Below are 72,089 nucleotides of genomic sequence, written 5' to 3'. Positions count from 1 at the left end.
CTTTCGATCCCATGTGTGATATCTTATTACTTATAACCTGCTATTTTGAAATTATATAATATACCAAAACATAACGTTGCCTTACACCAGTGGAAAAAAGGCATAATCTCCAGGCATAACTAAATTGGCACAACGTTTTCGACGGATTTCCTGATCAGAATTAAGTTTTGTTTTTGCAATCTTCTGGTTTTTTTTTCTCGTTTTTCACTTTGAAAATGATATTGCCTGTTTTCCTTTAACTTTCTGTTTAATAATTACCCACTTCGTATCTTCCCTATTTTTCACTACGGAAGATATTGAGATATAATGAAATTGTTTAAAAAATAAGATTTCAACTCTTTCAAGTAAAGCGGACTTTTTCACGATTGTGACTTTTCGTTCGCTATATGCCCCTTTGGTCATTCAGTTTTTAACGTTTCTTTCAGTGACAAATCCAGAACTTTTGATAAAATCGGAAGTGGGGGGGGGGGGGGGTGAGGGGGGGGCACTGACTCCTGGGTCCGCCTATGTCTATGTATTTCTACCACCCCTTCTCGTGTTGCAGGTAAATAGAGAACGCACGAAATTTATACCAGGACCTTCATATGAGACCTACCTAAGTTATCCATTCGATTGATGTTTTTTAGTTTTTAAATTTGCCATTTGATTAATTGCTTCTCGCTTTGAATGTTCCTTAGAGTTTATTTTGTTATTTACCTTTTACAAAACTGTAGTGTTCAACTTACACGCATAAAGTAACATGAAATGTGACAAAGAGATTCGCTCATAAGAAACAAATGCGGATTTGGATTGTAAAATTTTAATGATCAAAAGTATATGAAGGTTCTTACTGGTTGAACATATATTTATTGAATTAAAATAATTATAAAACTCTACTAAAAGTGTTCTTCATCAATTTAGTAAATGTCAGTAAGAATACAATTGATCACCTAAAAATAATTATCTGCCTGTCAGGAATCTTATTTAGCCCTGTATTTTTGTTTAATAGAAAGGAGACAAGAATTTGTTGTTCTTTTTAAAATTACATAGACTGTAGTTGTATATTTCAAATATCATTGATTTTCTTCTTGATTCTTATCATGTAAGCTCTTTTTTATTATTGAATTTGATTTAGAGACCAGGAGGATAACCACAAAAACAACTGCGTAAGGCCGAGTCTGAATATTCATTCCGAGTGTTGTATTTAAATGAGCCGCTTCATCAAGCTTCAATAAAATCAATCATTTTTGTTTCCTCGAAAATATTCAAACTTTTCGATTATGTGGTTTGACAACTTTAATGTAGAATTTAGTTTTAAAGAGCTAAAACTTGCTGTGTGAGTTTCCACAAGTGAAAAACATTAATACAAAAATATAAGCCCCATTTTTTGTGATACTTTGAAACATCTGACGGGGCACTGTTCTAATACATCCCGTCATTGTGTTATTGTGCTATTGTAAAAAATTGTATTCTTGTCTTTCATTTTTGGTAATATGCTTTGTCTGTATGCCTTTTTATGTTTCTTTGCCACATATTTGTTTGTTTTAATTGTGATTAAGATTTTAACACAACATAATGTTGACTGGTGAACCTATATTTTATGTTGGCATTTTTATGTATTATGTGTATTTGTTTTATTCACACATCGTTGTCAATATAATGAAATTAGATGCAACTGTAGGTTAAGCTAGCTATAAAAACAGATTTAATCCATCATTTTGTACATAGGAAAAAAAAACAAAAAACCTGTACCAAGTCAAGAATATGACAATTGTCATACATTCGTTTGATGTAGTTCAGCTTTTAATTATACATTTGGTTAGAGACTTTCTGTTTTGAATTGTCTTCGGGTTTCATATTTATTGTGATTTTACTTTTTACATCTCCTTCAACAGTTTTAACATTTTTTAATATCCGGAACTTTGAAATATGCTTATTCTGCGTTATAATCCCGTAATTAATTTCGATCAATCACAACAATAAAATAAAATACATACTTTATCGTTGCCAAATTTTCCGAAAAGAACACAATAAATAAAAAGGTATGATCGGTACCTTTAGGATTTAAACCCTGACAATAACAAGTATTATGATGGTAATACAAAAGGCGGTATAAGACAACAAAATATAAAAAAAAACCCATCGTAGAATTGAATTTGTTTATCAATTACTTCATCACTTTATATGTACACAAGTTTTCAGTTGTGTTTACAAAGACCATCGAATATCCCTATCAACGATAAAACATGCAGCAGAAGTATAAATGATACATTTAAATACTACCTCCCCCAAACGTATTTAGGTTGATAAGTTGTTGTATTGATTGATAACACCAACACAATACATGTTGTCCTATCAGGAGGCACTATAGTCAACCTTAATAAGATATTCTTTATGCGATCTATGGACCAGTAGAACACGCAAAATATCTTGTTATCCGGAACCTCGTAAATTGATAATTGTTTGGTACGCATTGACCCTCATCAAATCTCGTATATTTCTGTTTAGATTAACGATCTTATCATGAAAATAAATATTTATTTGAATTTATTCGTCGATATTTTATGGAATCAATGATCCACTCATTTTTAATTGACAATTCATTAAAATAAGGAAACAGAATTGATTGAATTTATTCATTATTTTCTAGTTATCAAAATTGAAGATCATGACATTTACATGAAAAGTATCAATCCTTTAAAATTATTTGGTTTATTATGTTTGTTTTAGCATGTTCGTCAGTGATGGGATCATAGCGAGCAAGCTATATATCTTCAGAATAAGATGGCAAAATATCTATAATAAAAATAAAAAAAATTAATATGCAAATAATTCCTAAAAATAAGCTGTGAATTATCAAATTCAATCGTTTAAACGTACCACAATTTTGTTTCAATGTGAAATTTCTTATCCATCATTTAAAGAGGCATTAGCTGCCAAATTAGTTACTAACGGCTTAAATAACTGTACAATATTCACTTATGAAAAAAAACAAAAAATATGAATTCGTTATTTGCTTTATACTCATACTATCAAAATTTTAAAGCACATAAGCAAAAATTAAAAGACAACAATAATATTGTGTATATCTTAGTTGAAATATTTGTTTATTAGTATAGAGATTAAGATTATTACACAATGTTGACTGTTTTACTCCTACACTATCATGTCTGTTCATTTTGTTGTATACATAATTAAGTTTTATACGATTGTCGTACAAGGGAGATGTTTAAGTTTTAAACCTGGTGCCTTTTTTTAGCTATTGTTCGTATGTTTCAATATGTTCTCCTATTTATTTGTATTGTAGTCCTGTAATGTTATATTGTCATTTTTATGTTATATTTAACATTTCCATTAAAGCAGGAGGTTTGGCATGTCACAAAAACCAGGTTCAACCCACAATTTTTTTTCTTTAAAAAATGTCCTGTACCAAGTCCGGAATAGGGCCATTGTTATATTATAGTTCGTTTCTGTGTGTTTTACATTTAAACGTTGAGTTCTGTTGTGTCATTTGTTTCCTCTCATATTTGAATTTGAATTCACATTACTACGTGTCACGGTACTTTTCTATCCCATATTCATGTATTTAGTTTTGATGTTATATTTGTTATTCTCATCGGATTTTGTCAAATGCTTAGTTCGTTTATGTGTGTGTTACATTTTAATGTTGTGTCGTTGTTCTCGTATTATATTTAATGCGTTTCCTTCAGTATAGTTTGTAACACGTATTTGATTTTTGTGTCGATTTATGAGTTTCGAACAGCGGTATACTACTGTTGCCTTTATTTAGATAGGTATGAAACCATGTTTAATCAACGTTTTCTACATAAGGAAATGCCTGTACTAAATCAAGAATACGACAGTTGGTATTTTTGTCATTTTACTTTTCGGATGTATATAGCATACAATGTAGAGAACAACTTAAATGATATCTATACTAGTATGTTAAAAGTCAATAGTGAAAAAAAACCCGAACTCCAAGGAAATTTGAAAACGAAAAGTCCTTAATCAAAATGCAAAATGAAAATTTCTAGCACATTAAACAACTGGAAAGGAGTAGGTCCAGTAAGAACCCTTTTTGGCCTCAAAATATAGCAGTTTTACAAAATTGATAAAATGTAAACTTTTAGGTATTTATTGAACAGTAGAGTGCTTCTGCTACATAAATATGGGCTATTTTTGACTATACAATGAACACATATCGCGTACTGGCACCTTCAAGTCATGCTAAATTACTGAATTCTTCAAAATTCTAGCATTTTAGTTAAATTTTAGACGGTTTTCGTGTAAAACGAAAGAGGCCATATTCGTGTTCATCCTTATTATTGAAATGGAAGTTGTATTTTATGATAATACATAACATATATTAAGGTTGAGGATGATCATGGATGCGGCCACTTTTTGACAAAAACCATTCGAAAAGTGACATTTTTCGGCATATTTGGTTGATTGTTCATATTTAAGCTTGAATCGGAACGTTTTTAATGACTAAATCAGTTCAAATCTTTCACATAAACTAATTGATTCAAATGAAATAGACACTTAAGGGTTTAAAAAGTAGTCAAAATCTTTTGTCAGATGAACCTGAAATTTGACGCCAAAATTGGTCCTAACCGGACCTACTCCTTTGTGAGTCTTTCTAAATATACACTTACATTTCAAAATACCCTTATTGTCAAACTGTTTTCTGAACATTGCTTTTGTAAAGTTTTATCAAAATAATACTTATAAAAACAAACCATGAAAAAAATATTCATATACATTCAGTGCAATGGTAGATTTAGATCAATAGATTTGAATTCGATTAATTCATTTAATGTATTATGTCAGTTTTGAAATTTTATTTTGTTTTACAATCACATATACTTGATAATATCTGTTAATGTATTTACACAATTGATATATTTGTATACAGGTTATTTATTTCTGGTTAGAGAAAGTGATTAAATATAAATAGGGAATTGTTATTTTTTTCTGTAATCAGAGTTACAGTGAACCCAGTGTAAATCAAACAAATGATCTGACAAAAGAAAAAAAAATAGAAGCCAATATAATAAAAACTATATACACTCTGGCAAAAGCACTATCACATACTAACAGTGATTTACAACAAAGGAAAGAAGACAGCATATACATAATATCTGAAGAAAAAACATTCATAATAACAACAAGATATAAATCATGTCGAACACATTAATATGCACAGGAATAGTTGTATGAGTAAATTTGCGCCAATGGTATTATAAAGCAAATGGTATATCTTAACCATTTACAATAAAGCAATGTAGACTACGAATGATTTCAGACTGAAACAAATCAGACATAATACTAGACAAAATATTAAAAATTTTATTTTGAAGACACCGACTTATGACTGTCTCACTGGTATCTTTAGTCACTTTTTTTTTATGTAAAATTCTGTTGATATGTTAATTCTTATTTTGGAACTTAGAGACCCTATCTTTCTGTGGCTAATTGTCGCATATAATCCCCCAAAAAAATAGAAATATGAGAGAATAATATAAAACATTTTTTTACAAGCTTATAAAAAGTAAAATCACAAAAATACTGAACTCAGAGGAAAATCAATTTGAAAAGTCCATAATCACATGGCAAATTCAAAAAACAAAACGCATCAAAAACGAATGGACAAGAACTGTCATATTCCTGACTTGGTACAGGCATTTTCAAATGTAGAAAATGGTGGATTAAACCTGGTTCTATAGCGCTAACCCTCTCACTTTAATAACAGTCTCATCAAATTCCGCTACATTTACATGATGCGTTAAATAAACAGTCACAATTAATAAAATAGTCAAAATATGGGTACATCAGTCATCATCGTATAACAATTTAACAGGACACAAAAACATCTACTATCTACGAACACATGTATTGATTTGAGTGTCTGACGTCAGAAAAATTATATACGTCACATAAATTTGTCGTTCAATGTGCATACAATAGTTATCAAAAGATCAGCTATTTCTATCATAAAAAGGTGAACAAAATGAATGAAAATTTGTATATTTGATTCTTAATCTATTCCTTTTTCTGAATTTAAATTTCATTTGACATTTATTGTTAAAAGTATGATATCTATAATACTAAAATTACGAGGTCCAATTTGTCAGCCGTCATCACGTAAAAACGACGAATCAAGGAATTCAACTTTATATATAACAAATATAGTACAAAGGTGTAGATTGAAAATTACACCACTCCAGGCCCTTTTGTTTTCCACGTAATCAAAATTGCCAATAATTAAGAAGTTACGGGTCGAGTCGGATACCGATTTCGATACCAATAGTATATTCACCTGTTACCGATTACCTTATCTGTACGTTCCGCATCTGACAGGCGCACCACCAAACGATGTATTCAGTATTAGTATGCTATATAGTATTACACGGGTCATAATCACAAGGTTGACACTACTTACCGGTCAAATTGTTACCTATTTTAGTATTTTGATCAGTTAGACTTTCTAAGATAACAATACGAATACTAAAAAATCTGGACTAAAAATAAGGCGTACAGGTACAGTTTTCAATTTGTTAACGGGCATGACGTAAAACAGCGAATCTAAGAATTCAACTTTATTTATAACTAATATAGGACAATGCTGTTGATTAAAAAATACTCCATTCCAGGACCTTTTGTTTTCCAAATAATTAATATTACCAATAATTGATAAGTTCCAGTTCGACGGGTTCAAACAGAAAGATTTGAAAGCAGAGAAAACTGTGTATCTTATAATCGGCATGACTTTATCAAATGCCGATACTATAGTTATATACTTTAATTTAAGTCACGGACCCGCGATATCACGGGTGTGTTCTAGTAAGTATAATATTAAAACGATATTATACATTAAGAACAGGTCTCACTTCACCTTCCCAAATCAACACCAAGTCAATATTTTGTTTGTCACTGCATACCTTTTGTCTGCAATGACGATAATTAGATTTGGGGAAGACACCTGTATATTCACAGGTCTTCAACATTTGAAAAATCTAATTCACAGCAACCTTATTAGTGCCAAACAATGGATTGGCTTGGTGTTTACATATCAATTGCAATGGGTATAGTGAAACCTGCATACAGTTTATAATATAATGTCCATGTAATTCTCAAAAAATAAGTAAGCTTGTTATTGTATATATATAGTGTTCATTGATGAAATTATTATCATTTTCTCTATTTTTGACTTTGTATACTCAATTATCGAATTGTCAGATAATAAAAAAGATTTTTTTTCATATTTCACTACATATCGTAAAATCTAAGGTACTTTATTCATATGATTTGCACCACGTTACTTTAGTCCTTTAGATTGAATAAATTCTCTTAGTTTTAGATTGACAATGTTAATAGTATTACATTTGCGATAATCCAGTCCTTTCCGTCATGGTTCAAAATATAAAGGGTCTTGGAAAACTTACTTTGGCGGATATTTTCAAAAATGTGGTGAAATTTTTAGGAAAAACGCTTAACGTTTTTAAAGAAATGAAAAGGGTAAAATCATCATGTTATAAAGAATTTGGCCGAAAACTCTACTAAGCAGGTTAGATTAAACTTGTTACAGCTGAAAATTAAACATACAAGGTGCTTTCTTATATGCAGACAAATCATAAACAACATCTTCTTGTATCTTTTTTTCTATTTTGCATCTTTTTTTTAACGAGTTTTCGTTTATTTTAATTAGAAATTGTAAAAGGACGAACGTTTTCAAAATAGACAATGTTCATTTGTACATGGACACAAGCTAAAAACATATACAATTAACAATAAAACCCAATGGCTGAGAGAACAATCGAAGGTCTTTCCACCAGTAAGGATCTATTTTGATATGAAATATTAAAATTTGGTTTTAAAAGTCAATTCCAAAGTTAAATGACAGATTATTGGACGCTGATTCCCAACATATATGGTTTCTATGCAAAAAGATATAAATAAGGGTACTATAGACAGTTCCGTATAAAAACTGGGAGTTATCCCCGTCTGAAAATAACCGGTTCGTCTAAACACCGATCAGGACCTCTTGAGTGCACTCAGGACATACAAAGTGCACTCAGGCTGGAGTATATACACTCAAATATGAGTCCACTCCTTGACGGGAAGATATATAGATAGATATCTATGTAAAGTCTACCCGTAAAGGATGGAAGGTTTTCAGTACTGGTGTAAAATTGCGCGTTTGAAATTCGCACAGGTAGACATAAAATAATTTTGTCGTTCAAAGTATGACGGCATACGTAAATGCAGAGTCACGTGGAGTAGATATAACAAAAAAAAGACTTAACAGTAAAATTAATAATAATAAATAAAATAATTGTGTGGTTCAAAGTATGATGGGATACATAAGTTCAGTTTCACGTCAAATGTATATCATAAAAAACAGACTTAACAGAAAAAGTATTATTATGGAATCATGTGAATAAAATAGTATTGTCATTCAAAATATGTCAAGATCCATAAGTAAAAGTAATATAATAAAGGAAATAATTTTGTTGTTCAAAGTATGATGTTTTACATAAGCACAGAATCACTTCAAATAAATATCTAAACAAACCTGACTTAACAGTAAAAGTAATTTTAATAAAGACAAATAAAAGAATACTATAACACGTTATTAAGATGATAACCAAAGTCATTACGCAAAATCTATACTTCAAGACCATCTTGTATTATTTGTGAAGTTGATACGGAAAATTTATCAACAAGTTCTTTTATCAAGATCATTGTCTTCCCTATCCCTATATGGTTTATTGAAAAAAAGATATACAAAATCAATAAAATTTGATATTCAGTAAACATTGATTATTGATTTCAGGTTTTTTTATGTTCAAATTAGGCCTTTTTTCCCCATATTCTTTGGATGGATTTTTTTTAATGTATTAAAAGTACACTTTATTCTTATTTCATGATAAACAAGAGAAAATTCTCATTCTAGCGATATCTAGTTTTATACGAATATCTTTATCACTCATTCCATCACAAAGGGTCACTTATGCATGGTCCCTCAAAATATGACGTCATAGAGAAAAAAACTGTTGATTGCACCCTAAGGGAGATAATTTTTTACTTCCGTTTTAAAAAATCACTTCCGGTATTGTTTGATAGTTTACTTGCCACTGATTCCCAAACTATATAGTTTTATATACTTTTACATTAAGTCGATACAAAAGTATCTACTTCCAGTTTACAAAAGGTCATTTCCAGTTGGCTTTTTCAGGATTAAATGACTTGCAACCTATTGCAAAAAGACCAATGGCTTTATTATGTATACATGTGAGGTAAACGCACAGTCAAAATCTAGAACGTTATATTTTCAAATGACTTAGAGCTGAAATTCAAGGTCATAAACCATGGACCTCAAATCAAAATACCCTAGGTCTAAATTAGATATAACAAATGAGTTACATCACCATTGGTGTAACTCTAAATATAATAGGGGAGAAAACTCCCATTAAATGTCTACGTACAATTTCAACTAAAATTTTAAAAGTGTTACGGCTTGTCGCAACTAACAATTCTGTAAACATATTTTGTCAATATTTAATACGATTTCTGAACATAAGTGATGACAAGCCAAATTCTAAATTTTAAACATGACCTTAACCTCGTTTTCATTATTTTGGACTAAATATCTCAAATTAAATTACCCTATGCCTCTATCACTTATGGTTTTCCAGTAACAAATACATCTCACTTATATCAAATACAAAAAGAGCAATAACTCTCATATGGAATCTTTATACGGCTTCAGTTAAAATTAAACAAAAGATCCTGAGGATATAACGAGCAAATTGAAAAAAATAAATTTGTCAATTTCTTAAACGGTTGCGAAGTTATAGAAATAACAAGAAAAACAGTGTTCGGGTAGATAACTCTTACATAGAAAAGAATTCGGTTACGCAAAAGTAGATTCTTAAGTGTACAAACTCTACGATATCATATTCCAAATATCTAAGCGAGATCTTGCGAAACTTCAATACAGCGAAAGGAGAAAAAATTAGGCGGAAGAAAAAAATTAATCTGAACCAAAAGGTCTTTCCACGGAAAAGTGGAAAAACATAAATACAGTATATGCGGCAAATTGTTGATTCAAAATAGAAATTGGCATGTTGGCATGTATTATTAAGGGGCATGTATAATGTGAGAGCGAAGCACGAATTCTCATATGGAATTTACTGACCCCATATATATCGTATTTGGTCACTAGCACACTATGTAACGAATTCATCTTACCGACTATCTTAACGTGTGAAATTTAGACCTATCAACATGAGCAAGTCCTCAATACTGTTAGTATTAAGAGGCTACTTCCATTGATCCTACAAAAACAGATACCAACAATAACAACTTGTGAGGGTTAAATGTGTTATATGAATTTATTTCAATCTTAATCATCAATTTCTTCGTCTGTTGAAACCTTTACGATTTTTTTCTCAGTACCGTTTTGTTTTTATATAGGGACAAAACAACACTACTAACCATGTATGAAATAAGCCCCGCTTCCCTACTACCTTATATGGAATATAAAGGAACGTAACTCCACTACTATCCGTGTATGAGATAAGCCCCGCCTCCCTACTAACCTAATATCAAATATGTACGGTCTCCACGAGGGCGCTTTTAACCAATCACATTCCTAGAAATGTATAGGAGGTAAGATAAGAATTGTTGTTAATTTGAAAAGGAAAAATTACTGCATGTATTTGGAAAATATTATCATATCATTGAAAGTTTGACATGGGATAGACTAGAAAAAATAGATGATCTCGATTGTCTATATTCATTTATATTGATATTGCCGAAAACAACCCATTAAAATGTGACATTAAGATTATGGTGCAACTAGTGGTACAAAATCTACTTCAACCTGGATCTGAATATCGGAGATCACCATCGGTGGGGCTCGCGCTGAATAGTTTTTAGTGTTTTATTTAGTGTCTTTTGTAGTGTTTTGTTTTTGCAATGGTTTTGTTCGTCTGTCTTCGCCGTATTAGTTTTATTCTCCCTTTGCTATGTTTCGCCTCTTTTTTTCTAGTTTTCTGAGCAGTGTTGTGAATACTTCTGTTTAGTCTTTTTTGTTTTTTGTCAACATATTGTCAGTTTCTCTATTATAAGTTTAAATTGTCCCTTTTATCTTCAACTTCTCTCTTGAGCTTTTCTTGACAATTGTCAGCTTATAATTGGAGTTCGTGTTGATAAGTTATTAGTGTTTGCTTGTATATTTGACAAAGAACTGGTATTATATTTATATGTATTTTAGATTAGTATAACCTTTATATATGAATAATAAGACTCGACAGATATTCTTTCTCCAGACAGCGAAACACCGACGCACAAAACTTATCGACTTAAGGTCAAACGCAAGATTAAAAACCTATCGAGCAAATTTATTTCATCTTGAATGCGAAATACCACTGATAGTCAATGGTAATACCACTTAGAGTCAAAGGTAATACCACTTAGAGTCAAAGGTAAAGTGTGTTTTGTGAATCTAATGTTGAGTTTCACGACAGAACAACGCATTCGAATCATGTTGATTTCATTTGTTGATATTGATGTTATAGTAAAAAACTATTTTGCAATTTAAAGATTTAGTGTTCCTTATTTAATCATTAGACTATTCCTGTTAGTTGATTGTTTATCTATGTTTTATTTTTAATTGTTTGCATGTATACATCTTAAATCTATATCTTAACATAATTATTAAGGTATCATGTTTTTGAAATCATTTGAATGTTATAAGAATTTTGCTGCACTCCAATACTTCAAGATTATGGGGAAAACTCTTTACATTTAAATGGAAATAGTGCGAGACTCCAATACTTGAAGATAATGGGGAAATCATTACATTTAAATGGACATGGTCTTTATCTTTACCTTAAATCGTGGTCGTATAATGTTCGCTACAAACATTTATTTAAATGATGAGTTAAAAATCACAATATCGGACAAAGTCAATATTTTACAATAACTGTATACAAAATCCTTAACGAAGAAATTATTTGTGTCCAATATCAGTTTAAAGTATATCCCTCAATAAGGTACTTCCGTGATGATAATAAAAATACGGGACACATTCTTAGAAAAGGATCTTACAATATAATTACGTCGTTTCATTGAACATGACATCGCATTGATTTACAGTTTAAATACTAATATTGTTTCATGAATATATCCTTTTTTCTAAATCATGTATAATTTGAACAATAAAGCAAGTTAGCATAGAAGATGCTTCCACGACGCGTCAATTACAATATTTGTCACCAACGAAGGTGTTGAATATAAAACAAATATTGATGACAACGTTAGTAGTCTCAGAGTCAACACATAGAATAGGCTTTTAATTGGAGAATGGCTTTTTATATGTGGGAGTCCGTTCTGTGCTTATAATTCTCATATAAGTAAATAGTTATGGAATTGGTGAACGTGTAAGAGAGTTTGGAATGCGTCTGTTTCATCTTGTATTTGTGGCTTATTCTGTGACTATATTGACGAAAGATATTTATGCTCGTAAAGGCAAAGCATGTAAAAATGGAAACAAACGAACTTTATCATGGCGATTAAAACTTTTAAGAAAAGTTTCAAAGCAATTGAACCCAAGAATAAAACTTTTAAGTTTAAAAGGCAGAATTAATAGTGACTTGGAAAAAGACAAAGCACATGGATGGATAAAAGAATCAGAAAGTAAACAACGACACGTCCCTAGAATTGGTAAAGTTTATTTATTTACAAATCTTTATTTCAATTTGACCTTTATAAGTACAGCTGGATTAATTTATCGCTTTGTGTTGCTATCGAATCATTTTAGCAAGATCTCCAAAATGATAATTTAAAATAATTTGATAATTATGGCTTTTAAATAATATAATTTGGGAGAAATAATTTCGATTCGATCAAAATTCTTCTATTTAGGGATAGTCAAATCATTAAATGTGTTATAGTGCTTTATATAGAAAACCTTTGCAGGAACTGTAATACTAATGTCGACATAAATATGTTGACCTTAATAAATGATATTGCTTTGGGTGTCATGTTCTTTGTTTCTTAGAAGTAAAGCAATAAATATATATGACTTAAAATTGAGACTTGAAATATAAAATTAAAATTAAATAGAATTAATATTCCAATAGCTAAAACGGTCTGAATCTTAAACACATCGCAATCAAAATGTTGCATTTTGAACCAACTTTGATTTGTAGGTTTTTACGATACCCCGTCACACTACTACTTTGAAAAGTTACCAATTATTCACCTATCATACAATAGTGACATTATTGAAATGTTTATAACACTGTTTAGAAATCTGAACTGATATTCAAATGTTTATAATAGTGTTGAGGAATCTCAACTGTCATTCAAACCTTTAAACTATGATTGTAGAGCTATCTGATTGTGTTATATGATATATGTGTTCAACAATCAGATATGGCAGCAATATAGAAGATAAATACATTGATAAAATTGAATAGCAGTGTGACATTTAAATGTTAAATGCTGTCATGTGTTATCGAATTCCTAAATTCTAGTCAGTAGAAAGAGAAAAAAACTTACCACAAATCATACAAATTAATATTTAATAAGGTGTATTGTAATTTGAATTCTCATATGCGAGGAATTGTAATGAATAGCAATACTTTTTTGGTAAATTTGATGTAATAAAAGATAAAGTAACAGAGAAAATTGATTGACTAGCTTTATTCATATATCATGTCCTCTTGTTAATTGTTAGGGTGTAGACAACTTTTACCATTTTCTATTATGTTTTAAAGTCAATCTTTGTGTGTGAGAGAGAGAGAGAGAGAGAGAGAGAGAGAGAGAGCAGATTATTTTTTCACATCCATTATTTTGTCAATGAATACAAAATATGTGGGCTGACTGATTAAATGGTCAAGTTATACATCATAAATCACGATTAATAATTCAGATTTCAGATGAAAAGGTGAACTATGCAATTCAGTACACAATTGTTTGATCAAACTTAATAATTAAAAATGAGTATGTACATTATAACTATTGAAATTACCTTAACATGAAAAAAGTGCTTTAGGTAGTATCTGACTGATCTAATGGTTAGTTTATTTATAAATCACCATTCAATAAATCAGACGAAACCTTGCCTAAATAATTTAACAAACTATTGTTTTATCATCTGTGCTAGCTGGAATAGTTATTGGAATTTCAAGCTACTGGAAATAAACTTATTCTTATCCCAGTATAAAAGGACTATAACAAAAATGAAATAAGAAATAGTTCAATTCGCTGCGTGTTCAGCATGAACGAGTTAAGAGATGAAGTTTTAAAAGACAGAACTTGATTGACTTCGATATTTCCAACGACAATTTGTCAGATACCTTAAAAAAAAAATCTTACACTTGCCACAATTAACGTTAAATTTCAAAAGCCGTCTGGCTTGATTTTAATCCCGACAAAAAATTGGTATGTATGCATGTATGTATGAGCCAAATTATATTGCACCATACATATAAGATATAAAGACAAAATGCAATATGGAGTAAAATAAAGTTAGTATATATAAAGCAGCCTTTGACGTCATCATTTTTTTTCAATGGATTTTACCGAAGTCTATCAAGTGCTAGGAAAGCACATTGGTATGTTGTGAAATGTCATGATTTCAATGAATATATAACATAGAAAATCTTCTCAGCCTTGATTTTTATAGAATTGTCTCTTGCGATTATCAATACTCATTTCAGACTAAATGGTGTAAACACGATAAACATTGCACCAAATAAGCCAGATTAAATAAAAATCAGTGTTTATATTAATATACTAACTTATTCTTCTTCCATACTAAATTTTGTCTTCATCTTATATTTATATTGTTAGATATTTTTGTTCATACATACATACATTTGATCTTTTACGGGATTAAAGTCAAGCCAGACAGCTTTTGTAATTTAACGTTAACTAAACGATTTACAGTAAAAAATATCTTAAAGTTGGTATGCTACCTGTTATCGATGTATTGGAAAAAATGAAATTTATTTCTAATTTTTAAATGTCGATTTGGGTTTCTTTTGTATAGACAATATTTATTATAGCTATTATTTATACAAACATTGGGGTCCTTTATAGCTTGTTGTTCGGTGTGAGGCAAGACTCCGTGTTGAAGGCTGTATATTGACCTATAATGGTTTACTTTTATAAATTGTTATTGGGATGGAGAGTTGTCTCATTGACAATCATACCACATCTTCCTTTATCTATTGATATATATATATATATTTTAATAGTTTGCACAATGGAAATTTTTTAAACTGTCATAAAATTACAAGAATTATACTTATACAGATGACCTCTCCATATTGGAATGATAATATGCTAGACATTGTCATTGTGCCAAAACCATAAAATCAACCCGAGCTCACCTGTCAAATGTAAAAACAATTTAGCAGGTATCAATAGGAACAAACATTGTTGAAAAAAAATGACATACTCAAAGCACAAATTTTTTTCAAAAGGGCAGTGTTATGATGTCCTTTTCTAAGATATTTGTTTTTTGTAGATACGCTTTTAATTTTAAACTGACTTTAAATGGTTTATGAGACTTTTAGGCGCTGAAAAAATCAATAAGATACCAAGTGAGTAACATAATAATCAGATGACAGGCACCACGTGGTCAATATCAAAAGAGACAAAATAGACTCCCCATAAAGCTTAAGATTGACCTACATGACCCACCCAACCAATTACAACCAAGAGGGATTAAAAATCTAACTGATGGTCACATGTCTCAAGTTAGGGCAAATATGTCATCTTCAAATCAAGGAACCTTTGTAAGATTGGTTTAATTTCGTTTGCCTAACGTCCAGTTGAAAACATTTAAAACAGGGTGAGAATACATTAACAATTAACTTTAAAGAAAGGTTCTTTATAGTTATCAAAAGTACCAGGATTATAACGTGGAGTTAGCCATGATGAAGGTAGACACATTAGAACCGACACTATAAAGACAGAGTTTGTGTTAACTGTTTCTTAATTTGGAAACTAAATCATATCTGCTATACGCGCAACCTTTATTTATTATTTTCATCTTGACTTTTTACTCAAATTTAAGGACTACTCTTTCTTGCAAACTCAAACAAAAGTTTTCTTCCTTTCAATACTCAGTTTCTGTGACTATTTGGTTTTGTTGTGCCTCATTATTATATAAAAGAGAAGACTCTCTCAGTTGACCAACGTTTGTTTGGTCCTGTTGTTGTTTAAGACAATGCAAGTAGAAATACACATATGTTCTAAACATATTATAAGAGCAGTTTATAAAACTAAAACACATACTAAAAACAAATTAAAGAAGGTAGGACAATATCCACGAAACACAGATATCTGCGTCAAAGTCGATATAAGACTTTCTTAAAAAGTTGAGGATGCATTGAAATTTATATTTTGTTTTATAAACAGAATTCTTCGAATTAAAAAAAACAACTTTCAAATTGAATGGATTATAGTACAAAAATCTATAATCACGCAACACTCAAATTGTATGCGTGTTAACATTCTTTTAAAGTAACGTCGTATGTAGAAGTAATAGACATTCCGGAAAGGAAGTTGTACTACTTAGTCCGTTAGTGATATAACTTTATGACAAATCTTTATAAACTGTATAGTTTTGAATGTCAGAGATAAAACATGTCTGGTTCATGACCATAAAATCATTTATAGAGACCCATATTTGTAAAATGTATTTCTGTTCATTTTCTCAAACAAAGATATTAATCTATAAATGAATAATAAGCGCTAATGTTAAGTCCTATAGAATTTCTTTATGACACGTGTTTGCTTTTTAAATTAAAAATCATGTTGTTGACGATCTTAATATTGCTTGCATATTTTTGCCATTTGAGTAACATATAATTGTAAGACAATAATAATAGATCGTTTATACATATTACGTGCTTTGTATTAGGTTGCTGAGTTCGTGTGAAGGATAAAGTCGTGTTTAATTAGGAATTGATAAACTAATATTAATATATTTATTAAAAAAAGGACATTGGTATATTTTCATTACGTACGATGTCCTATAGATGTTTTCAATTTGCGTGTGTAAAAAACTCCTTAAAATTCTATTGTTGAATCAATCAGACAAAATTGGGTAAGAGGCCAACAATATCCTTTTTATCAAATGAAGCGTGCAAAATACTCGACATTTGTACTAGTGAAACTTTTGTTTTTCATAACTTTGTTTTTACTTTAATACTCATGATTTATGAAAGTATCATAATACAAAAAAGAAGATGTGGTATTATTGCCAATGAGACAACTATCCACAAAAGACCAAAATGACACAAATATTAACAACTATAGGTAACCGTACGGCCTTCAACAATGAGCAAAGCCAATACCGCATAGTCAGCTATAAAAGGCATCGATAAGACAATGGTAAACAATTCAAACGAGAAAACGAACGGCCTTATTTATTTAAAAAAAATGAACGAAAACAAATATGTAACACATAAACAAACGACAACCACTAAAATACAAGCTCCTGACTTGGGACAGGCACATACAAAAATAATGTGGCGGGGTTAAACATGTTAGCGGGATCCCAACCCTCCCCTAACCTAGGACAGTGGTATAACAGTACAACATAAGAACGAACTATAAAAATCAGTTGAAAAAGGCTTAACTCATCAGATATACAAAACATAAAGGTGGACGTGGCCGGGTACTTATACATCCCGACACAAAAAGACACAATGAACAGATCTGAGAGTACTCGCAGTTATCTGACAGCTAGTTCAAAGACACTAACAACTAATAAAAACAAGTTGCTTTCTTTAAAAAAAGAAAAGCAATACATGAACCTAAGACTGCTGACTGCCGGGTCATCAAAAGATTGTTGCTGAATTTGTGTTTGCGTTTGAATTGAAATAATTGACTGTGAATATAAGAAGCCAGTTGAAAGTATATATTTACAGCTTCTATTTGAATAGTTATTTTAAAGCTCGACTATTTCATTTATTACTTGGGAATGTACATAATTTTTCCGATGATAACCCTTTGGCAAATCATAATTACTACTAACCGGATGACTTACGCAAATTGCACAAACCTACTCAGTTTGCTTTGTACATTTGTAATGTGGAATTCTGGATGCATTTATTTTATCTATCATATCTTTATATTTTGTTTCCTACATGAATGCCTTTATATTCTCAACTCGTATTTGAAGCTGTCTTTACTCATGGAAGATGCTGTATGCGATGAAACCTGTGGCATGCAATTGATTGGGACCTCTTATGAAAGACTTATTTTGGTCTCATAAAAAATCTCAAATTTTAAGGATTTCCTGATTTTACTTAAATCAATTTAAACATTCTACTGGGAAACTTAGTTTTGCCTTCTTAATTCAGAAGTTTATGAATACCTGTACACACTTTCAAAATAAGTTTTAACCAAATTATATAAAAAAGTATGTATATATAAAAAGATACCAGAATTAAAATGATGTACGCCAGACACGAGTTCAGTAGATACAAAAAAAGCATAGTGACGCTCGAATGAAAAAAGTTAAAAGGCTAAATACATTACAAAGTTAAGGAATCTATTCATTGGGTAGACAATCCTTTAAATTAGCTTTTCGAAAAGGTCAAAGTTAATAATAGGACAGTGACTCAAAAAAGAAACAATAGAGAAACAACTCGAGGTCAGAATACTGTTAGAAATGATGACCGTTTTGAAAGTCACATATGAAGCTCTTTCTGCCGTGTCCTGAATTTAGATAACAAAAACGAAAATAAGCTATCACGAGTGAATTTAATACTATTTTATACTAAAACGGTAAAAAATAATCAACATTATGGTTGTAATTAAATTTTGTTGTGATTGTTGTAAAGTTGTGAGTTGCAAGGATTTAAAACTATGCTTTATGAATTGAAAACACACAAGTATTTTTATTCACGACTGTTTAAAATTTAAATATTTACTTTTATCTTATTTTCCGTTTTATAGATATATTATAATACAAAAAAATAAATAATAATTACTCATAAAACCTAAATACTAAAATGGTATGAAATAATTAACGTCGAAATATAATGATTAATTGTTTATAAACATTTTTTTGTAGGTTGCAGAATTTATATAGATTTAATTTTTATGTGTCCTTTACAAATGAATACTTAAAAATACCAAAGCAGAGTATCTTGTAATATAAAATACTTATTTCTTAATTGCAACTCTGAAAATATTCTGATTTTAATCATGATTGTTAGTTTCTTCAGAAACATAAATACAGTATATATTTTGCATATATTTCTTTGATTCCGATTGAATTGAATACTTTTGATTAGAAGATCATCTTTCTGTTTTTCAATCAAATATCAATATGTTAACCAGATTCTTTTCTCCCGTAAGTCTATGATGAAATACACACTCAGTATCCCGTGGTTAAATCTTCAAACATAATTAATGCACATGTTATCGAGACAACATACAGTACCACGTTATAATTGACCAAGATACAAACAGTGTACAATGGTCGTTTTAAAACAAATATAATTGCGTCGTCATGGGTCATCAAGGGACCATATCAAAGACGTAGATAACAACCTGTTAAGACCTGTATAAATGACCGAAAACTTTCGAGACGTTCCGAGAATTTTATTCTGACTTCCGGCCGAGAGATATCGAGTGGCCCATAGACACTTCCAAAACTCACCAATATATAAGCATGAACCCCTCAGGGGGTTCATGCAAAAAATCATGCATCTAAGACTAAAACCTTTTACAATAAATTTATTCAAAGGAGCGACAAGTTTACATGGATCATTTCTAAATTTCCGGGCACGGTTAACAACATTTCCGTAAAAATGAGGATGTGCTATCCCGTTTGAAATATGTTTTCTACAGCTACAACCAAATTTTAAATCAAAATCTTTATATCTATGGAAAAATTTAGTAAAGGTTTTAAGTAATTTATGGTAACGATATCCCTGGTTTAATAATTTACCAGTAATAGATATGTTGCGTTCGTTAAAATAAAAAACGTCACAACAGACACGGGCGTAACGAACTAGTTGTGAAATATAAACACCGTAAGATGGGACCAAAGGAACATCACCATCTAAAAATGGAAAATAAACAATAGGGAACGAAAAATAGTATCTTTTGTCGTAAATTTTAGTGTGTAGTTTCCCGTTTAAAACCGAAATATCTAAAATCCAGGAAAGGAAGTTATTACGGAATAAATTTGATTTTGAAGTTCCTTGGGGTGAATTTCAGCAGTATATTGAGAAAATTCTTAATTATTTAACGAAAAAATATCATCAAGATAACGGTAAGTGTTGTTGAATTCATCAATTAAATGCAATTTCGACGGGTCTTTACTGAGTTTAGTCATAAACTGTGACTCGTAACAGTACAAAAACAAGTCTGCTTTTAAAGGGCCACAATTAGTGCCCATGGGGATACCTACAACCTGTCGATAAACTTTGTTGCCGAAACATACGTAAATATTATCAAGGAGAAAATCAACAGCTTCAATCATCTTATCACACCTCCAGTAAGTATATTTAGCATATTTATCTTTCTCATTAGAGAAAAAATGCTTTAAATGAGTTGCAGCAAATATATTCAGCTTTACCAAACGACAATTAAATTAAATAGGAAAACTTTTGTTTAATGAGATAGTGTGGAAGTGAAGTGTAAAGAGTAGAAAAATCTAAACTATTAACAGAATCAAAAGGACCATCAAAAGCCCGTAATTTATCTAAAACATCCAAAAAAAAATTTACACTCAAAAAATGGTTTATACCACTATGTTCATATATTTTATTACAATACTTTATGATATGCTCTTTAATAGTAGTTAATGAACTAGTTAAGAGCACTGACAGATTAGTTCTACACTTACTAGAGGCCGACATGAAACGATATTTAAATGTTTTTTGGTGTAGCTTAGGTAGCCAATACATAGTAGGGACCTTCAAATGTTCAGAAGAAGCCTTAAGCTTAGTTGAAATAATTGTTCGAAGATTGTATGTCAAGTAACTACTTTTTTGGTATAATACTGAGATGTATTGTTTACTAAATGCAATGTTTATAATTAAACTTGCTGAAGATATATAATATAACCATACAATTGCGAGGTTTAGTTTACCTACCATTTTCTTGCTTGTGCTAAGTAAGGAATATGACAGTTGTTTTTCACTAGTTCATTTGGTTATTGTTAATGATTGATTTCGTCAGAAGTTGCAGACTTCTCTTTCTGAATTGACCTTACAGCTCGATATTTTTATTCTATATTTTTATTACATTGAATGGATAAGTCAGTAGTCGTTTTGATTATTGATAATCTACTGTATAAGATGAACACCCAGATAACATTGAATCTAATTTGATTTCCTTATTTTATTAGGGTTTTCTCAAAAATAAGGTAAAAATACTAAAAGACCTATAAAGGCAACTGGAGTATACCGATGTTCAAAACTCATAAATCGATAGAAAAAAACAAATCCAGGTCACAAACCAACACCGAGGGAAACGCAATAAATATAAGAGGAGAATGACGACACAACAGTAATATGAACTAAGCAGAACATAGTATCTTGTTGTAAACAGGATGAACACAATCGCCTTAGCGACATTAACTTACTTCACCTGCTTTGTCTGTATGCCTTTTTGTATTTCTCTGACACATATGACGTGACTCTGTACTTTTACATCCCGTCATTGGGTGATTGAGCTATTGTAAATATTTGTATTCTTAACTTTCATTTTTACTAATATGCTTTGTCTATATACTTTTTGAGTTTCTTTGTTACACATTTGTTTGATTTATAGGGATTAATATTTAAACAAAAAGGTGACTTCTGTATTTCTACTTTTGAAATTTTTACCTATTTTTGTTTTATTTCGTTCGCACATAGTTGTCAATATAATGAAATTCGATGCGAATCCCATACAAGTGAGAGGGTTAGCTAGATATAAAACCAGGTTTAATCCACCATTTTCAACATTAAAAAATGTCTGTACCAAGTAAGGAATATGAAAGTTGTTATCCATTCCGTTGATGTGTTTGATCTGAGCTTTTTATTTTGCCATTGGATTAGGGACTTTTTGTTTTCAATTTTCCTTGGAATTTAGTATTTTTGTGATTTAATTTTTAACAATGTCAACTGAAAAGGTTTGAACGACATTATCCCACCTAGCAAGAAAAGTACAAGTGACATTTAAAGGGATAATGTAATGAAATGATTCACTAAAATGAATGATAATAATAAAAAATGTATACAAAAAAATGATAAAAATCTGATTATTGCAATTTGTAAGGACATGGCACCAGGTCGTTAATTTTCATAAATACATATTTTAGATACAATCATGTCATGAATTTATTCTCTGCAAACAATAGGATATCAAACTGCAACGAATTGTAAATAATAGAGACATTTCTGTCACAAATGATGACACTTATGTAAACTAAGTTTTTAAATCAAACACATTTGTTAATGCAAATCTTGATTATAAAAACAAGAATTTGTTTGCATACAAAATGTTCATTTATTCAGATTATTTCATCATAGGTCAAACGTTTAGAATATCGTGAATTCCACAAATATTCTTAACGGGATTGAAATAAAACTGTCCTAGAAAATCTAAGAATGTCACGCGTTTTGGTGATTACAATGAACTTTTGCAGTTAATAACCATTTACAGAGCATGTAGGTGACCCGTTGAAAAGCATACTGCCCCATTCCAGCGTAACCAGCTCCTCATCTCCATCACTCCGATTTGCAAATCCAAAATTATTCTAAACTGAATTGACAAAACTGTCCTAGATGGCGCACTAAGAGTGTCACTCACTCAGGACTTAAAATGAACTTTTGCAATGACCACCTTTGACTATAAAGCAGCCTGTACACAATCAGTCGAACAACAGTGATGTCGACCTAGTCGTACGCGTGTGATTCCAGTGTTTGTGTTTATGTTAAAGTTAAATATTGCTTCCTAACTTTAAATGTTCATTATCAATAATTGAAGAGTTTTTGTTTTATCTAGAACAAAAAGTAAATACGTTTTCAAGTATTCTAAACTAATAATTATTGTATCAAGTTAGGAATATGCCAGTTGTTTCATTCGTTTCACTCGTTTCTTTTTTCGATTAAGTTGAAATATTCTTATGGACTTTTTTTTTAATTCACCTGGAGTTTTTATTTTCGTTAAACGATTTTACCCTATTTATCATTATAAACCTACTTTTTTTGTCTTGGAAGTTCACAGTTATATTACATTAATATGGCAACATAAAGACTCAGCCAGTTAAGCAGTAACTGTATACGTTTTCGAGCACACAATAAATTCAATTTATACCGCTCTTTATTAATTTATGTAGCTGTGCGGGTTGCATGAATATCAAACCCCCGTCTGCCGAAAATGAGGACGTTGAATAAAATACTGCGCGAAGGGTTGTGTTACGCTCTAGGGAAGCTAGAGAGTACCCTTTCGAGAACTCTTCGATATATCAGTAGTGATCTGATGCAAAACAAAAATATATATGGCCTTATCAAACACACTGTTTCATCTTGATAGACGTTTAAATTCAACCCGGTCGAGAATCACTCAGAATTATCTACAATGTGTATATGATAATCGATGAAAAATTAATGCAAAACATAATTAAAGTATATAGAATAGGAAGCAGGTGTTTGAAAAACCCAATTATTGTCGACAGGTAACAAGTCATCAAGCTTCAGTACATCCAGGTGTGAAGTCATTCAGTTAATTCAACATATTGAAAGATTCAGTTAATTCAACATATTGAAAGATTCAGTTAAGTCAACATATTGAAAGATTCAGTTAATTCAACATATTGAAAGATTCAGTTAATTCAACATATTGAAAGATTCAAAGTATCGGTTAACACAAACTCTTACAAAGCAATCATATCTGAAACCATTCTGATTATAATTAGTCGGAAAAAAATGTGACGGAATTTTTTATTAGACATACAGACTGACAAGTTAACTGCAAAATAAGTCCCTATTTCTAGATTGAGTGTACAATTTGTTATTGTCCTTGAATTATTCGCCACTGTAAACATATCAAATACCAAAAATCTACCTTAATCTGCCAAGGTGGAGAGGAGGTAAGTTGATCGTAAACATGGGCTAGCGAAGATATCAAGACACATGGACAACCATGATAATTTTAAAAGGCAGAACATTAGTAAAACGGATGAAATTATTCTTTTTCATGATGAAATCAAACAAAATTGTAAGATGGACAGAAAATATAGCTAACCTCCCTACAACACCATACAGCATAAAAAAGTGAATACATCTTAAAATATTTCTTTCTTTGACATACATCATGAAAGTTCATTCTAGAAAAATGAATACAAAGTCCTATATTATATCAAAAACATTTTTGTGAATCGATACAGTTTAGAAATATTCACTGTACATTCAATTTGAATTTTAGCTGGATTTTATATGTCATCAGAAACTTTCTCTGGTTGTCACACATTACCCTCCATAACCCATAAGATTATTCTACCATATCATTTGTATAAATAATTGACATATTTTATTTTCTTGTACCAATTGGTGGGGTTCGTGTGGCTCAGTCTTTAGTTTTCTATATTGTGCTTTGTGTACTATTGTTCTTCTGTTGGTGTTTTTCGTTTTAGCCATTTCGTTGTCAGTTTATTTTCTACTTATACGTCGAATGTTCCTCTTGTATCTTGTGTCTCTATAGTTTCCGTAGCCAATGTGTCCTGGCGCGGCGTTTTTTTAACCACAACAAACTACTCAATCACATCTATCGTATGGCACATTCAAATTTCAAAGTATATTAAACAACCTTTCATTAAAAGTAAGTCGAGTACATACCTTCTTGCCATCACGATTCTCAAATAATAATTATGTGAAGATATCTTAAAAATCAGTCAAGTAAACTTCCACAATTAATATGAATGAGCGATAATAATTATTAACGAATTTTATGATGGCTCTTACTGGTACATGTTACAGTTTGACCTATTCAACTTAACAACAGTAGTATCTATTAACGTTAAATGTTTACTATACATAGTCTTATAATAATATCAGGACGTTTAAATCAAGCGCATTGTCTTAAAATGACCTTTTTAAACGGTTATTGTTATGATCAAGTATAAAAATAAAACACTTGATACAAAAAAAAACAACGTTACAGAAGATTTATTACCCATGCCGGACTTGGTATTTAGAATTTATTGTATAACTTAATGCTATTTCAATGTAGGGAAAAAAAAATTCTATTTATAACTACAGACATATCTTTTGAAGGAAAAGTACAATGCGATTCTAATATTAGATTCAAAATATCTTTTCCATGTATCAAAGGGATAATTTCTTTTGTGATTATGTTAAAGGAACAATTTTCTGATGTGGCATCTCTGAGAATTCCTGACCGAGTCCTATTAACGTACAGTATATTAAAGTATGAAAGGCTGAATGTGTCTTAATATACAGTTCCTACCTGATTCGGATGTTAGGAAAGGTGCTGTGGACGTTAAATGCTCTGATTCGGATGTTAGGAAAGGTGCTTTAGACGTGAAATACTCCGATTTGAGGTGCAGTTGTTCTTTTGGTAATTTTACTTTTTTTCTATTTGGTATTGAGTCTCTTCTCTGTGAAACTGCCAATCAACGCGTTTTTGCGTCCATAAAATTTTTGAGCAGAGGGTTGATTTCAACTTCAGCACTTCGAACTCTAATTCATTGATAGCAGCAATCATCTACCAAGGAAATCATGATAGGAAATATAAGCTCTTGAATTTTGTATCAACTGGGAGATGTCTACACCATATGTAAGGGCTGCAGGAATATGGGTACATAGAAATTGATAGTTCATAATAGAATACATAAACTCATATTTGTTGTCGTGAAGTTTTGTTCTCAAACGACCCTCATTGTTTTTTAGATGCAAGTCCAGATATGTGTCAGTGTTATATGTGTAAGTTGTATCCTTTTTTCAAGTTCGATAGGATAGATGCATGTAGTCACAAAACTTTGAATTATTTTGTGGGAGGACATCATCTATATATAACGAAATATGAAGTTAAATTTTATGACAGCGTCTTTTCATTCTTCCTTAAAAGCTCCTGTTTGAAGTCATTTTTATATGAATAAAACTATAGGGGAGCACAGTTGGACCCCATAGGAATTACAAATATTGTTAAAAAACCGCGCACTCCAAACGGTACAAATATATTAACAATCAATACATCAAACTTCTTGATAATTTCAGCTTCAAAGATTGTTTTGTTTGAATCATAGATTTTTTTTTTCAAAGTACGATTTATCATTTCTTAAGACAAGTTACTTGTATCATGGAAGTGTTATACAATATTTCAATGCTTGCATCTACCTTGGCCATTCTTTTTTATCAAACAAAAAAGGAATATTTTTATCATAAAAGTTTTTTTAGTTCGATTAGCGAATATTTGAGTAAAGGGTAAAACAATATTTTTTGTACTATTGCACGAGGAAGGAGACTTAGATTGTATATGTACTCTACCAGATTTTAACTGTTGATTTACAGCTGATTTGTACCTTAACAAACTAGTCAAATCAATACATCATACACAAATTTATATACTGCTTGATGTTTAATATGATTAGATTTGTCACTTCGTTTTCCTGTATAAACGTCTAATTAGCAATCCCTTAGCGTTTTTTGTAGTCTAGCTGTGTACAATGGAATACAATACCCACTATGTACGGGTATACAGGGATAATCATTGATTATAAATGAATAGGAATAATATTATTGCGACTGTGCATTACAAGTCAAATCATCTATACATAGGGTGTGTTTGGATATACGCCTGAGGCTTCCTATGGTTACCCATAGGTACCTATGGTTTGATATTTTATACACAACACACCCTATTAAACGAGAAGACCTCATTTTTGGTGTCGCTTCTCTTCCTTCCACAATAAATCAATCATCATGCCTCTGTGTCCTATAGGTAACATACACAGTCGCATTTGTCATCCATTCTTATGATTATTCAGATTGAGTTATTTTGGGAGAAAAACGACAAAAAAGGAGGCCGGAAATGATTCCGTCATCAGACTGACTTTTAGTCATAGATAAGACTTCCTGTTTGAATCATGCACAAGTACAACCAATCGTATGATAGATAACAAAAAAGAAAAATAGATAAGCCAATCAGAACGTTCTCCATATCATGGTGTTTAGATCGCAAGAACCACAACTAGCCGGTTTTATACCTCCTTAGAGGGGACAGTGATTTTTCGCGTTTATCTACATGTAAACTACGATTATACTTCTTTAATAGATAGAGAATCTCTGTTTTCTGTCTACTGTTTTTTTTTGTAAATGTTTACTATTCAAGGGGTCATACCAGTTGCATTTATATCAAAATAAGTAAAACATGTGACACAAGTACAACCAATCGTAGAGCGTTCTCTATATCATGGTGTTTAGATCGCAAAAATCACAACTATTATATCCCTTAGAGAGGACAAATATTTTTCGTGTTTATCTACAGTCATGTCAACTACGATTATACTACTTTAATATATAGAGACTCTCTGTATTCTGTCAGGAAATTTCTATATATAATTTATTGTTAAAAGGGAAAAAAGTGATTTGGCAAAAATTGAAAGTAAGGTAAAGATTACAGGGAGAGAGGACCTTTTTTCGGGGTTCGGGATCGGGTGTTTTTAAGCTCGGGATTTGGGGATTGATCCTTACGGGATCCGGGAATATAATTTTCGATTTCGGGATATGAATTTCTTTAAATCCTGCACCTCGGGATTTCATGGTTTTAAGCCCGGGATTTCGGGATTACGACCCCTCCGATCGACAACCCCTCAAATAAGCCCTAGCCGGTATAAGTCATTTATACATGATTCAAATCCTACCATTGGCATGTTAATATGCTCTAAAAAAGCACTGATGGATTGTCATAGAAGCATATTGTTTAGACTAATAATGGTCTATAATATATAAGCATTTACATTTATTTCGTTTTTAAAACGGTGCAAATTTTTAATTTGATTTAACTTTTACCAAAAGAAGCATTGTAGCAAAGGAGAAGAATAATTGTGGTCGTAGGCCAACGAATATAACTGAATTTAACAGAAAGGAAACAAATATCGGACTTTGGAAAAAGGGAGATACCTTTTATGTTATTCTCAATACATAATATCTTTCACAAAAAATCGTCCTACAACAGTTTACAAGCTGTATATGCCCGCGATTTCGCGGGTGTGTTCTAGTATAGTGGAATATACGAGGGTCTGGATGTGTACTGTTTAATTATAAAAAAGATGATCTCCTTTTTTTAATCTTTTTTTGCCCCATTTTTCTCTTTTCTATATGTTTTACTATTATTCTTCACATTTTTTTGCCATTTGTTCTACACCCTTTTCACCTATTTCTCTAGTCTGTACATCTCACCCAAATTATATCACATTCTAAATGTATAATTACCGTTTATGCAGATATTACTTTAGATGATTTGGTTATGTTATGAAATTATTGCCAAGATTCGATTAGAATACACTGTATATGCAGTCTCGGATAAGAAAATGTGTAATCTCATTCTCGAAACAAAAACAAACTGAAGATGATGAACATGATCCTACATTTTCTAGAGGTAAAGGGGGATGGTTGAGATCTCACAAAAATGTTTAACCCCACCGCATTTTTGCGCCTGTCCAAAGTTAGGAGCCTCTGGCCTCTGTCTTATATAGTTATTTGAAAATCTGAGTTCATGTTTCACTGAACTGGTACATATTGTGTTAGGGTCAGCTGAAGCCCGACTCCGGTTCAGGATTTTTTCGCTGTGTTGAAGACCCATAATTTAATGGCCTTCTGTTGTTTTATGCCCGTTGATCGGGTTGTTATATATTTGACACAATCCCCGTTTCCATTCTCAATTTTATTCTGTTCTATAACTTCTAATTAATCAATAGTATTTTCATTTAAGTAGACATTATCTGCCTTCATAAATAAATTTAGGGAACAGATTAATGATTAACACAAATCTAGTACCCTTCAGTAAATTCCCGGAGTAAATAAAGAGAATATAGATATATTAGTCGTCGTAGGAACATTTTATGTACACCAACCGTCCAGAAAAAAATGCCAATTTGAACACGAACACAGTGTTGTAAAAGTACTATGCTCGCTGGATTCTTGCTTCCTACAACATATGTTGGGATGTCTCCCGGCAATGAACTTTACAAACACATTTCCATAGTTTTTTAAATGTTATAATTGGTTTGTATTACATAATTCAAATAGCAATGTAATTGAGCAATCCGTTCTAGCTATTATTCACAATTAATCGGGAATTTTATTTCGAATGATCACCCTACATTGTAAAAGTCAATACTACATTTCCTTTTAAAAATCATTAGTTACTTTGTTTTCATAAAGAATAATATTATACAGACGTTACGCGCGATGTTCGTACCTCATTGGAAAATCGGTGTAGTTGACATAATGCAAGTCCAAAATATTTTATTTTGTGATATCATATTCATTGCTATTGTACGCATTTTGAACAAAAATGTTTTTTTTTTAAATAAAAAAGAAAAATATTTGTTGAAACTATGTTTTATGCTGCATGCGACAAGCTTCAGTTTCTAAAAACGGCTATTTTTAGGCTGTCCCGCGTTACATATTTCATTTATTGTAACCACTAAACTGATTTTCTTCTAAACTATTTAATATTTTGAAAAACGTTTTTTTCCATTATTTAACAGAGGTTCCTTCATTTGTTATGCATTTTTTATGACGTTTTGATGACGTCATAGAAAAAATAAAGTGTTCCATACTACAAGGGTAAATCTGTCCCACGGGAGAAAAAAAATTGGTATTCCAGATTTGAGAATCAAAAACATTTATCTAAAAGGGAAAAGGTTAGTATATGTATTTACTACATCAATGTTATTTTGCTTAATTTTATGAATTTAAAAACAAATATCCTGAAAAATGATATATGGTAATTTATGAGCGATTTTTCAAAGGCTTACAAGGTTGTCGCACCGACATTTTTTGACGTAAAAACGAACTCAACTCAAATTTACGTCAATTGTTTGCTTATCAGAGCTCTTATAATGGTAGAATTTTATTATTTTTCAAAATGTTGTTTTTCTTAATTTTTCAAAAATCTAAAGTACATCAATTTTCGATAAGTAGTTAAAACGCGTCGTCGATTTTGCGGAGTCTTATACTGAGAATGTCGCACATGCTTAAAACCAACCCTTCAGTCGAAGATTTGGTTTGAACGTTACAAAATATTCGCGACGTTATGTTACGCTTACATGTACGAACATCGCGCGTAACTTCACAAGTTTTTCCATCCGGAAATGCATCTTTTATTAGACAATCCCCTGTTTAGAAAGCTGCGTTTAGAAATGGACGCCATTTCAAATTTCCTTTAAAATCAGAACGAGGCATTGAAGCAATATCTTCGTGTCGATTTCTTATGGTTACTGCTGACTTTACCGTTCTAGACGGTACGCACAGTATTGGTGAACCCTACTAGTTCTGCGTTTTTTCTTCCTAATTTGAGCATGTCTTTTAAAATAAATGAAAACTGGTATGATATGTTATGTCTAAAAGACTATAGTTTTATAGCAATATCTTTAAAATACTAAAATTATAACATAAAATTAAATCAAATAACACTCAAGGGAAAAAAAACGTCAAAAAATATGAGCGTAACTTGTAACATGGAAATCGAGTTTTTTTTAGTAATTTGAATCAGAAAATCTTATTTTTGCACGCAAATTAGCAAGAAATGCTATGCGAAATTTTAGCACAATTCGCTACGACGTCGCATCCGACGTTTTGGACATTTTTTCAAATATTCGAGTTAGAAGATGCATTGAAATGTTCAAAAGATGATGTAACAAGTCATATGAAATAGGGGAAAAAATTACAATGGATTCTACGGTAAGAAATTTTATGGAATGCAATAATATGTAAACGAAAAAAAACCATATATTCTCAATGTGCTTTTAATACCGTTTACAAATAGTACTAAAATATGGTTTGGAAGTGGAATTTTCTAATCGAATTTTAACTTTATGCTTGTCTAGTCCATTTTGTTACCGTGTGCTAAATGCACAAATTATGTACGTTTTTGTAAAGATGTTGTACATTCGAACGTAAATATAAATCAATTGTGTATCTTATTCTTGAGTTTATGTATTGTTTTTGTAATGTGTTTTTAAAAGTCTTTCTCATATAAAAGGAATTTTGAATAAATAATGAAAGACAAAGAAATAATAATAAAATCGAAATGTCTAGTCTGATTTGTTACCGTGCAATCTTGTAACGTTTTTCCGTGATTTTCAACGTAACGTTTATTTTACGGTGTTTATTTTGTCATTTTAATTTTTTATGCATAAACTACGTTCTTGTAGGCCAAAACAAATTTAACCACCACTGAAAGAATAAGATTAAATAAAGAAAGAAAGGAAAAAAGAAGAAGAGAACAAAAAGCGGGATGCTAAGATTTAGATGCAAACGTTAACACAGGCTTCAATAACGTTTTCTCAACGTTCCGTCGATGAACGTTTTCTGACGTTACAAACGTATCACCAATACTGTGCGTAACGTCTCTTGTCTTCAAATTTATCAAAAAGCCGAATTATGCGTTCAATCATTCGAAATCAAAAATTTCAAAGTTTCTCGACTTAATATAAAATTTATTTTATGCGAAGTGTTTATGTTTCAGGAGACCTTGTTTTTACTATCGCATGTATTATAAGTTATAGTATGAATATTATTTTCAATTTAGAAACTTTTTTAAGCAAAGTATGCCAATGCCTATATTTTATAGACCTTTTTCATATTAACAACATTTGACTTCTGAATATATAATTGTTCGGCAACCTTGGGTGGTGGTATTAACACTGTGAAATTTAGGTTGTCCTCTTCGTTAATGTATCAGAACACTGTGATTGAACAAGTAATACAGTATCTACTGAACCACCAAATTGATCGATGAATCCGGTGATAAAAAATGTTAAATAATTTAACACACGCTCGGGTGAAAATGAATTTTTGAAATTTAAAATATATTTTTTTTTATCCTTTTTGTATTCACTACATGATGAAAAACCTTAAAGCAACATTGTGGCCTTAGGTAAAGATTACAGTAGAAGTAAACTTTCATCATACATATTCAATTTTATTTCTGAATATCATTATGAGAGTACTTCAGTAAGGCAGCAACCATTTAACTTTCTGGGGGGGGGGGGGGGGGGGGGCTATGGATTTTTTTGGAAAAAAAAGTTTGTTTCCAGTTTTTGGAGAAAAAAATAATTTGTTGTTTCACCCTCAGTTGCCACTATATGTAATGCAAAAATTGAAATAAAAAATTGTCGCCAAAAAGATAGATTGTCATTCGCCGAACGCGAAAAAAAAGTTTATCCTGAAAAAAAATAATTCCAAAGCCCCCCCCCAGAAAATGTAGGTTCTTGTGCAGTGTATAATAGAAAGTGATGAAAATGGCTAAAAACTTAAAGACAATCATTATCTCAATGGCCCAGGAAATACGACCGTGCCACCAGATAACCTAGCTACCAGATGTGACAGGACTCGATAAAGTAAGAGAAACTAAAAGAAATAAAAGCCTAAAATCGGGGCAATTTGGGAAAACCTTTTGTTTAATGTATTTTACACATGAACAAATCATCGGAAAACGAAAAACTGTATGTAACTGTCAAAAAGTCATAAACTCAGTAGTCAAAAGTCAAAAACTCAGAAGTCAAAAGTCATAAACTCAGAAGTGAAAAGTCATAAACTCAGTGATCAAAAGTCATAAACTCAGTAGTCAAAAGTCGGTAATAAGAAGAAAGGATATTTCGTTAAGTGGTCAGAACTACAAAGGAAACACACCACGAACATTGTAATTGCTTGTAATAAAATGATGACGAGATTCTCAATGTATAGTTAATTATACAAAATATCCATGTTATGAAACAATTTTTATACTATTTCATACTCAATTAGATCGCAGGAATTTTAGTAATTGCTAAGAACTATTTTGAGGAGTAGCTGACGAAACTCATTGAAAATGTTCAAAGTGGCTATAAAAAGGAAACACAAAAGGACGATAAAAACCCTCTCTGTGTGTCATCTGGTTACACATATAGGCATAACATGTCATCAAAATATTTTTATGCACGACGGAATGGCGATTGTAATTTCCATTGATGCAAAATATAGATTTTAACAGGATTAAATGATTATTCAATTTGTTCCAATATATATGTTTTATTCACATTACTATAAGCTTGTCAAACGTATCATAACTTAATCATTGACACCCTGGAATATTCAATATCAGATACATAGACCAAAGTCTGGTATATTTCAAATATCGCAGGAAAATTGTATACATTTATACACTTAAGAACGTGCGATATCATATTTACAACATCACCAAAGGAACTTTTAAAATATACTCAGTTAGTCAGCAGTGTTTTACTGTTTGTGTTTTATAATTCACCCACAAAAATACTGTAAGTTTTTCATTGCATAAAACCAATAAAAAGTTAAACATTGTATCGTTGGAAGGAAAATAAGTGAATCACATTGACATTGATACACATAATGATGATGGTATCAATGTTCCCAGCCTTCTAGAATTCGAACAATTTATAATACCAGAATATAACACTTATCATATAGATCCATATAAGCCATCTAACGTTCTTACACCTGTGTGGTGCCCATATTGAACACGTGCTTCAGCAAACACATAGTATTAAACAGGTGTTTAACAGTAAGAAAGTCCATACAATTAACTAATCAATGGGAGCATGTTTACAAAACACACAAGACAGTTGGTACCATTTGAAGGCCCCGTTTGGTTGAACAGTTCCCATAGCAATCACATTTTTCGTGAGGAAATAACGATTCTAAATTCTCCAGAATTTCGCTTCGATAATAAAACAAACAGAACCTTGTACTTTTACATTTTATTTCACTAGTTAGTAGATATAGCACTAAACACGATATTATTTTTGTTGTATCTTATTATAGTTACATTCGATGTATGTTTCATTATCATACTTAATTCTGATTGGCTAACTGCACATCACACTATATTCCATAAGCAATTGCATTACTCAATAAAACTTTTCATTCAGGATAACACGTGGTTCCATAATATTTTTTAGTGCACAGGTGAATTAAATAAAAAACTTGTAAAAATTCGTGTTTTCATGACCATAGCTAAAAAATGTAATAAAAGTATTGAATGCTTCTTTTTGTAACTTCATAGGGTTGTAAAAGAGTTGAGCGTGCACACATTTTTAAAATGAAGCGCTTAGGCGCTTCAAACAATATGTACTTCGGTCAACGCTTTTACACCCCAATGAAGTTACAAAAAGAAGAATTCAATTCTTAAATAAAAATAACCCGTTTAATCATCTATCTAACAGTACATGTATTTAATGAATGGTACAATACTCATAGACGCATTTAGATGTTGTAATATGCTATGCTGCAAGAACACGTACTCTCTTCTCTTTATTCTTATTTCAAAAAGTATTTCCTCATGTCACTTAATTGTAATTCCCCCCTGTATAATCCTAACACAATACAGCCGGTAGCACTGAAAATGACATTTCATTAAATGCATATGCAACTATTAAATCAATTTCAGGATAAATGCATTACAATTAAATTTGTTCATCTCTTTAATAAATCGGGTTTTTGTTGTATGTTAAATTTGAATATTATTCCTGGCATTTGTAGTGCTCTTTTCAAAACTGAACCGTATCATGAAATTACAAAGTTTTAAAATATTGAGTCAATTTCTTCGAAATAAAGAATAAAGGACTTTTCAAGTATGAGGATAAACATGAGAGATTCTTTTATCTCATTGTTTTTCTGTATTTTTTGCAAAAAAGAAATACCGCTTAACATCCGTACTCATAAAAACAATACTTTCATTGTCATTTTATTGTCTACTTATGGAGTTAAAGACATTCAACAAACAGCTGTGTATAACTGTTTCCCACTTGTAATGCAATATTATACATAAATACAAGAAGATGTGGTATGAGTGGCAATACGACAACTCTCCATGCAAGTCATAATTTGTAAAAGTAAACCATGATAGGTCAAAGTACGGTCTTCAACACGGAGCCTTGGCTAACAGCCGAAATATGATTCTACGTGTACCAATACAGATACAGACAGAAAGCCGAGGAGCGCATTCGTACTTGCGAACGTAACGTTGCTGATGTGTATTATGAATCTTTACATCGGTACTGTAAGTTAACATGAGGGATCTGATGTAGTGATCGACTTCCAAAAGATCACGTGACAGTCTTTTCACGCAGCAGTGTAGGAGTAAGTTAAGCTGTAAGTGCAGACAATTTTATTACATGTTATTAGATATCCTGAAGTATATGCAAAATTGGCAATACAATGTCCAAAGACAGATTATGTTAATGACTATTTACACATGAAACACAATATTTCTTTTGATAAGAGATTATTTAATCTTATGAATAAATAAAGAACTTATTACTTTGCTTCGGGGGCGGATAATGATTTTTTTGGGGTATATTGGAATAATCAGGAAGTAAGAATTCAGAATCAAAAAGCAGAAATATTATATGGTACCGCCGATTCACAATATTAATTAATTTAGGAATTGGCTATGAATAAATCAAGGTTATTGCATGATTTGTCTTTTTTTCTTGTGTAAATGAATAATAAAAAGGGTTGTTTAGTCACTGATTTAATGCTCTGGTATTGGGAACGAATCCACGAAATAATTACTCTTTGAAAAAAAAAAATTCCTGTGAAATATCAAACTGATTCAGAAGTGACAAAAGCTAATGTATCAACAACACTAATACCACTACTCTTGATAATAATGATAATATAGAAAAAAATATAATGATAAATAAAATGATAACAATCTTGGAACAACAAACGTTTTTTTTTGTAATAGTCAAGGTATTAAAAAGTTTTTTTTCGCCAATACAAATTCGGAATCATGGTAAAGATAAGAGCGTCAACACTATCATAAACACCACCCAAACAACAGACCACCTAGCACGGAAACTAAAGAAACAATGGGTTGTTATAAGCTCTCACTTCAGAAAAAAACAACAAACAAACAATAACTATTCCGAATCATTGGACCGGTCTTTCTGCATTTAGGAATAGTCAATTGACATACTTACTACTCCGAAACACTGCGCACCATTATCGGAATTTCTAAATAATACAGATTAAGTATACATGCAAACACTAATCATTGAGAAACATTTAGTTTAAACATATTTATTTATAGTGGATTGGGAAACAAGTTTTGCAACTTATATTAATCCCTTTCCACTTTGCGGGTGCGAGTGCTGCCTTGTAGCGGCATTAGCCTACTCTTTTTCGAAATCTACAAGGGTGTCTTTAACGTGCAAGAGATATGGCTCTCTCTTAACACGGGTCAGCCATTTATCGTCCCCGTCCGACGGACTATCATCGTTTCCTCAAGACCATACTCGCAAATGGTGTCAAGGCAGAGCCGAAAATTGAGTTCCTGAAATTTTCATCCCAAACGGGAATCGAACCACGGACCTTTGTGTTAGTAGTCCGATGCACTAACCACTACACCACGGAGAAACATTTGGGTATATTTGACTTTCAAGTTTTTAATTTAAGGGAGCTATCATTTGATTTTTATGGGCTAGGATAAAATTTGAGACACTTTGCAAATAAAAAAAAGTCATGATAAACTAATAAAATGGTAGGACCGAATAGAGTGAAAATAAAAAGCAAGGACAGCAATTACTAAAAAAAGAAAAAAGACAAAATATACAGAACAAAATTTTCCTCCTATGGAAATCAAATGGTATCTCCCTAACTCGTCTTCGGTACTTTTTTGCTATGATAATGAGTGGTGGAATTGTAATTCTCCTTCCTTTTTATCTATATTCCAAAGCCTTATGAACAATACTTTTATAATGAAATCTCCAAACGACATCAATATCTCACTTGATGATATTGGGTTTAAAATTTCATTGCGATTTGCATATAAGAACGCTGTCAACTATGGTCCCGATATAATCACGTTACGTCACGTCACTTAACATGCAATATTTGAAGAATGCAATATTAAACGATAACGTTTCAATTATAAGATAAGCAGACGACACCCCCGCACGTGACATTCGGTAAGGAAAATTAAACGCTTTAAATCATGATATTTTATTTTCATATTGATTAATTTATTTGATATATAACATTACTATCTATAATCAGACGTTCTTCAGAGGAATATATATTTATATATATAATTGATTAAAAAATTAAATGGATAAATCGAAATTACTTTTGCAAGCCAAAGTTTACTTTTGTCTGAAATAATAAGATTAAAAGAGGACAACATCGACAAATTTGAATAATTCCAATTATACAAAAGAATTGTTAACAAGCCGCCTACAATATTGGTTTGAAATTAATTTAAAATGCAAATTTGCTTATGATAACATCTGTTTAAGCGCTCTCTTTTTTTTTAACCTTAAAAACTTGTAAGATGTAATTTTGACACTAATTCATGTGAGAAAAATGACCATGAGATTATAAATCTTTTTATTAACATATACCAACATAACAACTTATAACAACTTATTAGGTCTTATAAGTTATTTTGCTCCAGTTAAGTTGGGGGAGAAAAAAACATTTTTTTTGCGAGCCCTCAAAACTGCCAATAGAACTATAAACTCCCAAAAGAAAACTTCCACAATCAAAATAGAATAGAAGATGTGGTATGATTGCTAATAAAACAACTCTCCACCAAACACCCGACATAGAAGTTAACAACTATAAGTCACTATACGGTCTTCAATAATAAGCAAAAAAATTAATACACATACCGCATAGTAAGCTATAAAAAAAGGTATTACTCTTTTACCTAAATTTATAAAAATTACAAGTTTTGAACACTTTATGGTACCTGATAGATACACAACTAACTTTTACAAAATATTAGATTTATAACTACGAGGGACGACCAACATTCGATAGACTACGCCAATTTACTTATCTATAGAGCTTGATTTATGGCACAGACAGCCCTACTATGCCACCACCAACCTATTTATTATCATTATTGTGCTAGATTGCCTTCTTAACTACGTAACAGAACTCCTTCTATTTTATTCGTCATAATTAAACACATTGTGTCCATGTTGCTTTATGGGAAACTGCTTGAAAACTGGAAAATGCATTTATCATGGTCGAACATTTTTGGTTTTATTATTTCTTGTTCTCTCTATAAATTTCCGGTGTAGACTGCAGATGAGCTATTTTAGTATAGTTAAAAATAATTATACTGCACTCGTTTTATTTGAGCAGTCAAAATGCGTTGACCGTATATTTTTATGTCATATACAGTCACTGACATGATATCACTTTTCCATGAATATTTAAATAGAAATTTCCGAAATTATAATTAACTATTCATTCGATCTATTCAACCTGTTCTTGTTTTCAATGTATACAACGACTCAAACTTATTTTTTTGCAATTTTGTTAAAAAAACAGATTTCACTTGTTTTAATATGTTTGGTCTGCAAACTATAAATCATTATGTATTGTTGATATTTAAGTTCATTCTCAAACAAATTCGTTCACCATCGATTGCGAATTTCAACAAGTTATGTACATTTCATCGTGTTGTATATTTCTCGGCCTGCATGATATGAGGTCTTTTTATAAAAGTTTTTTTTAGATTGCAGTATAAAACAATAATAGTGCATTGATTAGACATATCAACAATATAAGGATTCGGCCCGAAACGGGGAAATAGCTCGGCAGAGCCTCGCATTTCCCCGTTTCTAAGCTTTACCCTTATATTATTGATATGTCAAATCAATGCACTATTATTGTCTATCTATCCAATGAATACGTATTTTGTCCATTTCTTTAAAGTTTTTTGGAACTCGGAAATTTGCAGTTTTATGGCAATAATGTATTAGTGTGTTACTTTCTTTTAACTGCATCGATATGCACCAAAAGACCAAAGAATATTAGATAAATTAGTCGCTATATATATGGAAGTTTGTAACGACATTGACTGGCCATACAGCCCTGCATATTCAGTGATTTTAGTCGCTTGCCAATTTTCGGTACTAAATAAATCTCTATTTAAGTCGCTGGACAAGACAGATATTTATATAGTACCGAAGATTGGCAAGTATAAAATCGCATCAAATTCCTGTGTAACATTGTTCCTGGTATTAACTATCGACCTTACTCTATATATGTCTCTAGGACAAGATAAACATGTCAAACCGTGAAATTTAAAGTGCATGATAATATTGATACAATTAATTCCACGATTAATCGATTTCATGGAAATAAATTAGACCTGCTAGATGACTAACGTTAAAATAAATCCAATCAACTGTTTTAAGTTTCAAACCAGTCCAATTTGAAAGAATATGAAGTTAGTTTTAGTAGGTGTGTTGAAAAGGGTCGCTTCTTCAACTTCCGGTATATTATCGTCGCCATAGCTAATGATGTTGCAATTATCATTTCATGTTTCCATTGAGTTATTGTAGTTTTTGTTGGAACAAAGCAAGTTTGTAACATTGTGAAGAGACCATTATGAAGAAAAGGTCATTTAAAATACAATTATCTTTTCATGTGTGATGCATGACTGAGCACACACTGATGTTACAGGAAGATAATGATGGCGCATTACTTTACCATTCATCACAGTTCACTGAACATTCGATTGATTGTTACAAAATGCAATATTAATAGGAATATATAGATTGTGGTAATTTTAGGTAACACTTGATTTTATGTCGACAAAATAAAACAAGCTACAATGTAAGCCATAAAAGATCAGTTAGAAGACATTGAGTTATTTGTAAATATAAGTGTCAAATCGTTGAAAATTTATATCCTTAGCAGCTATTCTATTATTTTTGGGTTTCGTTTGTTTTATTTTCTAGTTTATGACCTAAAGTGTGACCATATAGGATATAAATTAGACACTTTCTTTCGAACAAACAAACAACTAAAGACGTGTCTAAATTAGTGTCAAAAATTCTACTCTGAGAATCGGTCTAGTATAATTCAGGCAGACCGCCATTATTTAGCCAAAAATATGGGTATGCAACGTTTAAACCAAAATGTTACCATCAACCAAAAAACAGCATCTTTCATGAACAGTTTGAGATTGAACGATAACCAACATTTTGTGCAACAGTACTTTCTTAAGTGCTATGTATCTTTATATACAACAATGATGTGGATTGATTTCCAATGAGGTAACTATATACTACAGACTCAAGAAAACTAGAGCGCAAATACTGAAATATCTAGTCTGTTTTACTTATGATAGTTTATTTGTTGAACGTCTGTAATATTAGAGGTTTTACTAGAAGTGTCAAATACGCGTAAGGTTGTCAATGGTTCATAAAAAGAGGTCATGGTCAGATGAAACATGTCATACAGATCTCTACAAACATCCCGTACACCAAATATAGGTGTACCGATCCTTACAGTACCTTAGAAACTGACAAATGTAAAAGTTATGTTTGACCAATTAATTCGGAACTTTAAGTAGATGAACCCTGCTCAACAGCCAGACATAGAAACTTACAAAACCTTTGAATAGACTTATTAAGAAGGGATATAATTACGATACTGTTGTCAAGTCATCAAAGATTGCATATTTTGGCGTTAATATTGAGTCACTGATAAGGTCTTTGCGTCGGAACTAAACACATTTATTCTAAAAACAGTTGTTGGTATGACACGGGTTATGTTCTTCTCATATATGTTATGATGGTATGATACTAAACCCCTAACGGGAAGGATTGTGCCTGATGTTCATAGGAAGAAATCATAATCTTTCAGTCAGTTTAATTGAAGTCTGGAGCTGGCATGTCAGTTAACTGCTAGTAGTCTGTTGTTATTTATGTATTATTGTCATTTTGTTTATTTTCTTTGGTTACATCTTCTGACATCAGACTCAGACTTCTCTTGAACTGAATTTTAATGTGCGTATTGTTATGCGTTTACTTTTCTACATTGGTTAGAGGTATAGGGGGAGGGTTGAGATCTCACAAACATGTTTAACCCCGCCGCTTTTTTGCGCCTGTCCCAAGTCAGGAGCCTCTGGTCTTTGTTAGTCTTGTATTATTTTAATTTTAGTTTCTTGTGTACAATTTGGAAATTAGTATGGCGTTCATTATCACTGAACTAGTATATATTTGTTTAGGGGCCAGCTGAAGGACGCCTCCGGGTGCATGCGGGAATTTCTCGCTACATTGAAGACCTGTTGGTGACCTTTTGCTGTTTTTTTTTATTTGGTCGGGTTGTTGTCTCTTTGACACATTCCCCATTTCCATTCTCAATTTTAATTTTATAGACATCTTACTATCATTCAATATATCAAATACAATTGACGTCTTATATGAAACATGCAGACAGACATGTTAACCCTACACCAAATACCGATGCGCTATAGCATACATGTATATAAACGAAAGGCCAAACAACATAAAACGAACATTGCCAAAAAATACATGATAATGAGGTCAATGTTATTTGAAACCTTGCAGAAGTAGAAAATATACACCTTACAATCATAACAACAAACAGTTATCATATAGCTTAAAGAATCCGCGATACGGACTTAACCACAGAACTAAACCTTCATCCATGAAATATTGATTATCATATAATTGAAGAATAATTTGAACGTCTTCGTAGCATCAGATCTTTCACGAACCTTTTAACGATACTTAAAATAATTTTTGTTTAAATATTTTCCTTTTTACAAAGTTTCAGTTTATGTTTGTAATCGAGCGTTTTGTTTCTGTAAGCTTCCCACTATTCCAATTTACCTTTCAATATTTGTCAATTCTTTACTTTTATAGAGGTGGGGCTGAAATTAGACTTATTTTTAACATAATGTGGATTCATTATTATTCGTTGGATATTAATGTTTGTAGGTTTTGTGGGTATAAGTCAACCACGAATTCAAATGTTCAACAAATCATAAATTTTTCACAGGTTTTGTATGCAGAGATTATTAAAACCACAAATTCTTTTCTTTTATAGAGGTGTGACTGAATACAAACTTTTTTACATGTATAACTTATTTTGAAATGAATTTTGATTTCCACCATTTTATTTCAGAATGTAACAAGTATGAAGGTTCAGAAGATTTAATTGCATGCCCAACACCAGATGCCTATCAAAAATTTTATTGCATAGAAGACCGCCATCTCTGTGATCAACAACTAAATTGCCCCAATGGGGAAGATGAAAATTTAATTGGCTGTATGTTTTTTAAATGGGTATGTACCTGTATATAAGTGGTCACTTTCTCTTCGATTGCTGTGTAAAGGCAAATGTTGAATTTCAACATAAAAAAACTAACTTTTTTACCATGGAAAATCCCTAATTGAACAAGAATTTCACTACAAATATTGCATTTTCCTCATTTTTGTTTTTAGTTTAACAAATTTAACGGTTCAAGATATTCAACCGACATAGCCAAAATAGATCAATCTAGTCTTGAAAATACACAAACACTTATTCCGAATGATGAATTTACCTGAATTCCACTAGTGGTATGACAGGAAGGACTACCGCAAAACACAATATTCAGCAATACAAAGAAATAATTATACAAATGATTAGAAATATCTGTGAAACTACAAAAATCAAGTGTTAGCTCATTAAAAAGGCATCTTGAACATTTGTGCGGATGAAACATGATTATTTTAAAAGGTATCCAGAACTTTCATCCCTTTTTTCAACTTATCCAATAAATAGAATGCAGTTATCGAAGTACGAAGAGAACTGTGACTTAGGCAATAGGACTTATTTGTGTGAATGTTTTTTTAAGACCATCATTAGTTTTTTACTTATAAGCCGGATCTTAGCTTTCCGAGTAAAGCAGTATCCAGAATTTTTATGAATATTTCCTGATCTTTTAAGTAACACTGATAATCTTCCTTCAACTTGGCTGAAAAGATAAAAAAAGTATTGACGAAACTGATTTTTACAAAGTTAACACATTTCAATTAAAAAGAGTAACCTCCTTTAACTAGATCTTTTTATCACATCCTTGATAAAAAGAGTAACACCCCTGTGTAAAGATATAATTAGCACATGACAGATAACATGCGTAACCACCTATTAAATAGGTCTACAACTCACTGATAAAATGAGTAACAGCCCTTTGTCTAAGTCTTACCCCTTATGTGCATAAGACCGAACTTAACTGTTTCAATACATAAAAAAAATGTTTTTTTGCATTGTCATTGAAATAATAGTTGTAAAGAGATTTACGTAGATGAACGTATCAGTTATTCATTTATGTTGAATTGTATTTGTTAATTTTGTAGGCAAATTCGTTCTTTAGGAAGATAGAAGAAGCTTTAATAAATAAAGATAGAAGATTGTGACAGCGATAATGTGCTACAGACTTGATTACACAATATGTATGAACATATTTTTTTTTATGGCAGACGAAAATTGTATGATCTGATTTCAGAAACTTTTGAATGAATTATATGAATTTTTTGGTGCGATTAATTGAAATTGAAAAAATAACAAAATTAGTCGATAGATAAAAAAGATATATGGTTTTAACAAAGATGGATAAATGGAAGCATTACCATATATATTAATTATTCCGGACACTTGTATGTCTGTTAAATTTATCCTGATGTTTCAAATATTGTTTTGCTTGTTTTAGTATTAAGAAATATATCTTAATCGAAAACGATAACTATTTTTCTGTGACTACAAGGACACAATTGATCGAAATAAGTATTGAATAACTGTACATTTTTTGGTCGAGAGAACGAAATGACGAGTACCTATTTTTTGTTTTGTACTTTTTTGAAAGTTTTTCCTCTTATTACCAAACAACAAATTATTATTTCGCCCCTCTTTTCACATATCGTTAGTTATGATGCTTATAAACAACTTTGGATAAAGAGCTATTTAAATAATTTCCAAAAAGGTCGCCAAATCAAAATGGTCACTGATATTCAATAGGCTACGCCCTATTTATTAATCTCTTATCGTAAACGCACCAAACTTTGCACAGTTCTAGTTATGACGCGTAATGACAGTTTTGGTAATGAGCCATATAAAAATCCATAATGGCCACCAAATTAAAAATGGCCAACAGTCAAGAGATAAAGTTCTTTATATATTGGTGTATTTTATCGGTTAATATAAACAGATTGAAACCCCGAACAGTGTAATTTATGACGCTAACAAACATTTTAGGATACGGAGCAATCTAAAAAAGTTAACCAACAGCCGACATATTCAAAATGACCGCCAATAGTCCAGAGGTTAAATCATATTTATTGGTATAATTGATCTTTTTATAGTAACAGCCTCACACTATGTAATGTATTTCGGTTGTTTCCTGTAATTAGTTAAAACTTCAGTTTATCATGTTTATCTTTTGTATAGTCATTTTATAAAATGTACTATTTGCTAAAGTATAAATTATTCCAAATAATAGGGATGTTCTGGTACCTTAAAGAAAACTCTGGCCGTTTTTGGCACAACTTTTTTGAACTTTTGGTCCTCGATGCTGTTCAACTTTGTACTTGTTTCGGCTTTCAAACTTTTGTATCTGGGCGTCACCAGAAAGTCTTGTATGGACAAAATGCACTTCTGGCGTATTAAAATTTTAAACTTGTTGCCTTTTGTTAGCTATTATTCGTGTGTTTCTGTGTCAATTGTGTTCTCCTATTTATTTATATCGTAGTCCTGTATTGTTGTGTTGTCATTTTGTTGATGTTATATTTCGCATAGCCATAAAAGATGGAAGTTTGGCATGCCATAAAAACAGGTTCAATCCCCCATCTTTTCCTTTAAAAATATCCTGTACCAAGTCAGGAATATGGCCATTGTTATGTTATAGTTCGTTTCTGTTTGTGTTACATTTTCACGTTGTGTTACCGTTGTGTCGTTTGTTTTCTCTAATTTTTGAGTGTGCTTTCACATTACTATAATACGTGTCACTGTACTTAGCTATCCCAAATTCATGTATTTGGTTTCGTTGTTATATTTGATATTCTCATAGGATTTTGTCTAATGCTTAAACACTGGACACTTTTAATTTGCAAAACACTCATTTGCAAATCCGCCGCCGCCTCAAATAAGAGCTACAGTATCATGTATATAACCAAAATGTGCGGAATTACATGGGATTCAATAATTTCATTGGTTTTCTATTGTTACTATTATATTTATTTTGCTATTTGATTTATAAAAACATGGGATTTTCAATATCCCATGGGACAGGGCAAAATCCCATGGGATTTACTATTATCCCATGGGATTTTGGTTAAATCCCATGGGATTTTTTTTGGTCCCATGGGATAATTGTTGTCCCATGGGACAAAAAAAATCCCATGGGATTATAATTATCCCATGGGACAAAATAAAATCCTATGGGATTTAAATTATAAATATAGATATAATTAGACAGTAATGTGTATGTTACAATGAATGCTGTTTGGTAGTAAATAGTTTTAAATGTATACAAGTTTTTTTATATTTTATATATATATTTTTTTTTTCAAACATGTTTTTTATTTGTTTATATGACAATAAAGATTATTCTTATTTTTGAATAATTACATTAGATGTATGTTTCATTATAATACGTTATTCTGATTGGCTAATTGCACATCACATGTTATTCCATAAGCAATTGCATGAGACAATAACATTTCATTCATGATGACACGAGGTCCCACAATAAAGTGCGCAGGTGAATTTAAAAATTAAACTTCATGAAAATCGTGTTTTGTGAAAAAAAAAAATTTACTTAAATAGCTACTAGTATGTTTAGCCTAATAATAGAGTTTTTCACTGATTTCAAATGGTAAATAATTGTGTTTCAAAAAAGTATTCTATAATTCATAAATAAACATATATTGATACTTACAATATCTGCTTTGTTGTTTAAAAGTTAAGTTTTGAACAGTTATAGAACAATATGTTGAATTAACATTTTCAAAGAAAAAAAGATATCCAATTTAAAATATTCATCTTTTTACTATTTACTACCAAACAGCATTCATTGTAACATACACATTACTGTCTAATTATATCTATATTTATAATTTGAATCCCATAGGATTTTATTTTGTCCCATGGGATATTAAAAATCCCATGGTTTTGTCCCATGGGACAACAAATATCCCATGGGACTACAATAATCCCATGGCACCAAAAAAAATCCAATGGGATTCAACCAAAATCCCATGGGATAATGGTAAATCCCATGGGATTTTACCCTGTCCCATGGGATATTGAAAATCCCATGTTTTTAAAAATCAAATAGCAAAATAAATATAATAGTAACAATAGAAAACCAGTGTTCTTAGTCCGTTTCTGTGATAGTGTTACATTTTAATGTTTTGTCGTTGTTCTCCTCTTATATAAAATGCGTTCCCCTCAGTTTTAGTTTGTTACACCGATTTTTTTTTTCTCCAGGGATTTATAAGTTTTGAACAACGGTATACTACTGTTGGCTTTATTTTGCACAGTGCTAGATAAATAGTTAGAAAAATAGAGTAATTTAAACAAATTCATAAATTGCCACCACAATCAAAATGGCCACCAATAGTGAAGAGGTTAACATCAATACATTTGCACGACTGACCACTTAATAATAAAAGCACGAAAATTTGCATGCTAATGAACATTTTCTGATACAAACCAACACTTATAATCCACAAGAAGCGTCTGTACCCCAACCATTGCTGTCTTGGTCAGCATGAGTAAGTTTGGACTTAATGTTCGGGATCGTTCATTATCAAATGTACTTGATCTTAGTGCTGAAATAGACATTAACCATTAAGCATAAGCCACTGTTCTAATGAGCATGTTAAAAGCAGCAACCTGGTAAATAATGTCATAAAAAATCGACCTCAGCTTCTGAACTAGGAAAAAAACATTGCATACAATGATAATAACACTGTATTAACTTGGTATCTCCCACACGCTGTCCTGGATCTACATTCATTAGGAGCGCTTAAAACCCGAAACATTGCCGTCAAGGATGTTTTGATACTTGAATGAATTTAGTGGTTCTATTTGGTTGATAAAATACAACCATTTACAACGTCACTGATGAGTCTTTTGAAGGCGAAACGCGCGTCTGTCGTATATACTAAATATAGTCTTGGTATTTATGATGAGTTTATTTACTGATGTTCAGTGGTTGTTGTTTGTTGATATAGTTTATCATGTCTATAGTGTTTCTATGTATATGAGGCAGACTTTATAAAAGAGCCTCTCAGGAAAATTGAAAATAAGCTACCATTATCCATTAACTTCCCGATCCTCCATATAGAAGATTTCCTCTCACTCAATAATTAAGAATAAAATTACATTATATTGAAAATGGCTGATATTGATCGATTTATTCTTCTGGAGCAAAAGAGATACTGTGTTTAAAAAAATGGTTTGGTTGGTTTCGTGTTGCTTGCTATTTGGTTTAATTTGCTTCATCTATCGTTGTTACAATGGTTTAGTTAGTTTTAATATCCTCCGCCTCTATTTACCTAAACTGTATTTGAGATACAAGTTTAATTAAGAAATGTAAAGCATAGGGAAAAGTCGATTGAAATGATGGGAAAGAGAGAGGAAAACTACCAATGGGACATTGAAACTCATGCAAAAAAAAAAACCAAACAACAACACCTGACAACGCAATGACTAAAACAAAACAAACACAAAAATAACATTAAACGCTAGATCTCAACCTAAAAAACTGAGCAAAATGGATCCCACAAAAAGGGGATTACCTCTGGTGCTCTGGAATGCTCTGATCAGATCATGCTCCATATGTTGCATCTGCTGTGTTGCTCGTGTAAGTACAACACTGTCATAAGTCTATTATGGTAGGTTCCATTCGGGTAAAAGAGCACGGGATTGAATTTAATACAATTGGAACATATCCATTGTTATTTCTGAAACGGATGTTTCGTATAGGTCCAATTAGTCTTGATGGTGTCCGTAAGGAATGATTTCAAATTCACTTCGATTGAGCAATAACCCTTTATCAAAGAATTAATAAATGGAAACACGAGGAGCTTTCTCTAAGAAAAGTTGTGTTAACAATGAAACGAAAACCGAAAAGCGTGGTTCATCACAATACGACTTTTTACAAATACCTGAATATTTTGACCCTTTTAAGGTAGCACAATACAAAGATTCTATAACTCCAACTCCCAAATTGTAAAATGCTGTAACTTTCTTAATAATGCTTGAAAATTTATAAAAGTGTTTTTGATAGCTTACAGATTATTCTTTCAAATTAATGTAATGTTCGTATTTTGCAACAATTATGTGACCAATTAAAATGTAAACTGTTTCTAAAATATTTTTCACCAAATTGTCACTTTCAATTGAGATTAGCTTCTGCATAGGTATACCTAGAGGGTTGATTTTATTATATGTTGTTCCTATGGCCATTATCTGCAAAAGAGTGTCTCCGATTTCAGATAGAAAGTATAAAACAAATTTTACACCTAAATAAACATTATCTTCTTATATGTGGTTTGGATGTTTACACTAATTAGAGATTTATGAGAGAATGGAATACCATAGAGACAATCTGAGACACTCTTTTGAAACCCATTATGTGTTGAGTAAGATTTCGTTTAAATTTTCTGTATAGTTAATGAGATGATAGAGCTAAATTCATGCAAGTGAACTTACCTAGATTTTGCCACTAATTACGTAATAATTGATTACATAACGATTGCATAATAAAAATATTGCTTTCATTTAAAAGATTACTTAGTAATCTTTTATCTATCTATATAAACCTTCTTTTTTTTTATTATTTTCTATGAATTCATAAGAAAGTTACAGCATTTCAAAGGTTTGTGATTGGAAGTAAAAAAATCTTTGTATTATGCTACCTTCAGTTTAAAGATTTAGATATGATATATCTTACGTATGGTACATTTGATCAATAAAAACATGTTTAAATATTGGAATTGTTATTACCATAGTAAATTAGCACAATAATTGTACGTTCGATATGTTTATGTTCCTGTACATATAACAACGTTTAACCGTATATATTTTAGGGAATCAATCTTAATTCACTCATAGAGCTCATAATCGTTATATGTTTCATGATACAGAAAGTAATTTTACATCATTAAAAGTATCATTGACGCCATATTTAGCAACTTGCATTATAGAGATGTTTATTCAAAACATATAATGGCAATTTTGAATTCTATAAAAATTCAAAATTCATCCAGCAGTATTTTATGTTTTAATAAAAACAGGGCAAATGTTCTATTAAAATATCGGGTTTTATATCAACAATTCGTCTAGTTCTTTTCATTGATAAAAATGTTTTAGCATGAATACCATTGTGCAAAAACGGAGTAAAAAGCCCACCAAAAAAAAGCATGCAATATTCTTCTGTCATATCATGTTTAAGTATGAACAACGTTATAAACGAGAAAAAACACAAAAGAAATCAACAGCATCAGTCGTCAAACGTTCATGATTTAAAGCCCGGATTGTTGTCATACTTGGCAGTACAAAGTGGTAGTTAACTGATTTAGAGAAAAAATGAACAACTGATGCTTTTTTTTTTTAATTAAACAAGAATGTGTCCAAAGTACACGGATGCCCCACTCGCACTATAGTTTTCATGTTCCATCGACCGTTGAATTGGGTAAACATCTAATTAAAACAAGAATGATTATACTATAGGGAACATGTGTACTAAATTTCAAGTTGATTGGAACTCAATTTTATCAAAAACTACCTTGACCAAAAACATTAACCTGAAACTCCCACTTTCATTTTCTATGTTCAGTGGACCGTAAAACTGGGGTCAAAAGTCGAATGTGGCAGTAACATTTGAAAGATCATATCATAAGCAACAAGTGTACTAAGTTTCAAGTTGATTAAACTTCATCTCCATCAAAAACTACCTTGACCAAAAACTTTAACCTGAAACTCCCATCTTCATTTTCTACATTCAGTGGGCCGTGAAATTGGGATCAAAAGTCTAATTTGGATTTTATATTAGTAAGACCATATCATAAGCAAAATGTGTACTAAGTTTCAAGTTGATTGGACTTTCGCATCATCAAAAACTACCTTGACTAAAAACGTTAACCTGAAGCGGGACGAACAAAAGAACGTACGAACGAACGGACAGACGGACGGACGAACGGACGAACGGAGCCACAGACTAAAAAAACATATCGTAGGTGGGGGCATAAAAAAATATCTCACTCCAAGGGCAATATAAAATAGATAGTCCCTTAATGAACGGTAAAATCAAAAACGCAAACACATCAAACAACTGAAAAACACCTGTCACATATATACCAGACTTGGTACAGGGATAAACACACGCAGCGTTGATGTATTTGAACAAAAAAATATGCAGGAAATCAACAAAACACGACAACAATATGGCACTAAATGGTGCAAACACATACAACACTAAAGAAAAAATAAGACAGTTTTATTTGGATTTTCAAAGAAAGGTATATTGTTGGGAATAAACTTGTTAAAAATCTATTTCTGAGATGGAAAAACCTTAAAAAACTTATTTTTTTTCTCGGTTTTGTAAACGGTTAATTTATAATTACGACCATATCAAAGATAACTTGCGTCATCAAAGAAATGCTGACAACTATGCTTGTTATACCCTCAGGGAATAAAAACTTCATCAGTAGTGGTATCAAACCAATGGTTATAAATAAAGATATAAATATGTCATCATAGATATCAGGTTTGAATTTTTGTAGTATTCTTAGATCTTTATCTTCAAGACAAATCGTCTTATCTGTTCCTACATGTATTCATAGTATGTTGTGAAATTTCAGCCGAAAATCGATTATTATCGCTATTTTACGAAATTTTCCTTTGATCTTACTGTCTGATAATTTCTTTCTCAGCGGAGTCAAGTGATATAAAAAAGGAGTCAAGTAATAGGAAAATTATCGCTAGAAACTAAGGGAGCACGTGGCGTTGATAATGAAATTGACATGAAACTGAAGACGTCGGCATAGGTAAAATAGCGATACACAGATTATCATTTGTCATCTCAACTCGATTGCTTTTCTTGCTTTCGGCGTCTGGTCCTGGCTCAAGCGAGAAGTCAATCTCGTTGAGATAATCAACGAATATCGATAAGTATTGCAAATGGTTCACGCAGAGTTTGTAAAGTCGCTTGCTCTTAAAGACGAAGCATTTGTTGTTCATGCATGTATCGTTTTGTTTTTTCTTCTTTTGTATATTGTCAATTGGTTTTCGTGTTTTGAACATCAGTAAAGAAGGGACAAAAGATACTACAGAGACAGTCAAACTCATAAATCGAATATAATCTGACAACGCCATGGGTAAAAATGAAAAAGACATACAGACAAACAATAGAACACATGACACAACATAGAAAACTAAAGAATTAGCAACACGAATCCCACCAAAGACTAGAGGTGATATCAAGTGCTCCGGACGGATAAGAAGATCAAGCTCCACATGGGCACATATTGTCCATCATTTATCTACATATTTTCCTAATTCAGGAATCTCCATAGCCTGTTTATCGTTCAAAACTGTGATCTTTTTTTTTATAGCTGACGCCTTTTTTTCAAACATTTATAATCAAATGCATGTAATTGCATAACCCTCAGGCTTTTGTTATATAGTATAATCCAATACTGTTCTAACGCCTGAGGGATTACCGGATTAAGATTGCTAGTCACTTGTACCTGAGCTTGTTAATTTGTACAGGTAGATCAACAAACCAGACAGGAGAATATTATCTGACGATAGACAACTCATTTGTTAAATTATTTAACTGAGGCTGCATTTCTTTCTAACCAAAATTTTGTAAAAGTTGTGTGGCGTTTGTTGTTGTTTTCTAAACGCTACGAAAGTAGAAACAAATACAACGTTTAAGAAGTCTTTACTGACCCTGTTTGAACTTAATTTTTTTTTTATCAAAACATGTGGTTTAATCAGACATACATAATAGCATTACACACTAGCACATCCTGAAACGTGCACATATATTAGATCATACTTTTTTTTACCAAATTATCATAAAACTATCGTATTAAATGTGACCAGTTGTTGGTTACTGGTTGATATCAATATAACCATAAACCAACACAATTTTATTTGATATTGAGGTCACACATTAACTAACAGATTTTTTTTATTTTTTTTGAGAAGTAAATATTTTGCAGAACTGAACGTTAAAATTGATATTTATGTAAAAATTTCTTTAATTAAACAGAGACCTTATCACATTTTTAAGGAACAATATATCTTAAATGTTTTGCTAAATACAGCTAGTGTAATCTATTACTATATTACGTTACAGACGTCGTATGCGAAGCCAACATATAACAGTAGTTGCATTGCACCTGCATTGCTTAGAAAATATAATTCAGGATTGCTTAAACACTTATTATATAACGTGTCATACATTTCTTCTTTTTGAAGTCATTAATTATTTCGGCTTCTCACATTTTTTAAATTGCTTTCAAGCGAAAATTCAAGTCTTAATGAGAAACGTTCTTTTTAATGCATAAAAAGTATAACAAAATAGCGAACTGTTAGTTAAATCTAAAAAACATCAAGTCCGTAAATACTGACAATATAAATGTTAAACAAATATATTCAAATACATTACACAATGAATGCCGATTTTGAAATTGTATCCCTAAGTTTATCCTTCCACATTGCCATTTGATACACATTTCAGTTTTCAAGTACCGAAATACTTCGGAAGTATACATGTTTCGAGAGTTGATCTGCATGTACAATGTCGCTGTCCTGTTGTTTCAATGATTCCCTCAGTTGCATTTAGCTGTCCTGTTGTTTCAATGTTTCCCCGAATTGCATTTAGCTGTTCCGATGTCCGAATGATCCCCCAACGGTTTCATTAATGCACTTAATCAGACTGTAATTTCACCACTTGCTTACTTCGTCTTTTTGCACGTTTGTTCACAAGATTAAACCTGAAATAATACAGAAGACAGATATTTAAAGTATTCCAAATGTAAATGCATCATGAATGCGGTTAATATTAATTATTTCTTTCTTTATACCTATAAATGCTTTATAACTCCGTTTTCAATTACCACATGTTATCGTTCATATAAAAGTTTTTATAAAATCTAACATTGCTGTGAAGGCACTTTTTCAAAATGGCATGTCTTCGAGCAAGACCGGTGTTAAAAGATCAAATATACATCTAATTAGTAAATCTAATTTAAAATATAACAGTTGTCTAACAAATTGGAAATTCCACTGGAGATATAACAAGTATTAGCACAATAGACGTGTTAGATCTAAGGAGTAATTCATTAGTATTACAATGTAAAATAAAAAGTAATATGCGATTAAAAAATGGCAATATTTTGAATCGGAGTTATCTGCCCTCGGTCATAGATTGGTTTATTTTGCATGTTAAACTGTTTCGTGTTCAAGTAATGATTATACCCATACGTACTTATTTACAAGTTGACTATCTGAGCACATATTATTGATAAATTAGTTGACTTGGCATAAACAGTATATACAGAATGAACCCTTTTTTAAAAATGCTACGTGGTGTAGAAATTAATCCTTGGATATATCATTGTCATAACAGCATGCAGGTTTTGGTTGCATTTAGAGCTATATATCTAACTTTATAATAAGTATATAGTTAGCTTGTCCTTTTCAGAAAGTATAAAGCAAATTAGCACGATGATTAGGTCTGATGTAATTTGTGTATAATCAATATAAAACTTTCCATGAGTTTGTTTATACGTCAAGTTCTACTTGTTAATTTGTCAAGGAACGAAATTGCAAATTTTTATATAAACAAGGAATAAAACAGCCTTTAAATAATTATATAAAAGATCTGTAAATACTATGCTAAACATTTTTCTACCGTTATAAAAAAATCCTCTATACTAATGAACTTAAAATCGTTTACTTTTTATTTTCCCGGATTTGCACAAAAACTCTTTCTTTCTGTCGGTCTCGTTTTTCATGAGACTTTGAGTAAAATAAGATCAAAAAGTGTTTTTAAATTTAATGCTTGTGGTTTTTGGGAAATATTAGACTTCTGTTAAAGTGCACAACATATTCATAGACACCGATGTTTTTTACAGACACATTTTCAATCAAATACTAGCATTTATACTCACAAAGTGTGCAATATAAATATATAAACATTTTAGTGTATTGTTTTATAAACTCGCTTATACTCTTATTTAAAACATGCTATGCAAATAATACAGTTGTTATTTAGGCTTATCCTGTATTAAAATATGATCAATGTTAAGATATAGTTTTGAGAAATCATGATTCTTTTGTGATGAATCAAAAGATAGCCTTTTCATGTGCCCAAATGCTAATAAGATAAATAAAACCTTTAACTGGTCATCCGATATGATTTTTTTCCATATAAATTGGCCTTGATAAGGACTTTTACGGTTGACATAGATTAAAAAATTATTTTTTTACAAATTCACAAAAATAAAGACACTTTAAAAAATATAGGTGGTTATATTGTTATAGCAAATCTACATATGAATGTCAGTTCGTTGACGCAACACATGTCTTTTTTTCCAATTCATACTTTTTGTTATATGTTTGAAAGTATTGTATTCTATTATTTAATGTGGGTTGTTTGAAAAGATGTACTGACAATAACATATACCAAGACAGGAATATGGCAGTTTTAGTTCTCTCGTTCCGTTGATTTTAATACAAACCTTGACCTATATATATATAATGGTTTACTTGAATAAATTGTTATTTGGATGGAGAGTTGTCTCATTGGCACTCATACCACATCTTCCTATATCTATATTTTATGGCATTTCAAAGAAGAAAAAAATGTGTTGAGTCATACATTTGTAATTATATTTTTCTTAATATATCTACTTGTAGTACTGTTCAACTGTTTAACAAATACTTTGTACTTTCATAACAAATCGTATTTCTTTAATTACAAGAGGGATCATGTGACAATTTATAACCTGCTTGTCTTTTTCGGACTTTGAGAAAACTTTTTTAAACCAGTAGTCAATTATCTCAATTGTCGCCACTTAATTAAATTTCTCTTAAACTCCGGAAAGTTGTGATTATAATGTTATAATTTCTATTAGTTCATATAGAGAGAAAAACCCAAACCATTAGGAAATCGTTAAACTATACTATGTGGTAGGATGTAATACATTATTAGGATTGTAAAGTATAAAACAAAAGTTTATTTATTAAAGAAACCATTTTTGTCATTTGATTACGTAAAATGATGAACAACTATACCTTGTTCTGTAAATGATCACAACTAATGGCTGTTTCATTGCCACATATTACAAGATCAAGAACGTTAATGCAACAGTCTACAAAATACAATATACATCATTTGAAAAAAGCAGTTTACAAATTTGAAACAACATATTATAAATAAGAAAATATTTAATATATCTGTCCAATCCCAATCAGCTAGCTACTAAACGATTTAAAATGACAAAGTAGTTTGTTTTAATTTTTGTTTGTATAAATCATAAAATATATCCCCTCTAGTTTAAATGTAACAGTTTGACTATATAATGTTCTTAGTCACTCTACAAGAAAGTGATATGCCCTATTTATAATTCTTAAACTTCAAATATAGTATATTTGTACATTTGGTTTCAATATTTTCTTCAAAACGCGGGGTTTGATATACTACTTGTTCAACTCAAAGTTCAAAATGTATAAAAAAATATTAATTCAATAATGATTGAAAACATACTAAATATGCCGAAAGACGCCTCCGGGTGCCGGAATTTCTCGCTACATTGAAGACCTGTTGGTGACCTTCTGCTGTTGGTTTTTTATTTGGTCGGGTTGTTGTCTCTTTGACACATTCCCCATTTCAATTCTCAATTTTAAATAGTAAGGAAATCGTCAATCGAAATCTGAATTATAATATATATTATTTCAGAATATTGATATTTAATTGGATGACATCATTAATACTTATTGTCGCGAAAACCATACATATACATGAGTAATGAAATAAAAAATTCGGTCAAGGAAATGTGTCATATGATAAGTGTTGTAAAATTAAATGCACGCCATCCTTGTTATAAAATTATATAAATTCTTAATTATAACATTTACTAAGCATTATAGTTGCATCGTATCTCCTAGGTTTGAACAATAATTCAGACTTTTGAAATAACAATTCTGAAGAAAGGGAACTTACCACAGTGTGCCATGGTTTGAGAGACCAGCTGAAAAATAACCAATATCAAAAGTCCTGTTTGTACAAACTTCATATTGCAAATAAAGCTGTGAATTAATTTAAGAGCTATACAGAGCTTTTTAGTTTTATAGTCTTCAACCAACCTACATATAGTTAGAAAAATGTTGGATGGAATATGACATCTGAGTTGCAATGCGGTTAATATTAATTCTTTCTTTCTTTATACCTATAAATGCTTTATAACTCCGTTTTCAATTACCACATGTTATTGTTCATATAAAAGGTTTTATAAAATCTTACATTGCTGTGAAGGCACTTTTTCAAAATGGCATGTCTTCGAGCAAGACTGGTGTTCAAAGATCAAATATACATTTAATTAGTAAATCTAATTTAAAATATAACAGTTGTCTAACAAATTGGAAATTCCACTGGAGATATAACAAGTATTAGTACAATAGACCTGTTAGATCTAAGGAGTAATTCATAAGTAAAATAAATAGTAATAAGCGATTAAAAAAAATGGCAATATTTTGAATCGGAGTTATTTTCCCCTTGGTCATAGATTGGTTTATTTTGCATGTTAAGCTGTTTCGTGTTCAAGTAATGATAATACCCATACGTACCTATTTATAATTTGATTATCTGAGCACATATTATTGATAAATTAGTTGACTTGGCATAAACAGTATATACAGAATGAACCCTTTTTTAAAAATGCTACGTGGTGTAGAAATTAATCCTTGGATATATCATTGTCATAACAGCATGCAGGTTTTGGTAGCATTTAGAGCTATATATCTAACTTTATAATAAAAAGCTTGTCCTTTTCAGAAAGTATAAAGCAAATTAGCACGATGATTAGGTCTGATGTAATTTGTGTATAATCAATATAAAACTTTCCATGAGTTTGTTTATACGTCAAGTTTTACTTGTTAATTTATCAAGGAACGAAATTGCAAATTTTGATATAAACAAGGAATAAAACAGCCTTTAAATAATTATATAAAAGATCTGTAAATACTATGCTAAACATTTTCTACCGTTATAAAAAAATCCTCTATAACAATGAACTTAAAATCGTTTACTTTTTATTTTCCCGGATTTGCACAAAAACTCTTTCTTTCTGTCGGTCTCGTTTTTCATGAGACTTTGAGAAAAATAAGAGCAAATTTTTTTCTTAAATTTAATGCTTGTGGTTTTGGGGAAATATTAGACTTCTATTAAAGTGCACAACATATTCATAGACACCGATGTTTTTCTGACGTAGTCGGTATAGTTTCGGTTTGTGCCCTTTGAACTTAAAGACGCTTAACTATGGCAACAGAATATGCATACTCGAAAATCCTTTTTGTGATTGGACAAAATGCTGTCATGGTGGGTGATTTGGTGGTGTTTGAAAAAAACGCCTCGATAATTATATCGTGATGGAAAGCAAGTGAAAAACTATAAATATTTGAACTAGATCTTACAAAGATTTATATTTTAAAATAATTGTTTCTCCAATAGCTCTTTGCATTCATGCCAGCTGAATCGGGAAATTATATAATTTTTAATGTATACTTTGTTGTACGAACGTACATAACTTTTCGAACGCACGTACGCATGTGAGATTTCCGCGGGGTTTTGGTGAATGTAAAAAGTAACTTATACGAGGACCGAAAATACTGAACACAAACAAAACACGTTAATAAAATGGTAAATCATTTATTTAAATATAATCGGAATATTCACAAAACAATTTGTAATGTAACCAGACTTAGTAAAGACTTTCTTATAGTTACATTCAGATGGAGATTTAATTAAAGAGGTCATCATTAAGTAATTGTGCTTCTGAAGGTTATCGAAATGGTAGTATTAAACTTATACTCAAATTTAAATACGTCTGATATCTTTTTTTAAAGATAGTTCTTGTTTACAGCCACATTTTCAATCAAATACTAGCATTTATACTCACAAAGTGTGCAATATAAAGATAAAAGTATTTTAGTGTATTGTTTTATAAACTCGCTTATACTCTTATTTAAAACATACTATGCAAATCATACAGTTATTATTAAGGCTAATCCTGTATTAAAATATGATCAATGTTAATATATACCTTTGAGAAATCATGATTCTTTTGCGAGGAATCATAAGATATCCTTTTCATGTGCCCAAATGCTAATAAGATAAATAAAACCTTTAACTGGTCATCCGATATGATTTTTTGTCCATATATATTGGCCTTGATAAGGACTTTTACGGTTGACATAGAGTAAAAAATTATTTTTTTTACAAATTCACAAAAATAAAGACACATTAAAAAATATAGGTGGTTATATTGTAATAGAAAATCTACATATGAATGTCAGTTCGTTGACGCAACACATGTCTTTTTTTTCCAATTCATACTTTTTGTTATATGTTTGAAAGTATTGTATTCTATTATTTAATGTGGGTTGTTTGAAAAGATGTACTGACAATAACATATACCAAGACAGGAATATGGCAGTTTTAGTTCTCTCGTTCCGTTGATTTTAATACAAACCTTGACCTATATATATAATGGTTTACTTTAATAAATTGGTATTTGGATGGAGAGTTGTCTCATTGGCACTCATACCACATCTTCCTTTATCTATATTTTATGGCATTTCAAAGAAGAAAAAAATGTGTTGAGTCATACATTTGTAATTATATTTTTCTTAATATATCTACTTGTAGTACTGTTCAACTGTTTAACAAATACTTTGTACTTTCATAACAAATCGTATTTCTTTAATTACAATAGGGATCATGTGACAATTTATAACCTGCTTGTCTTTTTCAGACTTTGAGAAAACTTTTTAAACCAGTAGTCAATTATCTCAAATGTCGCCACTTAATTCAATTTCTCTTAAACTCCGGAAAGTTGTGCTTATAATGTTATAATTTCTATTAGTTCATATAGAGAGAAAACCCCAACCATTAGGAAATCGTTAATTTATACTATGTGGTAGGATGTAATACATTATTAGGATTGTAAAGTATAAAACAAAAGTTTATTTATTAAAGAAACCATTTTTGTCATTTGATTACGTAAAATGATGAACAACTATACCTTGTTCTGTAAATGATCACAACTAATGGCTATTTCATTGCCACATATTACAAGATCAAGAACGTTAATGCAACAGTCTACAAAATACAATATACATCATTTGAAAAAAGCAGATTACAATTTGAAACAACATATTATAAATAAGAAAGTATTTAATATATCTGGCCAATCTCAATCAGCTAGCTACTAAACGATTTAAAATGACAGAGTAGTTTATTTTAATTTTTGTTTGTATTAATCATAAAATATATCCCCTCTAGTTTAAATGTAACAGTTTGACTATATAATGTTCTTAGTCACTCTACAAGAAAGTGATATGCCCTATTTATAATTCTTAAACTTTAAATATAGTATATTTGTACCTTTGGTGTCAATATCTTCTTCAAAACGCGGGGTTTGATATACTACTTGTTCAACTCAAGGTTCAAAATGTATAAAAAATATTCATTCAATAATGATAGAAAACATACTAAATAGTAAGGTAATCGTCAATCGAAATCTGAATAATAATATATATTATTTTAGAATATTGATATATAATTGGATGACATCATTAATACTTATTGTCGCGAAAACAATACATATATATGAGTAATGAAATAAAGAATCCGGTCAAGGAAATGTGTCAAATGATAAGTGTTGTAGAATTAAATGCACGCCATCCTTGTAATAAAATTATATAAATTCTTAATTATAACATTTACTAAGCATTATAGTTGCATCGTATCTCCTAGGTTTGAACAATAATTTTAGACGCTGGCGATATAATTTTTTCCTTTGTGCATTTTCGTTTTATTTGCCCAGATTTAAAACTGTTGTATTTGTTTTATAAACGAAAAATTTTAGCAAATTAAATGATATGAAATGTCTTTTTAATAACTGTAGTTTAGTTTGAAATTGATGTCCGTTTGTCTAATAAACTAGTTCGTTTATTAATAAAACAATTAGAATCCGAATATTTATTATTATTATTATTATTATTATTATTATTATTATTATTATTATTATTATTATTATTATTATTATTATTATTATTATTATTATTATTATTATTATTATTATTATTTTTATTATTATTATTATTATTATTTTATTATTATTATTATTATTATTATTATTATTATTATTATTATTATTATTATTATTATTATTATTCAGACTTTTGAAATAACAATTCTGAAGAAAGGAAACTTACCACAGTGTGCCATGCTTTGAGAAACCAGCTGAAAAAAAAACAATATCAAAAGTCCTGTTTGTACAAACTTCATATTGCAAATAAAGCTGTGGATTAATTTAAGAGCTATACGGAGCTTTTTAGTTTTATAGTCTTCAACCAACCTACATATAGTTAGAAAAATGTTGGATGGAATATGACATCTGAGTTGCAATGCCTCAAAAATGTACACTCCTTTTCTATTAGTACTTTATAAGTCGTTTGGATAGGTATACTATCCATCATTGTTTCAGCTGTTCTACAAAAACTATTGTATCTACCTTGGTTTTTCCAAACGAGGAATGTAGTAGGCTCCGGTTTAAACTCGCCGCACCAATCATCCACTAAGTATATACAACAATGAAACAGGGTGTTTAACAATTTCACGAAGGTCGAAACTTAAACATTGAAACCGCAAATCTTCCTAATGATTTCGGAACTCCTTTTTTTGCTTATTCTCAATGTAAAAATAAATATGATTTAAATATTGTGAGCCTGGTATAGTTTATGAGATTTTTCAAACTTTAAAAATAAAAAATGGAGACAATAAAAAAAGAAAATGCAAATATTATTAAAACGGCATCGCTAAAATAGTTACTAAATACATGAATGGCAGATTAAATATGATCAGTGTACAATAGTACTTTAATGAAGTCATTAATCGTTTGTTATATATCAGATTACACCAAAGGCGATGATGTTCAACATTTGATAAAATACACATTTTTATGATCGTAAAAGGAATGACAAACATATAAATTGTTGAAAATCGTTATATTTCTTACTATTTGCATATTTGGTTATCCGTTAGGTAAAAACAATTTACAATGAATTGTAAGAACATATCATTAACATATTGTCATGTGATGAATATTACGTATTTATATTCAATTGTTGACGTATTTAACTTGTCTGCGTTGTGCTGTATTATTTTCTATCAAAATCAAATTATTTAGATGTTTCACTTTATAATGAAAACAAAACCTTGACCTAGAGACGTTTTAAGAAATCAAATCCTGCCTCTCATTCAACAAAATCAAATCACTTAGTTCATTTGTATTTCTATTGAAAAAAAAAACAGCAAAACAAACACATGTGCGCTAAGAGGCGCCATTAGGAAAGAAGTATATATACGTTTGTCTTGAGTTGATTCACATATAGGAAGTCAATATTTGGTCTATAAAAAAGCTTCAGTGATCACAGTTCTTGAACACTTTTTTCTTTTTCTGAGCACTAATATTCCTGTTGGAATATAACTGGGAAAACGTCCTTATACATCATAATTTTTAATCTTGTTTGTTTTTGCCAAAATTACTGTCTTACAACCACTGGGTCGATGCAACTGCTGGTGGAGTTTTATATCCCCGAGGGTATCACAGGCCCAATAGTGAGCACTGTTTGTGATGCCATGAATTATCAGTGATATTGGTATAATTATAAATTAACTGTTAACAAAAGTTTGATTTTTTTTAAATACAGAGGCTTTTTTTTCTTTTTTTACCTCTGGCATAGATTACCTTAAATGTATTTGGCAAAACTTTTAGGAATTTTTGTCCTCAATGCTCTTCAACTTCGTAATTTATTTGGCCTTTTAAACTTTTTTTGGATTCGAGCGTCACAGAGGAGTTTTTTGTAGATGAAACACTCGTCTGGCGTATATATAAAACTAAGCCCTGGTATCTATGATGAGTTTATTTGATTAAAACTATGCGTCGAAAATAATTAAACAAAAAATGATCATTAATTAAGCAAAAACTGAAACGTTGTGCAACACGAATACAAAAAGTGTATTTTTCAAATGATAAGTATGAAAATTCGAACAACTTCCAAAGTTTCCAACGTTCCTGGTTGTAAATGGTGGTTGTTCTTAATGTTTATAAATTTTATGTCACATAGGAACAAATCTTGAACCATGGATAGGTTCCAAATTTCGAAAACAGAATTCATCCTATTTCCCCTCGAGTATGCCATATCTCGTTCCATGTCACCATATTTGTACAACTAATTAGAGCGGGTGTCACTGACAAAGCACAACCTTCTTGCTGGTGAGGTTCATGTAGGTGTAATTCCCCTATTTATGACATTGTGTTCGCGCTTCGTTGTCAATATAACGGAATTTGATGTCACTGTCATACAAGTGAGATATATCGCTATAAAAAAGGTTCAATCCAACATTTCCTACAAATGAAAATGCCTGTACCAAGTCAGGAATATAACAGTTGTTGTCCATTCGTTTGAAGTGTTTTATCATTTGAATTTGCCATTTGATTAGGGACTTTCCGTTTTTAATTTTCCTCGGAGATAAGTATTTTTGTGATTTTCTTTTTTCCTAGAGAACTTGACATCAACCAATATATTTTGTTTGGGTCTTGGTTCTAAGTCTATAGTTTTTAATTCAGTGTTTTGTGAACGGTCGTAACTTTTGCATTTTTTAATATACGTTAAAACTGAACCTATTATTTAATGATATGTATTAGTCCTATTTTGTATAACGTAAGTATAGTTATCATAAGATAACTTAAAATGTTTGAAGAATTTACCTATGAAATTAAACATTCAAAAGCATATAGTTATCGATTCACAAAATGACTGTGTGTTTTCATTGATAACAAAACGTCAATCCCTCTTCCCAATATCAGATGAAGACATTCAATCTTAAAATTATATATAGATACACTAGATTTAATTTCAAGGCTTTTTTTACCTCACAATCTAAATATAACTTATTCAATTGTAAAACATTGACACACAAAATCACCTCAAAAATATTTATTTATAAACTTTTCATTAGGTCAACCGCATCTTTCATGTATCAAATAATAAAACATTCATTTATACTTTATCAGACCATCAAAACTTATCAGAGGTATTTCAAGTACTTTTATCAATTTGTTTAGATATGATTAAGTTTTATACTAGTAACAAATCATAACAATGTTATCTGTATATTTGCTCCTTAAAATTTTATTCAACTACATTGATGTGTATATTTGATGTAGATTGACGAACTCATTACTATTTATTGTATGACACTTGTTTAGTATCTTTTAAGCATTTTTTTATGACAGTTTTAATATTTGATTTTTTTCTTACACAATCTCGTTGTTTTTTCTATAGGAAAAGTAGTTTGCATTGAGTGTTCGATTAACTAAAATATATCATGTTTCTAGCTCAGCGTACATCGGAGTTCAATTTCAATCTGAATGTGAAGTTGTTAAGTGCAACACTTTATAAAACAATCTACCATTTAATTGGGTCCCCTATTGTTGCTACGTTTAAGAAAACTCGTATTTAAAAAAGAGTTGATACAAACATAGTTAAAAGTAGCAAAAAGAGGGGGAATTTGCTTTATCTCCTTTCTTAATAGCAAATAAGATAACATCTGAAATCTCGTCTTCACAATTTCAGATTATATCGTTTTTTACCAAAAAAGTTGTCGTCAGTCGACTGACAAAAGCTTTTTTTGGATTTTTTTTTAACTTTAAAATTATGTGGCCAATTGGAAACACACTAGTTATTCAGGATTCTTAAATTTTCAGTTTGTTTTATAAAACCCGCATATTCAGAAAATCAATTAAACATTGTACGAAAATCCTGTACTTCATAGATACAAAGATTTGTATTTGGCTCTATCTGTAGAAAACTTATTAATAACGGTATTTCACATCTTAAATTATAAGCTTATATCCGTGTTAACTCCTTGAACCTTCAAACAAAATTATTAGTAAAGGTTATCTTACCAGTGGTGAAATTCGATCTTTGAATATAAATTACATTGACAATTATATCTATTTTGTCAACAGCAAATTAAATCATAACTAAATGTGTATTATTTTCAAACGGGATGTTTAAAGACACATCCACGTTCATTTTTATCTATAAAGAGGTTAACTCTTACTATCATATTGCCTGTCAAAACATTTAATTTTTGCATTACACAATCCATGTCGTCTTTGAATAACAACAAAATCATTTTCATTCACCTGAGTACAATATTATTGAAAATGGCGGATTTTTGTTCGAGGTTGTGTTTTTTTTTTCTGAAATTGTTTAACAGTTCACAGCGGTATAATACTTTTACTTTAATTATTCATCCCTTATTTTATTTTATTGATTTTGTATTTACATTGTATCATAGATCAACTTAGTCGTTCAGTGTTTGTTCACTTGTGTTAATACGTCTTTTGATTGATATTTTTCAGTGTGTCATTCTATGTTGTGATGTTACACTAGTGTTTCAGATGAGGGTGAAGGTTTGGTACCATTTAAACGTTTAAACCCGCTGCTATTGTTTGCACCTTTTCTAAGTCAAAAATCTGATGTTCAGTACGTGTCGTTTGTTTATGTGGTTCATAAGTGTTTATCGTTTCTCGTTTATATTGATTAGACCGTTGGTTTTCTCGTTTGAATGGTTTTATAATCCTGGTACTTTTGATAACTATTTGCACTAGTAATTTTTGAGACCTTGTAGAACTTGCTGTTCCTTGTGACCCAAAGCTCCGTGTTGAAGACCGTTCTTTGACCTACAATGGTTAACTTTTTTAAATTTTTACTTCGATGGAGTTGTCTCATTGGCACTCATACCACATCTTCGTATATCTATATAAGGTTATTGCTATTCTTGAAAATTTTAATATGTCATGATAACTTTGAAATTATTTCACATGGTACTTGCAGTCGTAAGAAAATCTTTAATCAAGATAAAAAGTTGAACATAACTCAATTAAAAACAAATCGTTATACTAAATTGAGGTTAAAAAAAATATATTTTGATCTTTGAAATAAAATGAAGTAAAAAACCTCTGCCACACTTAAAAATGTCTGGCAATAAAAATATATGTATATATACTTTAAAACACGAGTAAACAAACTGCTTATTCATGTAATTTACAATTTGCTTTGGGATTCGTGTATTACTCTTTGAAGAGTATTGTGAAATCATTATCGAAAGATTATTTCTATCAGACAGTTGTTATTAAAGGGTTAAAATATTGATGTATATGTATATGTTGATATACATCGTCTATTTCATCACCTATATTAGTTATGAAACAACGTGTCAGTTTTTGTGACATTTTATGTATCATTAAACCAACACAGCATTAAGTTTCTTTAAATGACCGTCATACAAGTGAGAGGTTCATAAAATCATATTTATATTGACATTGTGTGTGATCATCATTTTTGTCTTGTAGAATCAAAGAGAATGAAAACAAGAAAATGGAAAAGATATCAGTATAGACAATTGAAAAGAAGAGCAGATATACACCACAAATAACGTGTACTGCATGTTTGTCTTGTATCTAGGGGGAAATGCAAGACAATGGACTCAAGAGGGATTTTATCCATAACATATGTTTTATTCCTGATTGTTTATTACTTTTAATGGGTTATATTTCCTTTCTTCTTTATTTCGTTTTTTTTCGATAATTTGTCGGGAATGTCCACATCAAACCGAGTAATAATTTTGATACATTATAATACAGACCTATATTGTAGGTATACGCCATAAACCAATATGTAAAAATAAGTATTTTGGAAAAACCGACGTAAACTATTTGATCCGGGTTATTTTTATAATAAAAATTGATTTTATCTCTGTGTATTATTTCTGCCATATATTATGTTTTGATTATTCCTTAATGAAGAAATGTCCCGTAACAAAAACACCAAATCAAATGAAAAGAATATAAGTCCAAAATTGCATATCCTTAACTTTAAATATACTTTTTCCGATTAAAAGGGCGTCACGTGCATACACTTTAAATGAGTTATCTTGATTGTTTTGCTTTTAAAAAACAAATTCTTGAGAATATCCTCTGCTCAGAAGGCAGAGCCTTAGTACTGTCATTATATATATCATGCATTTATTGAGTTCAACGTTGATTAATACTAACACTATGAAATAGATACAGATCTACGAAATCAAATTTTGTATTTCTTACGACAGATTTGATCCGGGTGGCTTCGCTTTTTCTTCATGTTCGTTATGTTTTTCAGATGGATTCAAATTTGTGGCATTGCGCTCTCTTCTTGATGCTCAACCCATGACCCAGCTCTTAACAAAATGATTTAAGTTTTACTTTGATTTTCAAACATTTATAGATTATACTGACATACAAAGTACCAGTAAAATGGAAAATGGAAATAGGGGATATGTCAAAGAGACAACAACCCGACCAAAGAGCAGACAACAGCCGAATGCCACCATTGGATCTTCAATGCAGCGAGAAAATTTGAAACTCGGAGGTGGTCCTCAGCTGGACCCTAAAAACAAATTGTGTATTTATTCAGTGAAAATGGATATCAAAATAAACTCCAAAACATATAAAAGAACTTAAATTAAAATAATATACAAGAATAACAAAGCCCAGAGGCCGATATGCACATGTGAATACATGTGAAATACATATAACTACGTCTGAACCAGTAACAACTCTACAACAGATTTATCCATCGGATCACCATGGTGATACATTGCTTGGATTCGAACCCATGCTACTGAGATTTCGTGACACCAAATCGCCTGCAATGTAACCGGTGCACTTAACCACAGGACCACCTGGGCTTCATAAAAATGAAGCTTTCGGCGGCCGGGAGTTTCCTTTCCACGTCATTTTTAACCTAGCGTCGTACTACAGTACATGATATAACAGGCATGAAGATGTTATTTTTACAGATCAGCTTAATTGTCTATAGTAAAGGTTCATACAAATTAATCTAAGATACAGCCACAGAAATAATTATATTTTTAAGTACGTCTGAAACATTGACAAGTCTACAACATATCAATCCATCGGATCACCAGAAGTTATGGTGAAACATGACTGTGTACATTCTGGATATACAAGAACTCGTCTAAACATCAGCCCAAGAATGTTAGATCTGTAAATTTGCTTTCGCAATTTTTTGTTTCTTCCTTCACTGGGATTCGAACCCATGCTACTGAGATATCGTGACACCAAATCATCTTTACTGTAATCGGTGCACTAGACCAAACAACAACTTGGACTTGAAATACATATATACATTCATATGTGAACTAAACCTTCACCTTCATTTTTGACTTTCATTGAACATCATAGGGTTCGAATCTTGATAATTTGTGATTCAATAATACCTCTATTTGATTCGACATGTTCGAGCGCCATTCAGGTCTTGTGTGTAAACAAAGCATATTCATGAATATTTGAAAAAGAAATAGTGACAAAATAATATTCTTCAATATTTTTTACAAACTAGTCTTCTCAATATTTTGTTATAGCTTTAATTTGCTTTCATCTTCTTTATGCTTTGTTTAAAAAAAAAAAAAAAAAATTTAGGAAAGAAGAGTACATATGCTTTCATGTAGCAGTAACGTTCAGTGAATTGTTGCATTTTATAGTGAAGTGGAGAAAATTGTTGTATTTTGTATATAAACTTTACCGGTGTCGGTAATTGAAGTCGGTAATTGAAGTCGGTAAAGGTACCTGTAGGTGTCTTTAATACCAACGTTGTTTGTTGTTGTCTATTTGTCTTTTTGTTTAAGTTTTGCTATGCATTTAGTACGTTATATCAATTATACGTTCAAACCGCTGTATAGCTTACACTTAACATAAAAGAATAATGTTAAGGTGGTATCAATATAAGAATACAAGATTGAAGCTGTACATGTATTCAAAGAGAGACTTTTATTTCGACATATTTATTAATTTTTCTAAGGAGATTTGAAGAATAGTGTGTCGTCAATTATGTCAATACTAAATCACTGACTTCTAAGCTGATAATACCATTCGGAACTAAACGTCCACCAGTAGCGATTGGTCAAATTGTTGGTAAGCATATAAAATCTTTATAAATTGCGTGAGTCCTTTTAAATTGAGCAAAGTATGAATGTACGAATTAAAGTGAAGCGAATTATTTCATGCACACAGTCACACTCAGATTCTCCCATATGACAGACAGATCCTGTTACACATGTTGCACTCGTGGTGTTGCTTGATTAAAAGTACAAACCCAGTGATAAATCTAGTTGTATTGGTCAGATTCGAAAAAAAACTAATTTGATTTTGTTAGTGACAATAGGAACATATCTGCCTGCATTTGATTATTATATTCCTTATAAGCAACAACCCTCTATCCAGCATGCTATTTTGAATAGTAAGTTTCTTTATTGACGAGATTTTTAGACTTGGTTCCTGTGTTCAGATATACACTGATCTCACCCTTTATTATAAAAATAGAGTATATCCTATGCTTTAAGTTACTTTTATTTCGTCATTTGTCATTGATTGAAGAGCCATTCAGCTTGTCCTCATCGTCAGAAAAGGATATGCATTGATATTCAATCGAATCAAAAAAACTAAAAGTTGTTTCACGATACATTATGTTTGTACTTGAACTATTATAGACCGTTACATTTGATACCAAGTATATTTTTGTCAGACATACGGCTGTCACGTATACAACTTTCATTTATTTATTTTTCATTTTGTGGTTTAGACCTTTTGAAACATTTTTTTTCTGACAATTAAAACACCTACTTTAATAGTAATAGTTTTAAATTTCATAACTAGAATGGGATAACTCTTTATATTAACCTGAGTTATTTAATTTCAATATAATACATGTAATAGTAAACAAGCCTTCGACGAATTTATTATTATTATCTAAATAAGGTTACCAGAGTTGGTTTTAAGCAAAAAAAAAATCACAAGTTGTAACTTATCTCTCTTATGGTCAACAGCCTCATAGTGTGAAACGTGTGAGTGTTTTTTTTATGTTATTGAAGAAAACACAGATGGCCGTTGCTGGATAATCCAATCACATAAACGCAGATGATCGTACCACTTTCCGTAACACACCCCGTACAGTGTGATTTGAGTCATATCTAGTTATGCAAGAAATAGAAAAAATGACACAACCATAAGTGAGTCAGTTATATATTTCGATGACAATTGGCACCTTTTTAATTTCACCAGCGCTTTCATGTTATTCTCTTAGAAACAAACACAAATTTAGCACACCAGAGTTATCGCTATGACTATATCGTTATTGGTCCACAAATAATAAATAAGATAAAATAAAAATATAAAATATACAACAAAATTTAAAAAAAGAAGATTTAAAAATTTGACTTCCTGTCATGATTTATTAGACTTAAACATATACCTCACAGTTTGTTCGCTTTTCAAAACTGAATTCGAAGATGTTCGTTCGTCTTATACGGGATATACATTTTCCAACTCATTCGGTATTCAAGAGAATTCTAGCTGCTACTCAGGCTTTATAAAATGTCACCAGTGTTTAAGCATAAAGTTCATTAACCAGGATTATGTCAAAGAACGTCTCAGCTTGTTTTAACAAATTTTTCAACGAAAGATACCAAAGGACCTTGTTGATAAATATTCTGTTTGAACTTTACCAATATGTTAAATGATAGTCTTGAAGTATAGATTCTAAAAGATTCTGAAAATGCCTGTACCAAGCCAGTTCAGTATTTTTGTGATTTTACTTTTTTCTGTGTACTGACGTAATTTATTATCTTAATAACGTGTTATATTGTTGTTGGGTTTTTTATGAAAAAAAAAGAAGATGTTGTATGATTGCCAATGAGACAGCTATCCACAAAAGACCAAAATGACACAAACATTAACAACTATAGGTCACCGTACGGTCTTCAACAAAGCCAATACCGCATAGTCAGCTATAAAAGGCCCTGTATGTCTTTGTATATATCCAATCATTACTGTTTAGTCTATTGTTGGCAATATGCTTTTGATGTGGCTCGATATTTGTACATTCCAGCATTCTTTTATAGTGATATGGACCTGTTTGTTCTGTTTTCATTTTTGCTAAGTGCTTCGTCTACAGATTGTCTAAATGCGGGTGTTTTTTTTTTGTATTTCAAATATATTTTTTTTGTTTTAAATATTAATTCAGATTATAACACAATGCTAACTGCTGTACCCCGATTTTAGAAAAAAAAATGTTTGTTTTGCTCCCAGATTGTTGTCGATATATTGCCAGATTTCGCTGGCTATAAACCAGATTTAATCCACCGTTTTCTACATAACAAAATGCCCGTACAGAGTCAGGAATATGACAGTTATTTTAAACGTAAAAAAAGAAATGACGGTATATGACGAACTCGGGTGTCGGGGCGTCAACACTCATTCATATACATGTATCACACTTCGAGATAAGATACAATCGATACAGTTACACATTAAAAGGCTATTTTGTTATAGGTATTCATTTCACTGAAAGGCCTCAAGCACGTTTTCCGGAAGGGTCGGTAGAGGTCTGGGTAGGTCAAACTTATTATTTAGTTTTGGTGGAGGAGTGGCGTCAAGTTGGTTGCCTTTTTGTTTTTTGGTATGGATGGTGGAGTTGGTTTTTTTCTCTGGGTCGTTTAAATCACTCGAAGCTGGGTGAGGCTTGCATGGGGTGTTGGATATGTGTTGTAAATATGGAAGGTTGAATGTTTTAATCAGCAAGGAGAAGAAAATAGAAGGGGGGTCTGCATCATTTACCCAAGCGCCTGTGGACTATATGTATAAAATTAAATAAGTTTGACTGTATATTCTCCCTGGATTTACAGTAATAATTGTGTGTAACAGGGATACTTGATGGAATGCTGTACATTAAGTATTTTGTTAACACAGCAAAGAGTGCAATAAAGAATTTATGAATGTTAAAACAAAAAAAGAAGAAATTTCCCTTTTGCAACAAAATAATTGGCATGTCTAATACTACATTCAGTTTATTCAATCATACCATATCAACACTTTGTGATCAGGGACTTTCCGATTCGAATTTCCGTGGAGTTAAGTATTTTAGTGATCTTACTTTTTTTGTGTTTTTTTTTTAAGAATATTAAACTCTCTATGGATGATGTCACATTTAGGAATAGATAAGTGTCTTACTTTCGATTCTATTGTTAAGGATCATATGTGTTGCACGTACATCAAATATCCTATCTAATTTAAACTAGTCAACTTTAAAATCGTCTTGAAACTTGGTACTGAAACATTGTGCTTTTTACGTGGAGTTTTATATTAAATTGACGAAACACTTAATATGTGAAACCCCCGGACAGTCATACCTAGATACAGAGAAGTGTTAGACTCCATAAAGAGGACAGTATTTGTACAATTAAAATAGAAAATCTCATGTAAAATTATGTTTTTATGAGTCATTATATAATCTAAATCTATTTAAATAGTATGAAGTTACGTTATAAATTATTCTGCTGTTCACGCAGGTTTGTGATCGAAGTCGAACGGTGTGGAAATCACGCTTTATGTTTGAAAAATTAAAATTTAGAATAAAAGTTATGATATCATCTCCGTCGCGTATTGTATTTACTGTCATTTTGATCTTGGAAATTATACTTGCTTTGTACAAGACCAAGCCAGTTTTTAAAACAGTACTATAATATTTCTGTTTAAAAAAAACAGATTTGTTTTTTAGGAAGCATGTTGTTCTCTCATCGTACAGAAAATCTATATAATGCGGCCTTTAAAT

At 30.9% G+C, this 72,089-nt stretch overlaps 1 protein-coding gene across 1 annotated transcript; it reads left to right on the top strand.

Annotated features, from left to right (window-relative positions):
• Nucleotides 1-12,123: 12,123 nt before the first annotated feature.
• Nucleotides 12,124-44,721, top strand: LOC134686043 (uncharacterized). The gene is made up of 3 exons (XM_063545740.1): nt 12,124-12,711; nt 42,186-42,346; nt 43,403-44,721. Exons 1-3 carry the CDS (start codon nt 12,444-12,446, stop codon nt 43,460-43,462), a joined length of 489 nt encoding a protein of 162 aa, XP_063401810.1. The 5' UTR covers nt 12,124-12,443; the 3' UTR covers nt 43,463-44,721.
• The last annotated feature ends 27,368 nt before the right edge of the window (nt 44,722-72,089 follow it).

Source organism: Mytilus trossulus, chromosome 10 (genome assembly GCF_036588685.1).
Source record: "Mytilus trossulus isolate FHL-02 chromosome 10, PNRI_Mtr1.1.1.hap1, whole genome shotgun sequence".
NCBI classification, from domain to species: Eukaryota; Metazoa; Mollusca; class Bivalvia; order Mytilida; family Mytilidae; genus Mytilus; species Mytilus trossulus.
Note: the sequence above shows the minus strand (reverse complement) of the source record. Positions and strands in the feature narration are given on the sequence as shown.

What these genes read in the sequence shown, in the direction of transcription:
- LOC134686043 (XM_063545740.1), top strand. Translation starts at nt 12,444, where the DNA reads ATGCGTCTGTTTCATCTTGTATTTGTGGCTTATTCTGTGACTATATTG. An exon ending in ACGACACGTCCCTAGAATTG is followed by an intron (nt 12,712 to 42,185) that starts GTAAAGTTTATT and finishes ATTTTATTTCAG; the next exon opens with AATGTAACAAGTATGAAGGT. An exon ending in GCTGTATGTTTTTTAAATGG is followed by an intron (nt 42,347 to 43,402) that starts GTATGTACCTGT and finishes TTAATTTTGTAG; the next exon opens with GCAAATTCGTTCTTTAGGAA.